This window comes from Rhyacophila brunnea, unplaced genomic scaffold (assembly GCF_057557595.1).
Source record: "Rhyacophila brunnea isolate RB1 unplaced genomic scaffold, BYU_Rbru_1.0 scaffold_24, whole genome shotgun sequence".
Classification (NCBI taxonomy): domain Eukaryota; kingdom Metazoa; phylum Arthropoda; class Insecta; order Trichoptera; family Rhyacophilidae; genus Rhyacophila; species Rhyacophila brunnea.
This window is the reverse complement of record NW_028232904.1, coordinates 25,902,113-25,974,201: the sequence shown is the minus strand read 5'-3', so window position 1 is coordinate 25,974,201 and position 72,089 is coordinate 25,902,113. Positions and strand designations below refer to the sequence as shown.

The following is a 72,089-nucleotide window of genomic DNA, read 5'->3' as shown; positions in this document are numbered from 1 at the left end:
GCAATTTGTATTCGTCTTATGATTTTTGTTGCATTTCTTTATTAGCGTTGACAATGAAGCTTATATAATTAGTAATGTGGTCGGTTTTCTCGAATGAGTCATTCGAAATGATTATAATAATATTAATTATTCAATTTAGCTCAATTTTGTCTATGGTTTTAGAGGATATCATGTATTTATAGTATTCATTATAATAAATTAGTAAACGATTATTTAATTTAATATCAAAAAATGCATACTGGTTATTTATCACGTTTTTTGTTACATTACTATTATGTTAATCTATTCTCCGGTGATATTTTTAACTAATGCATGTTTCTATTATTAATTTCAAATTCCCTTAGTAAACAGTTCATATTTGTAATAAACCGTTTCGTTTATTTACCGAATAATTCACAAGATTTTGAGAATGTAACATTACAATTATTGAACATACATAACTTGAAAACACCTCAGATATCCACTAGAAAAAAATCATATTTGAAAAAAAAATACGATGCTCGACGGGATTTTAACCCGTATAATCACTGTGCATTAACCATTTATACTATGAGCCTCCTATCTGCTAACGAAAATTTAAACTAGTACGTCATACATTAAATGCTTATCAAATTGCGGTATTATTGACTTTAGGTTTTTGTGTATTAAATTAAGGAATATTTATGATTTTCTCTAGTAGGTATAATATACCTGAGGTGTTTTCAAGCGTATCCGGAAATTTGTACGTAAACAGTTCACCGCAGGACAATTATTCGTGCGCCACAGTGCGTGAAACATGAGTTCGTGTAACATTTAATCAAATGACGAGTTCTTCGTTGAACATTTCACCCTGGAATACATTTGTACGTATGCTACAACATGTGGAGATGTCTTTACTAGGTTAGGTTAGGTTAGGTTAGGGTTAACCTAATTGGAACAGTACTATTTGCAAACTATCACCGCATTTTGTAATGCAGTTATATGGATATCCATTATCGAACACCAAACTGCCTTAAATTTTAGTATAATAAATATATATAGAATTTTCTGGGTATACGGATATAATCATTGACACTACTTTAAGCCGGCGCTCCATTGGCACGCAAGTCAGACGATTTACAGTCTTCGGACTTTTTTTTCGCGTGGAGCACCCCAGATCTGCGGACTTTTTAATCCGCAGACCAGGCTTGTTGGATTTCAAACATGTTTCATATTTTACTCTCCGAGTTGCCAGACTTCGTCCGTCGATCACTATGCAAATTCGATTCGACATTAATACGCGACCATTCGGACCGAAAAAATTCTGTAATTGTTTTAAACATTTTTATGGATTAATTTGTTATTTTACACATTAGAAAATGAGAGATTTATCAATTATTTTTTTATTTGTATTTATGATATTAATAAAAGAAAACGTAAAACTTGTGTTGTTTTCACTGCTATATTATTTTATGCAAGTCTACATATAAATAACACAAAATTACAGGATTATAAACGCAACGTTTTCCCTTTGACAGCTCGACTTTTTTATTAGTTTGTTGATCAGTAGCAGAGCATAGACAAATCGGACGATTTATTGTCCTCGGACTTTTGGCTCGCCAATGGAGCGCTGGCTTCAGATACGTACAAATGTATTCCACGGTGAAATTTTCAACGAATAACTCGTCGTTTGATAAAATGTTATACGAACTCATGTTTTACGTACTGCGGCGCACGAATAAGTGTTCCACGATGAACTGCATACGTACAACTTACATGTAACCATTTTCAAGTTATGAAAGTTCCTATTTGATTTAAAAAATAACATTGCAATTTAGAACTTAGGTACTTATAACTATTGTAATTTCCTTATTAGTTTATTTAGAGATGATAATATGTATACATTCAATTTTTTTTTATTTTGGATTTGCCATGTATTTATTAATGTAGTATAATATACATATTTTGATACATATGCAAATATAATTAAGTGATTTTTTTTAATGTGTATAATATTGTTATTGTCATGGTTATGGAATATTTTTTGTGAATAACAAAAAAAATGTTAATGTAAAACCATTGGATGCTGAGTGTAATACAGGAGGACCTCAACTTTCGCACATAATTGGTTCCTGAAAAGGTGTGCGAATGTTGAATGTTCGAAAGTAGAGGGAAGTAAAAAAAATTAAATTGTGTGTATTTTGAAATATTTATTTATCAAGTAAATATAAGATGTTTAAAATACATGTTTAAGTGTGGTTTGCGGGTGTTTCCCTTAAAAAGTTATCAAGAGTTAACTCTTTGCCACTCTTCTTTTTCTTATTTTAAATAAAATATTTTAAATGGTAAATCATTAACTTTACAATATTGCTTAACTGCTGGCACGAAATGTAAAGTGAACCAATCTTTTAATATTAACGCAGTAAACCCAGGCTTTTTTATTTGATTACTGTAAGCAATTCTTTATCCTTCCCTTTCAATGCTCTGGGATTTTCTCGTTGATAAATTAACATTGGCATCAATTTTAAATCACCAGCCAAGTTTCCACCAAGAAGCAATGTCAATCGGTTTTTAGAAGGTTTATGCCCTGGAGCAACTGATTCTTCCTTAGATAAGAATGTACGACTAGGCATTTTTTTTCCAAAATAAACCTGTGTCATCTACATTAAATATTTGGCTAGAGGAATATTCTCCATCTTCAATAATTTTGGATAATGAGGAAATAAATTCTTTTGCAGCATCTTTATCCGCATCAGCCGATTTTCCAGTGAATTTAATATAAACCAACTGTTACTTGCTTGAAAAATCGTGTTAGAATCTTCTTTTTCTAGCCTTCCAATCTTTGTACAAACTAAGAGCCTTCGCTTGAATAATTAAAATATTCAGAGGGACATCTTTTTGATGTTGGTCGTCGATCCATGATGACAAATATTTTTCCATTTCATCCATAACTATGCCGTGTCCTTTAGAAACAACCTTTAAAGAAAACTTTGAACAAAGTTGAACATATCGTAGTAGACCTGTTTGTATCATACGAACGTCCGATTGAAGCAAAAGATTCACCGCAATCAGAACGTCATGTGAAGTTTATAAGTCCTTGATTTCTTTTTGTTCGTATCAACACTGCAGTTTTTCCGTTTCTCACTCACGTTTATAAATTTTTAGGGTGAAATATTTCAAATGAAGAAAATTAGCAAAACGCACAACATGACACGCCCGCACGCGCTTCTGCGCAAGCCACCTATCCTAGCTAACTTTACTCACAAGCAAAGTGACGGGTGCGAGCAGGATTCAAGTGACGCAAGAAATGCACTTGCTTGTGAGCGAGCGAGAAGGGGATATCTTAACCCCACGGCCAGCGCGACGTTTTAAAAAAACGATTTTTTTTGAAATGTGCGAAATAGCGAATTGTGCGAAAGTCGAACGTTCGTAAGTCGAGGTCCGCCTGTATTAAAAATATTGAAAAAAAATATATACTAGCAGAGCCAACTAGCGACATCCAGCTGCCTCGCTAGACCTTGAAGGTCGCTTGTAATAATATATCAATTGTATTAGCGTTTACGTAGGTAGCAGAAATGTTTAGAGGTATGATGAGGTAGTGGTGGATAGAAGATCATTGTTGCTTGGTTGTTGAGATGAAAGTTTATTGGTTGATACAAGAATACACTGAATACAATAATAAGGATGATGACGTGAGATTATAATCGCGAGGTAATGATGTAGTGATGAGATCGATATGATTAAGAGATTAATTATTATAAGATTGCACTGAGAGATTTGATTCGAGTGGAATAACGGATGTACGAGTACTATGCCGAGTGAAGAATTCGTGACAATAGCAGCACGTCTCGTGACGGACTCGACGAGTTGAGTATTAGTTTATGGATTGTTCTTCTTATATATATTAATGAAGACGTACCTAATAAATTTTACTACATATAGATATTGTCGTAATTCTTAATCAAAACAAACACTACTGATCTAGTTATGATTGATGAAAGCTTTGTTTTCATAAAAAAACCTATATATTAAAGTATGTCACTAATTTATTGCAGAGTAGCATGATCGCTACAAATCTATTATAATAGCTTGACAGCTGTTTCAGTTTGTCAACCCATCATCATCATCATTATCACACGATAATTATTTTTTAAAACTCAAATTACGTTGTGGTTCTCCCAAATCATGACAGAAACAGATAGTGTCTCTATTGTGTTAACCTATCTTCCTACCCTCACACAACAGTAAAGCCGTGTCAACATTGGCAACAAGTTGCTGACAACCAGCAACTTGTTGCCAATGTGGACACGGCATCTACAAAAGATTAAAAATAAATAACAGAATAATGAAGCTACGTTATGCCGTGTCCACATTGGCAACAAGTTGTTGGCAACCTCATTAAATTTCACGATAATTATCATAATTTATACGACCATAAATTATTTTAATCGAAATTTAATGAGGTTGCCAGCAACTTGTTGCCAATATGGACACCGCTAAAAGATTTTTTACGTAGGTATATAAAAGAACTTTCTACGACTACATCTTCAAGCAGTGCATTTATCAGTCGTAAAGTATTTCAAGCAGGCATTGAAGTTAATAGCCCCACACAAACCAGATCCGGTCTTAATTGGGCGTATTACGGAACCCTACGTCTTGCTGTAAAGCATATTGTTTTATGACTGAGAATGTCTCAGGAGCAGTTACCCAAGACTGAAGTCGCACTGCACTCAAATGTGTTTTGACTGAATTTCATGACGATGGGGAATTCGAGAATTAATTTTAGCGAGTTAGTGGGTAGTGTAGTTTAAAAAAATCGTTCACGATGACTGCAGCAAATTGCAGTAATTGAAAATGGACTAATATGATAATTTGTGTAAAAATATCAAATGTATAATGTAGAATGTAGAATGATAAATAGATTGGTAAGCATATTTCTACTTAATGTATTTTTAATGGCCACTAAATATAATCAGTTGACAAACATATTAAAGTATGCATTAATGTTTGCCATATAATGTGCAGTACCGTGACAATGTAATGAATTATCTACCAATATGTACATACTATTTAGAATATTTTTGCATACCTTTATAAACATAGAATTTGCTCCGTTAAAAAATCTAAAAAATAATTTAAAAACCGTACGAGAATAATAACGGAAATTAAAATGTATATTTTGAGTTTTTCGAGATAATAAATGTTGCATAAAATTTTGTCTTCAAAAATTACGGAGTTTACAAAGAGTTAAATCCTCATCCGTCTACATAGCGCTTGCGGCGTCCAGTCAATGGGCAGCACCATCTAAGAGTCTGTTTTGGAAATCACGCTGCTACAAGTTTAAATATAAAAGGTGTTTATATGAAGTTTAACCCGCCGTTCCAAAACAAAGGTGGACTTTAAATAATCGCGTTGTATAGAGTCTTCACCACTGCATTGCAGTAACTACATGGCAGGGGCGATGGACCACCTCTTCCAAGGGCAGGCAAACGCATTTTTTTTTCCTAATATAATGTGGCGTATGGAGATAACCAGATTGACTCCAGACCATTGGACTTCTCAGTTTTTAATCGGACACGGTAGTTTTGCCTCCAAGGCTTCGCCTAATATAATCTCCGATTTGCTTATGTGGCGAATTGCAGAATGCCGATGACGTCCTCTGGGAGTGTCCCCATAAGTCGGTTGAAAGGAAGAGCTTCTCAATCAAACCCTCAGTTGGAGGGAAAATTTCTCAGCTTTTAAAAAGTTTGCGGCATTTTACGGCGACCGAGAAGGTTTTTCTCATCGAGAATTGACGATAATACATTATATCGAAGTAGGGATCACGCACACTCTAGTGCACGCCAACCAAGGTCTTAGGAAGTTGTCCCAGCGACACTTTCGGCACAAATTTGGAGAGCACCTAACGTTCGTTACGCCACGGTATACGCCTGCATAATGGGTGTGGAGACGTGGCGGGTGGTGGAGGGAAAAACAAGGAACAAGCAGTGACGTCCCTAGATAAAATGCCGCCCCTAGGCAGCGCCAAAATGCCGCTCCATTTTTTTTATACAGTATTTTTATCATCTTGTCCAATATCTAAGAAATGTGTTGTATGGAGATATTACTAACAAAATATCAGACTTTAATTATTCGAAAATCTGTACGTGTCGTTTCTGGTCACCAAGAACGTCGAAGGGCAACGGAAGTTAACTAGATATCGCAAACCCGACAAAACCAGTGAGCTGATTTTTTTAATGGAAAGATATTTTCGTTATTACTAAGTTTAGGTAGGTAGTTATTTCTATATATTTCAAATGATTCTCCTTGATTTGCCGCCCTTCGAGTAACTGCCGCCCCTAAGCGACGCTCAATCTGCCTACCCCCACGGGACGTCACTCGGAACGGGAGTGTTAATATAAACGGTAACCCGAGTATCATGATAAAAATAGGATATATCTAAGGTCTGAACAAAAATGAACCATAAGTGCGAGTGAGTAAGCATTCGGCACGCTTATATCTCAGCTCTATGCGTTAGAGTAAGATAGAATTTCTACGGATGAAATAAATATATTTTGAAAACGTAGCCGCTAAAAATATGGGTTTGATTGATTATATTCATTTAAAAACTGCGAGCACGTGTTGCCGAAATTTATTGTTTTTGTGTTAAATATACAGTAAATGGTAATTATTTTTAGTTGTTGCAGCCCCGTACTGAGAAGCAACACGATGGTATAACGTTTCATAGTTAAGTTGATTATAATAAAATCCAAGTTCTACTGTGTGTTATACGCAAGAAATACGGCTTCATTTCGCTGAAAAATAGGCGCTCTCTATATATCATTACTCTAAAGATATATTCAATAATGGAGTACTTTTGCGGGCCAAAAAGAGATCCTCATCAATGGCACTCAGCTCGAACAGGTGAAAAGCTACATCTATCTGGGACAACAAGGGATCTTTATTTAGCTACATATTTTTTCAGACTTTTACGCGGCGTAAATGTGAACTCTGCCATTCTTGGTGGTGTTGGCTTGTGTGTCTCTGATAATTACATTAGGATTCGAGGGCATCTGTTGTTTGTTCTCCCACGGTGCAGAACTAACCTGCCATTAGTAATGCCAATTGGGAGGGCAGTAACCATGTTTAATGAAATCGCTTCGGATATTGATATATTCCACTTACGTGAGGGTGAATTTAGGTGGAAGTTGTTTTTTAAATTCTTAAAATAGGGTCTGCTTAACTCATCCGGTGTCTTCCTTGTACCTATATACTTAATATTTTTTGTATTTACATATTGTGTTATGTACATAAAACTGTTTTAATAATATTTCTTTGTTTCTAAATGTCATGTTGTGAGCGTCTTAAACTTATAATTTGTAATGTCCACAATATGTAAAATAAATAAATTGAAAATTGAAATGTGTATTTGATTAGGCTAGAGTGCTTTTGGCCGCCTGAATAATCTCTCTGTGTCGTTCATGTTTAAGGAATTGTACTGCTTTATGTACAATGTCCTCCAAAATTGAATAATGTCTTCAAAAGTGACCTTCCACTGTGCCTAAAGCGCAAAGTGTTCAACCAGTGTGTGCTTCCTGTGATCACATATGCGTGTGAAACATGGACCCCAAGTAAAAGAGAGATCCAAAAACTTAGCAAAAGTAAGTAAGCAAAGTAAGCAAAAAAAGTAGCACAACGTGGTATGGAGAGGTGCATGCTGGACATAATGCGAAAGGAAAAAAAGAGGAATGAGTGGATAAGGAAGCAGACAAGGGTTTGCAATGTAATAGAGTTTATTAAAAGCCTTAAATGGAGATGGGCTGGACACATAGCTCGAAGCAGAGACAATCGTTGGACAAATCTAGTCATCCAGTGGTATCCAAGAAGTACAAAACGTCCGCAAGGTAGACCTAGAGGCCGCTGGATCGATGAAATAATAAAGCTCTGCGGAAGTACGTGGCAACGCAATTCACATGACCGAGAGAAGTGGATGCAGATTGAAGAGGCCTTCATCCAGCAGTGGATAGATTCAGGCTGATGATGATATCCAATAATACGATTATGAAAAAAATTGAATAAATAATATTTATGACGTCTATTGTAATGTTTAAAAAATGGTATCTTCAGAAATCCTTAATGCAAGTGTGTCCATGCATATTTCGGCCTACTTATTTCGTCTTTATGACAAATCGAATGTTCACGGTTGATTGTACATCGCTCATAAACGGACTGACACCAATAAGCCACCAACCTTGGTTACGTGAAACAATAAGATCACCTTATTAGTTGCAAAGTTTATGACATGGCATAGAGATTTTATATCACCCATCGGAACGTGAGCACGCTGCGTTCAATGCAGGCCCACACAGGAAAATGTTTTGGGGGTCCGTTTTAATAAAAATATATTCATAATATTTTTCAATGATTTTTAAAGTCGCGGGAGGGGGTTAAGACAATCTAGCAGCTGCGCATATATTCTATTATATAAGATTACTAACGGGCGCTATCGGCGGTTAGCGAGGGTAGTTTATCATAATATGTTTGTATATAAGTTTTATAATTGTTACAAAACGTTAGCCGTCTTAACATTCAAAACTGTCTATTTCGCTCTAAAATTTGTTGAAACAATTACAACAAACTTTTTTTAATTGTTACAATAAGCGCTAATACTTCGATACATAAATATGAAAAAGTACCATCGATAGCTGCCGATAGCAGTCTTTTGTATAGAATAAATCCGCTAGTGCCCCTGACTTCCACATTTATTCCGCCTACTACTTATAATGCTTCGTCTCTTCAATCTCAAAATAACGCACTTTTATTGGTACATTCTCCATACCCAGAGAGTCTAAGGATAAGCACCTGACTGGTATAACTAAGGATATTCGCCTACGAGTTGTCGCATTCACAGGTGGTTATCGAATGGACGTGGTTTAACAGTCAAAATATTTTTTATGATCGTTAGTGTCCGTTTGTATCGTCCGAGCTGTCTTGCTTTTTATAGACAGGCCGCATTGGAATATTAAAGTAACAATTGGATGCCATAGATAGTTGTATCAATGCGTGACTGCCACGAGTCTTTCAGAGTGAAATGCCCAGAAGAGTGAGGCCAACCCGTTCATTGGCTCTTCAATAGCCAAATCATCCGAGTTACAATCCTCAATCATGAAATCCTGATGAAGAAATATCTACTGTTATTAAGTAGGCTTAATCAATTTGTATTTTTTCCGTTCCCCTCCTTGTGTGCGCGACTGGTTTGTCAATGTGTTTATTAAGAAGTGTATAGGTACATATTATTCAATGATTGCATTTTTAATGACAATATTGAGACCACACACTGAAAATAAACTATCAAATGGTTAAGGCTTGTGTGATTTTTATCCAACTTTAAATATTACAACATGGGTGAGGATTAAGCTAAGAGAGGTATTTATTATTATACAAAAGGCGAAAAAATAAATTTAAAAAACATTTATGAAACAAAAAAAAAATATAAAAGCAGATAAACTAGCTGCTCCTGCGCCTGGGTTCTAAGTGTAAAGGCACTTAGAATAGCCTATGATACTATTTTCATGCGTAAAAAAGTGTAAAGATCTTTTAGTAACTTCCACGGACGCGCTTCATGTCCTGGCCATGATCCTTCCTGCATATAAAGGTACGCGGTACATCCTCGATATTCCTAAAAGGTGAGAAGGCTGTTGTTAGTGACTTTCATCTTGCACCAGCTCCAAACCTTGATGCAGAAAAAGTGTCACTGAGAAAACGGACAATATGTCAAATGCCCCTGGATACGGCGTCGAAGATCTGGCAGCGAAATTGTGATACCTTCACCAAAGTGATTCAGTAGCCCAGTGGTGATTGGAGATAACCGGTTTGACTCCAGACCAGCACTTAGTGACTGGCTACGGTGGATTCGCAACCAAGCTCTTTGAGTTTGGACTTGTCTCCCGACCAACATGTCCAAGTGGCGGAGAACTCCAGAATAGAAACCACATGTGAGAATATACTCCGAAAGGGAATAGATGTTGAAGTCGGTTCAATCAGCTATTGAGATTATCGGGCCGTCCGACCTGGTCGCTACAAAGGTCAAATTTGTTGCGTTCAAAAAGTATGCGATATAATATGTGCCTATTGTTTTAGCATTATTTTTTTATAGTATATTATATTTATTAAATTTGTTTTTTTGTTAGTTCACCGTTACGTACTCTTCTCTCCCATGGGTACTTTTTATAAGAAGGATTCTGTAAACTTAAGTCACAGCATACACGAATGCGTGGCGATGTCAATCTAGACTCTAGAGTACCAATCATAGAGGTATTAAATTAAAAGAGGGGCAAGAAATCGGCTTTCTCATACAGCTGAATGAAGCAGGCCAACAATAGCCGATAACTTACGAAAAATACCAATGCGATAAAAAAAATTTAGGGCATCACAGAGGATTTACTTTGGTCATTATAATGTATCCATATAATATAATGTTAACATTCAAATTTTGCCACAAATTGATTACCAGCCCGCCCCACCATACTTTTTTGCCATACTAGCCGGCTTCACCATACTTTCATATAACCTGCCGCCCCTAGGTACCAATGCTTCACATACAAATGTAGGGCCTCATGATTGTGGTGCTTGATTAAGACCGAGTGTGGTGCGGGGCAGTGACTATGTTTGTGTTGCTGCCACGCTAATGAATTTGCAGGGTTTAAAAATTCGACAAAAGTGGGTAGCTACTCGCCACCGGAAGACATGTCTACTATAAACAATTTTGTCTATAAACTAATTGATATTATGAACAACAATATATCGTTGTTTAACATGCAAAAGGTTATTACTAGTAATAATACGTTCAACCAATAATTGTTACACTAATTGAATTTTAGCGGCAAATTTATAATTAAGTATATTTTGTCCGATTTTATGTTGATAATTATGTGATACAATGTTTAATTTATTACTGAAACTCGTAAATGGCACTGCTGTGTAATTCATGTCAAATAAGCGTTATTCTAAGTAATATGTACATTGTACATCATCATTTTTTTTCATTTGAGTAAGTCGCAAACGAGATAATGTTTGTTTATACTCAGTAATTACATGTCATTTTGAGATTTTATTTGCGTGTCCTTGAACTGGAACGTTTATTGTTGTTATACCCAACTAACAGTGATGTATTACTAAGTTCGATATGAAGCCTTCACTGTGAAATAATATTTTGTCAGTGAATTATTGACAATCTGCTTCTAAAAGACCTACTTCGCTGTGGACCTTTTAATTAATATTTAAATAACATGCTAAGTATATCTAATGGTCACCTGATGGGCAACGCACCAGTTGGTATTTAGTGTGACTATTTTTGATACTGTTTATGTATAAATGTAATAATTGCAAGAAAAAAAGAACTTTTTATATACAACGTTTTTGAATTTTCTGTTGAATTATTATGATCAATATGCTCAAACTTGTACTTGATATGAAGTAAATAAAAAACAAACAAACAAATATAGAATATTGAAATGTCATTTTGACATTTCATTTTGATTTCCATAGTAACGCACGTATATATTAATAATTTAGTTGCTATGACCACCCCCTAAGCAACCGATAATAGTATTTTACTTTTTACAGATTTTTCTGAAATAACTTTCCATACAAAACAGAATTAACTGAAAATGAATCCAATTCTGCTTAAAGATGGCCAAAAGTATTAAAATAATGCATTGGCATTGTGTTCTGATATATTCTAAAAGTTTCAAATGTCTAGCTAGTCGGGAAGTTAGTTAAAAACCAATTGCAAGATTTGCACTGGAAAAACAGCCACCGGATAAACAAGAATACGAGCTAATAAAAAACGTTGTAAAAAAAACAAGGCTGTCGTTCTTATGTTTTTCGAAATAATGGACCTCAAACATTGCAATAGTATACTTCTTCGTTTTACGCGTGTAGCAAAGGGTCTCTGGCGGGGGTCGAAGGTTGCCAAGAGGGCAGATGCCCACTATTATAGTATATAATATCAGTGATGTCCCGTGGGGGTAGGCAGATTGAGCGTCGCTTGGGGGCGGCAGTTACCCGAAGGGCGGCAAATCGAGAAGAATCATTAGGTATACTTATATAGAAATAGATACCTAAACAGCTTAGTAATAACAGAAATATCTTTCCATTAAAAATATCTGCTCACTGGTTGGAATCAAAATGTATTAAGGGGATGCTTATACTATCAGAGGCGAAAAGAGGCACCTAACGGAAAAATACGAAGCTTGCAATTTGAGATTTTTTTTTGATAATTTACAATTTCAACTGTGGTAAATAATAAATATGTATCTGAAAATATTAAAAAGATTTTTTATTTTTTTTTAAATTTAAAGATAAACTGGCAATTGTAAAAAAATGTAATAAAATGTGAATTCGTTGCAGGGTCAAATCTTATTATTACATTATATTTTATGGCCATATTTATTATTAAAATTTAGTTTATTAAGTTTTAGATTTTTTGTCGTTTAGATTTTTGACTAATTCATCGTTTTAATATTTTTTATATATATTTAAAAAAACATCGATTTTTCTAAAAATATAAATGTGTATAACTTGAAATCCTTTTTATTTATATCAAATTTTATTTTCGGCATGGTCACAATATTGAAGCTCAAGTTGATATAAATAAAAAGGATTTCAAGTTATACACATTTATAATTTTATAAAAATCGATGTTTTTAAAAATAAATATAAAAAATATTAAAACGATGAATTAGTCAAAAATCTAAACGACAGAAAATCTAAAACTTAATAAACTAAATTTTAATGATAATTATGACTATAAAATATAATGCAATAATAAGATTTGACCCTGCAACGAATGCACACTTTATAACATTTTTTACAATCGTAAGTATATCTTTAAGTTTAAAAAAAATAAAAAATCTTTTTAATGTTTTCGGATACATATTTATTAATTAATACAGTTGAAATTGTAAATTATCAAAAAAAAAATCTCAAATTGCAAGCTTCGTATATTTCCGCTAGGTTCTCTGCTGGCATGCGTCTCCCCCTTAATTACTATAAAAAGTTTAACAGGACTGTAATTTTTTGTCGAGTTCCCGATGTTTAGTTTACTCCCACTGTCCATAGACGTCGCGTCCATGGTGATCAGCAATGACATGTGGAGATTTGCGAATTACAATTGAATTATAGGTAGGTGCATACTTACTTAATTTAAAATTTATCCAAATATTTTTGAGAGTCGCTCGCGAGTTTTGGAAGTTGTCAGGTGTATTTTTAAATGTATCTGAAACCGTGGACTCGCAATATTGTCTATTAAAGCATAGATGGCATTTAAATTAGATTTAGTATTAGGTATATATCTCTTTTCGTAATGTATCCATACAACACATTTATTAGATATTGGTGTCATAAAAGGATGATAAAAAATATGGTATAAAAAAATGGGGCGACATTTTGGCGCTGCCTAGGGGCGGCATTTTGTCTTGGGACGTCACTGTATAATATTAATATTATGTATTAGTATAATCCAAGTTAATAAAATATAAATGAGTTGCTTAGAATCATAACTCACATATTCCAAAAATCAAGTTTTGAGATAATCGCTAAAAACCAACAGAGCACTATTTTTTGTAATTAGAAGAACAGTATTGAACTCCCTAGAATATTAATGAGTGAGAGAGTCGAATAACTTTTTTTTTTTTTTTAAATATATATACCTAATACTCCTAACGTTGCAGACATACAGCATACTATGAGAAATAGAGCTCCCCGATTGGTTAGGAAGGCGTTGGTGACAAAACTCTATTCTTTGAAATATACGACATATTACACCAACAATGAACTTTGTCAACGATTTTCACATGGTTTAAATTGACTTTTAATACTCAACTATTTTTCGGTATATAGATTAATTCATTTAGAATCACTTGGCATATTTAACTAAAAAACGACAACATTGCAATATGTGAGTTATGATTCTAAGCGACTCAAATATAGTGCACATATTAGACCAGGCTACTCCACTGCGTAGCTCGTTAACTACGGACATAATTTATTTTCATTCTTTTTATGTGTTACCTATGTAACATTTAATTATTATATACACATTATCTAATATTCTTCTCATTGTAATGAATAATGATATATGATCATATCATTTGTACGTAACTAATACCTAATTAATGTAGGTAATGATAGGATTTACCATCACGAGGGAAACTACTAGGTTAATAAGTTAAAAATATGGTATGGCATATTAGTCGTTAAAATTCAAATACTTAAACTGGTTCCTCTGACCATTCTTGGCTGGGACATGTGTTCCGGATGCTGCCAGAGAGTGCGTCACTTCGTACCCTTGTGGTACAGCCCAGTGACATCCCTAGACAAAATGCCGCCACTGGGCATCGCCATAATGCCGCCCCATTTTTTTTTAACAATATTTTTTAATATCCGTGCTCGTGTCGTTTTTGGTAACCAAGGACGTCGAAGGGCAACTGAAGTAAACTAGACATCGCAAACCTGACAAAAATTAAAGTCCTGTTAAACCTTTTATGCTAATTAATACATTTTGTTTCCAACCAGTGAGCTGAATTTTTGAAAGGAAAGATATTTTCGTTATTAAGTTCTCAGTTTAGGTAGTTATTTCTATATATATCAAATGATTTTCCTCGGTTTGCCGCCCTTCAAGTAAGTGCCGCTCCCAAGCGACACTCAATCTGCCTACCCCCACGGGACGTCACTGGCACAGCCTTAAGGGTTTCGTCGATTCGTCGTTCTCTCCCTCACCCTGTAGTGATGCTACAAAAGTGATCTATGCACTGCAGGTCTGGCATGGCGAAAGCGTACCTAATTATTTCCTCTAATTACGCTTTCTGATGTACTTCAAATTCTGCCAAATGAAAGGCGTGCAGCTTTGTAATTAATTAAGGTAAATTATATGACTGACTTCATTACAATTACCATCCGGTAATAACAACATTTTATTACTGACGTCCTTGTTCTTGGAAATGAGTAAATTATACGTAAATATTCTATGTGTAATTATGTAGGTAATGTTAGTAATAATAAAAATATAACCCTCTCTCAAAATTCATCAAAAAATGTTTAAAAAATTAATTATCATAATATAAACAAATACTATGTCGAGATGTCTAATTTTATATTGGTATAGTTATTGTAAATAAAGAGTTTTTTTGGTTAATAAAAATAAGTATGTTCTAATTTCAAATAAATAATATAAAATAAGCTAATGTTACTCGTACAATTCCGTACACTTATACTTACAATGTTTGTTTGTTTGTCCCGTATGCGTTCCTATACCATTCATCGGATTGCGATGAAACTTTGGTGAGTTATTGTGCGCACACCTGTGCGCACACCCGTGAAGGTTTCTGAATTAGTACAACCATCTTCTTCTTCTTCTATTCTATCTTTTTCTATTCGTATGCGTTTCTATACCAAATTTGGAAAATCCATGCTTCTCACATGGACAGCTGTACGTGGCCTGTTCACGCGTTGGAAAACCTTCTGATTTATTCGTGTACGCACCAGATGGAAGAACAAAAAATATTGTGTATCCAAAAGCACTTCAATAAACAGAATTAAAACACAAACACTTTCTTTCTTCGAGTGGCATTGCAACGCATGCCTAAGTAAGTTTGTTGTACGTACGCTCTCTTACGTGTGATGTCTCATTGGTCACTTGGCAGGGGCGAAGGACCTCCTCATACAAGGACAGACAAAAGTAGGCTTGAAAGTGGGTCTATTGTTTGGGCACCGCATCAGTTGAAGTATGGCCTTATGGTCGAGAGAGTTCAGAAGAAATTCTTGAGACTCCTTTACTTGAGGTTGTATGGATGCTATCCGTGGCTTTATCCAACAGACTTTCTCTTAGGTATGCTTACATACTGCAGTCAACAAGTTAGAAGAGATCTTTATTTAGATACGTATTTTTTTCGACGTATACGAGGTATAAATGAGAACTCGGCCATTCTGGGTAGTGTTGACCAGTGTGTCCCTGATAACTATCTAAGAAATAGGGAGCATCAGTTGTTTATTTTCCCAAGGTGCAGAACTAACCTGCCACTGGTAATGCCAATTGGGAGGGCGATAACAATGTTCAACCAAATCACTTGGGACGTTGATATATTCCACTTGCGTGAGGTGAGTTAGGTGGACGCTATTTTATAAATTCTTATAAAAATCATTCTTCTTTATAATAATGTTTCATGTCATGTTGAGAACGTCTTACACTTTGTAAAGTCCACAATATGTAAAAAAATAAATAAATTGAAATTTGTTTTGTTTTTTTATCAGTGACGTCCCTAGACAAAAGCCGCCCCTAGGCAGTGCCAAAATGCCGCCACATTTTTTTTTATGCAGTACCTAATTTTTATCATCCTTCCGCGACTCCTATATCTAAGAAATGTGTTGTATGGATACATAACTAACAAGATATATGTACCACTAAATCTAATTTAAATGTCATATCTGCTTCAATATACAATATTGCGAGTCTACGGTTTCAGATAGGTAGGTACATATTTGGATAAATTTTAAATTAGGTATGCACGTGTCATTGCTGTTCACCAAGAACGTGACGTCCAATGACAACGAATGTAAACTAGACATCGCGAACCCGACAAAAAACTTATGTTAAAACTTTTATTGGGGGTACCTACTGTGACACCCCCGTATGGTCCCCATTTGGGGATGTCTTTGTGTATCTGGAGACGCCCGAATCGGTATCAAAGCCAACAAATAATAAAGCGCTGATTACGAAAATAAATAATAATAAAAGAGCCCAGCCGGCAATGCCGTAAATTTTGTTAACCGTTGGAGATTTGCAACGTCGCTTTCTTTTCGACGACGGTTTCGTTGGAAAAAATCACAAGATGGCGCGCAGATCGCGACAAACAGAAAAATCGCGAGCACGCCGATTCCAAAATTCCGGTGCCTTAATTATCCACCTTCATCCCAAATACAGACGATAAAAAAGAAAACAAAACACAAAGTGACAGTTGAGAAATTCTCTTACCAAAATGGAGGGAAGTGATAAGTGGCGCCCAACGTGGGGCCACGCTTCTTGATTTTGATCGTCTGGAATCAAGAAGCAGGTGAAATTTATTTCACCCGGACACACACCCTGAGATCCAAACACCGGAATAGGAAACGGCGAGGAAGAAACATCCAGAGGCTTGCCTCTGGTGGCGCTCAACAAACTATAATAAAAAAGCAGTAGAAAGAGGATGCTGCCAAAGCCAAGCCAGTGAAGAAAAGAGCAGAAACACCCGGATTGCGAAGTCATGGCTCCCGATGTACTCCCGACCAACTGCATCCGCCAGCGAACTTGGCCCACGGATGAGTGTATCGGGCAAGACCCTGGCTCCAACGAGGGAAAACGGCATCAAATGTCCTGCATCATCAGCCGCTTGAGCCCTCTTCGTCAACAGCAGCGTGTCTGTGAGCCTTGCAATCAGCCCTGGCCCAGATGCACCAGGATGAAGAGAGCTACAAAGCGGCTTTTTTCAGCTGAGCAAAGCAGCCTCCATCAGCGGATAGCAGCCAAGCAGCATCCTCAGCCATTAGCATCATAGATTAGTTAGTTTTAAGTGTTTTGTGTTTGGAAGCGATGTATTATAAGTTATTTCAGTGCTCGAAGTGGAAAATTTTACAACCCGGAGCGGTTGTATGAGGCAGAATGGCATTCCGGTCCATTTCGGGCCCTGATATATTTTTAAAATTATTTTTATAAACTTTAAAGTCATTTTAAGTATTAAATTAAGTTTTATGCATATTATATTAGTATAATATCAGTGTAGTGCGTGTAATTCGATAGCCGCGGCAGGGCAAGCGAGCAAAAAAGGGGGTCGAGTAATGCGCCGGTATGCATTTTCGTGAGGGATCGACTAATTTTCGGACGGTTGCTGTTGGGAAGGCTGGGTGCGACGTCCTCTCTCGGCATCCGCCCGTACGGTAGACATGGGGAGCCGCGAACCACTACGCCCACAAAGCGGCGTAGTGCTGCATCCGAAACTCTCTGGTTGCCGACGGTCCGAGGGTGTTGAGAGGGCTGGGCGCGACGCCCTCCTCTCTCAGCAGCTTTACGGTAGGCCTGGGAACCGCGAACCACTATGCTACAGTGCTGCATCTGAGTCTCTCCAGCCGCCGACGTACCGGGAGGGCTTCGATCCTTCAACGTCTAGAGACGCAACCACCCCTTATCAAGCCGCCGCACTGTCCAGTTACACACGCTATCGTAATCAGCCCTTAGTTGGCCCGATCCCCATTCGGGCCTTTCCGGAGAGGTGCGCTTGTGACACCCCCGTATGGTCCCCATTTGGGGATGTCTTTGTGTATCTGGAGACGCCCGAATCGGTATCAAAGCCAACAAATAATAAAGCGCTGATTACGAAAATAAATAATAATAAAAGAGCCCAGCCGGCAATGCCGTAAATTTTGTTAACCGTTGGAGATTTGCAACGTCGCTTTCTTTTCGACGATGGTTTCGTTGGAAAAAATCACAAGATGGCGCGCAGATCGCGACAAACAGAAAAATCGCGAGCACGCCGATTTCGTACGGATAAAATAAATAATTCAAATATAACCTTATAGTATAATATAAACTTAAATAAACTCGCCGTTTTCCATCACAATTCCGGTGTCTTAATTATCCACCTTCATCCCAAATACAGACGATAAAAAAGAAAACAAAACACAAAGTGACAGTTGAGAAATTCTCTTACCAAAATGGAGGGAAGTGATACTACCTAATACATACATTTTGTTTCCAACCAGTGAGCTGACTTTTTTAATGGAAAGAAATTTCCGTTATTACTAAGTTTAGGTTGCTATTTCTATATATACCTAATGATTCTCCTCGATTTGCCGCCCTTTGGGTAACTGTCGCCCGCAAGCGACGTTCAATCTACCTACCCCCACGGGACGTCACTGTTTTTCAGAAATATAATAAGCGCAAGGAGGTAGGATGGTAGGTCAACTCTAGACTATTGAGTCAGTTCTTAACCGGACATGGTCTTTTTGATATCTCCAAGATCTGTCAGCGTGGCCTAATAGCATCTTCTACATCAATGATACTCAACCTTTTTTTTCTTCGGGCCAAATACATATATTTGTAAAGTAACGCGGGCCGCATCACTACTGGTGTGACGAAAAAAATCATGAAACCTCCCCTTTTGTACAAAACATTTTGGAGATTTTAAAAATTATGCGTGTTTTTTAAATTAATCGTGTGCAATAGCAACACTCTTCTACCAGATCTGATGTGGACCATAATGACAATCCTCTTCGGGTGTCACTATCTGTGCGTCAAAGTCGAAACAAACCTCAAGATATACGAAATTCCTGATAATAAATGTGTTTCGGGCCGCACATAAAAGCTCAAAGGGCCGCATGTGACCCGCGGGCCGCAGGTTGAGTATCGCTGTTCTACATAGGTATGTGATAAATTGCTGGACGATATTTATATTTACAGAGAGTTAGTTTTTTACGAGGGAATATTTTTCAGTATTTTAGGGCGAGAAAGAAAGTGTCACGCACATTCTAGTGCGTATCAAACAAGGTTCTGCAGGATTATTCTAAGCAGTTATCACGGTAATATTTTATTGCTAAAAAATAACACGGATATCACTTGGAGCAATTCTTGTCTACAATAATTATTAACACACGGTCTTACTTGTTTCCAAATGTATTCAATTGAATCAAGTTAGACGTGTTAACTGTGCTACTCAATGACACGTCTTGACATGCGTGGTTGTGTTGGAAAATATTATGCCTGACAATTAAATTCCCAGAATAATTAACTGCCTGACAATGTCCGATCCTAGTAAGATCATATGGGCTTCCACAAAATGGAGGGTTTTGTATTAACAGATTATTGTTTTTTTTTTTACGGAAATTGGATGATAGCCACTTGCTAAGCCTATTAAGTCCATACTCTGACTCCAAACACAAATTGAAAAACAATATGTATTTTCCAGACTCAGAATTCGAACCTGGGGCCCACGTCATTATAAGCCGACGCTTTAGCCACTGAATACCTTCCTTGAATAGGACATATCATATTTGTCACATTTTTTATTGATTTTAGAGTGGTGATATATTAGAATAGCCCCACTAGGAGATGAATGAAACATGAATCATGAAACACCATTGGAACAATACAATTTTGAAAGGCACTTAACGTTTGTTACTTCCCGGTATATGCCCGCATAATGGGGTTTATAGAAGTGAAGGGCGGTGGAAAAAAAACTAAGCCCAAGTACTATTATTTTTATAATAAAATTACTTACATATTTTTGAAAAAAAAATGTAAAACATATTTATTAGAACATAACATAAATAATGCTAGGATTCAGAGGTTTTAATGGCGTCCTTGAACTTATGCTTGTCTGTATGCTCGTTGCAGAAGATTTTCAACAAATAATTTATCAAACTAGATTAGAGATTTTTTTTATTATTGTTTAATATTGTTTATTATTCGCGATTTAAGAATGTTAGATTTCTATCACGAAATTTATTACAATGTTATTTAAATATAACTGTGTTTCAAGAGTATTCGAAAGAAATAAATGAATTATGAATTAGTAATCCTTGAAGTCGTATTATTATTCTAAATTAGGAGCATTTTTTGTTTTTGAAATTTGAAAGGCATTACACCGGAAGATTGGAGGTCTAGTGGATACATCCGTTGATTTTTATTTTATTTAGCAGATTAAAACACTAATAGGCAAGTAATAACAATATAAATTATATACCATATATTATATAGATATGTCTTATTGACTCATATAATTAAAAAGAATTATTGAAACTCGTCGATTTATTAATTGTTCAATAAACACCTCAAAAAATGTAGATATAACTCATGACGTAGCTAGTTGATTTGCGTCATGGATATGGCCCCCACATCTTGAAGCTGGCCCCCATACATATCGCTAAGGTTAATGACAGCGTGATGTCCCACACTAGAGTTCCCTAAATAGTCTGTAATGGAACTCCAGGGTTTCTTTTCCTTTCTTGTCGCTTCTACGTAGGACTCCCCTACACTTTTTATAAGTACGTTCCACATACCCAGACACTCCATACTTTTGGTAAAGCGATGAAGAGCTGACCTGCAGTTGTAACTAAGGGTGCTTACTTACGAGATATCTCGACCTGTCGCAATGGTGATCGAATGCGCCTGGCCTTACGATCATATTTATTATGATTGTCAGTATCCAGATTGTTTTGTAATCTGTATAATATAATATATTATAATTTATAATTTATTTCTACATATACGACAGACGTAGTTGGTAAATTAAAATATACCTATATAATAATCAAGTGAGTATATAAATACCTGCGTCAATATGCATTTAAAAAATATTTTCTTAAGAAGGTAGGCTTTAAATAATCGCCTAGTATGGAGTCTTCGCGACTGTTAAGTATAATTTGAAGTGCCAATGCTACATTGATTTTTACGACGTTTCTATTAGCTCGTCTTCTTCTTTGTCCGGTGGTTGTTTGTCCAGTACAAATCTTGCAATCGATTTTTAACTAACTTCCCAACTAGTTAGACACTTAAAACTTTTAGAATATATCAGAACACGATGCCAATGCATTCAATATTTAATATTTTAAGCCATCTTTAAGCAGAATTGCATTCATTTTCAGTTAATTCTGTTTTGTATGGAAAGTTATTTCAGAAAAATACGTAAAAAGTAAAAGACTATTATTTATTAGGGTGGTCCTAGCAACTAAATTAATAATATATACGTGCGTTACTATGGAAATCAAAATGAAATGTCAAAATGACATTTCAGTAGTCTGTATTTGTTTGTTTGTTTGTTTTTTACTCACTTCATATGAAGTACAAGTTTGACCATATTGATCATAATAATTCAACAGAAAATTTAAAAACGTTGCGTATAAAAAGTTCTTTTTATCTTGTAATTATTCTTTGTTATTATTATTGTTCTTGATTGCATATAAATATATTAAATAAAATTAATAAAATTATGAACGACAAATTGGGTAGGTATAAAACAAAAAAAATATTATTTACTACACTGCTCACTGCAATATAACTATTTGAATCAGGTTAAATCCTTGGTATCGAATTACGAATTGATTTTATAAAAATCTATGTAAAAAGAGTGACAATAATAATTGTACATATTATGTATATTTGTCTAGTGGGGACACGAAACTGGATCATGCTCAATAGTTCAGGGTAACCGAAGATTAAATTTACCGTTTTAATTTTAACCAAAAGGTCAGCTGTTTGTAACCTTGATTAATATCAAGTTGAATATTAGTTACCCATATATTTTTTTGAAGTTATACTTCTTTTGGCGCGTTTGGAAAATCAAACCAGAGTGTATTTTTGGCGTGTGACATGTAACACATAATTTATTTTTTCACACGAAAAAAAACGCACTCGGTTGGATTCGAACCTCCGATTGTTCGATCATCAACCGAACGCACTACCTTTACGGCACAGTATGATATCGCAATTGTGACGATTATACAGTATACTGTTGTAGTTTAGAATTGTTCCGTTGCCTAGGCAGCGAATTTATTATTGTCGGCCATTTGCAATTCCTTACGTAAACAAACTATTAAACGTCATAGTGGCAGTTGTTACTTAAAAAAAAAAACGATAAATAATTACATAATTTAGTAATATAAATTAAAGTGTATAGAAATAAACCAACGGCGTTCCAATAAGCGGTCCTTTTTCTTGAGTGTGTAATTTAACAAGATAATTAAGAGCTAGTCAAAGAATCTAGTTTATCACAAGTATTTTTTTTGGTTTTGTACGGCAAATAAGTATAACTTCTAACGCGCGTACATAAGTATACACACCGATTTTAGATCGTAGACAGTAGACAATAGATCCAGCTACAATATCGTGTTTAAAAGTCAATGTAACACATAAATAAATTGGTGAAAGAGGAGGGGTTGAAAACCAAACGTAATCAATTATTATTGATGTTTTTGAATTTTGATTAACGCCAATTCCTCAGTCAATTGATAAAATGAGAAAATCTTTTCTAAAAACCACATATTGTCTATGAATTAAAATACATTTTTTTCATAACTAATGTAGTTTTAAAACAGATGTATTAAAATGAAATAAGAATAATTAATATAATAATATTGGGTTTGGGTCGAAATCCCGAAGGCCGGAATCCCGAAGGCCGGAATCCCGAAGGCCGAAATCCCGAATGCTGAAATCCCGAATGGCCGAAATCCCGAATGGCCGAAATCCCGAATGGCCGGAATCCCGAAGGCCGAAATCCCTTTTAATCCCCAATTAATAATAATATGTAGGTATGAGTATATTAGAGCCAACCTGTATCAAGTCATATTTTATTTTGTCCAAAGTGAGATTAATGCTTACAGATTTGGCAAAAGAGTACCTATGGGTCAATTCTGTAATACACAAGACGGCTATCGGTGGTAGATTATCATATTTATATATTTAGGTATTATAATTGTAACAATAAGTTAACCGTTTAAACTGTCAAAAAGTGCTATGTTTTAACAGTGTCATCAGCACACTCCATCAATCAACATATTGTAGTCTTATTTAAAATAAAACAAATACGTTTGACTGACAAAGTTTAGTGTGCACTATTTATGTCGAATCTTAACAGCCTGCCTCCACCCTTCGCCACTGATATGGCGTATTTCTGTGAACGGAGAACAAATTACTGTACCTAATAATATAATATTACCAATCCTATTTCCTTACTTAAGTTATTTATAGTGTCTGCACTATTCATATTTTGTTATTGACTTGAAAATCTGTAGTTTTCTCATTACTGTTTTTTGTCATTATCTTCAAACAAATTGTTATTTTAAGTGTGTACGCTAAGCACTTGTATAATTGCATAGTAGAGTAAATAGACGCGAAGACATACTCACGTCAACTTGAAATTTGTCCGAGACGTTTTTGTTTAATATAATTATTATTTATCGTTTGTAATTTTTCTTTTTGTTTTGGTAATGTAAATTTATATTGGTCACTCCGACCATCAAATTCAGTAGTCAGTGTTCGTTAGTCGTGGGCATAGAACGTGCGCGCGGCAAAATACAATCCGTCAATTCAAATTTAGAACTTTTCCGTTTAACGTGATTTCAAATTGCTAATCGTACGGAAAATTTGAATTTGGAACATTGTATTATAAATTATTATTGCACGTTTAAATTGCAGTTGAATTTGCAATACGTGCACATTTTCTATTAAAGTGTAATAAACCTACTTATTAAATAAAAATGAATATAATAAAATCTTTAACGTTTTTGGTGGTCACCATGGTGTATGGAGCTAGTTGTTTAAACGACATCCGTAAGTATAAAAATATTTTTCATTCCAAAAACAATATAAGTAACAATATATATATATAAAATATTCCATAAAAGTCAATAGAAAGAAATTGAGAAAATAACACAATATACGTATATTATATTATTGTCGTTGAGCTTTCAAAATCGTCGATGTGACATAGTTAAATTTTAACAGGGAAAAAAAACATGATATTATATTATTTTGTAAATGCTATTAACTTCATTTAACTCAATAACAGTTTGTGAGCTCGTCATCATCGAGAAATAATAATAGCCCTAATGTAATGAGGTTACTACAATTAATTAAAATTTGTATTAATTGTATAAATAAAACATTGAGAATTATATTATTATGTTGTAATGAACAGAAAATATAAATAAAAAAACCGACAAAATAATCACATTTGAGGTTACCATGATAATTATTTGTCTTTAAATTAAAAAAAAACAATTTTTTGCTAGTTAAATCCTTAGTTTACTTCTTAACTAGGGAATCCAATCCCGGGATCCCGAATCCCGGGATCCCGGGATCCCGAGCTATTTTCGATACCTATGAATCCCGGGATTGATAAACATAATCCCGGGATTTCGGGATTGATTTTTTTATCAATTTTTATGGAAAATATAACAGAAAAAATACTTTTAATACAAAATAGCTACATTAGAAATAAACTGAGTTTGAATGAAGTTTGATGAGTAGGTTGCCGATTTATTTTATTTTTTCACATAGGTTATTAAAAATGAGAAAGATTGGTAAAAAAAACAATGCTTCGCACTTTTAACAAAGTAATTCCACCATGATATCATACGTTTTACGGCAGTTTCATATTTGGCTGACTAATTAGATTTATGAAGCGGAAAGGCCATAAGTACGCCATGATTATTTGCTTTAATATTTTAAATCTCGCTGATCTATTCATTATGTCTTTACTATCAGAAATAGCAATTTCATATTAAATTCACATTATTATTTATATTACAATATTATTTACTCCATTAAACTTGTGTATTTCCAAGATTTAACGTATACAATATTAACAATAAATGTCTTAAATAGTATAAATTGTACTAGATTTATTTTTGACCGATTTTATCAATGTTATTTGTAAATATAAAAATTTTATATTAACAATGGAAAAAAATCCCAATCCCGGGACCAGTCCCGGGATCCCGGGATTGTCAAATTGTAATCCCGAAATCCCGGGATCAGAATTTTGGCTCGGGATTGGATTCCCTATTCTTAACCATTGAGTTAATATTTATAAAAAAAAGAACGTTTATAAAATTTTGGTTAGACAGTGTTTGTTCAATACAAATAATATTATCGTGTTTCATGTACGATAATTTGACATACATAATTTCATTGCCAACTAGTTGCATTAAAAAAAAATCAGATAACAATTTCAAAACACATAATTATTATTATGAATGTATCTTTTATATGAAAACAATCACGAATTTGGCTATCTCTACAAAAAAATAATGTTGCAAATTGTAAAGAAAAATAATATTATTATTTTTAGTTAAATATTAAAAAAATTATCCACATTTTTTTAAAGATCAGTAATCGGATACAATCGGATGAAATCTGTTTTATTAATTGATATGAATAACTTAAATTTAATTAACTATTTTTTTTATTCTACGAATAATTCAAAAGATTTAAGAATGTAACATTCTAATTATTGAGGATACATAATTTTGAAAACACTTTTGAGAAAATATATTATAACCAATTGAAAAAATCTTTTTTGGAAAAAGTAAGACACCCAGCAGGCATCGAACCTGGATTTCTCGGGTTTCGCGCCCATGTACATATACCACTATGCTACAGGCGTCATACCTAATTGCGAAAATTTTTAACTACTGGCTCTTAAAAAATAGTTGCTTAAAAATTATTAGAGAGTTCAAGTAAGTTACAACAAAAAATCTTGGAGTGATCCGTTACGTCGGTTAGTAATTAAAGTAATACCTACTTTGATTTAAAATAAAAAAGCCGATCGCCAATAGTAACTCAATTTGGAAAACGCTTGAGAGAATATTAAGAGCCATTAGTTAAAATTTGTTGCAATTAAGTATGACGCCTATAGCATAGTGGTTTATGTGCATGGGCGCGAAAGCCGAGAGATGCATGTTCAATTATTCTTACTGGGATTTTTTCTATTGGTTATTATATATTTTCTCAGAAGTGTATTCAAAATTATGTATGATCAATATATTATTTAACTGTTTGATACAAATGTTTTTAAATAGCTTATAGGATACAAAATTGTAAGTTGTCTTTATATCACAGAAAAGATTTATTTCTATATGTATATATCCCTGATTTATATTGATATACAAACCATTGAGGACCTTGCATGATAAGGGGGGTAGATCCAACTTAAAAAAATAGTAAATTAATATTATATATTATACATTTTATACTAATGCTTAAAAATATACAATTAAATGAGGTGCAATATGTTCACCCGTTATAATATAGTTTTTAAGGTAAATAAATAACGGTGGCCGCGCGGCATAAGCGTTGGACTACAAAGCCGTGGGTCCCAGGTTCGAATCCTGGGTCTGGCAAGTACAAAAATTGTTTTTCAATTTGTGTGTGTCAGGGTATGGACCTAATAGGTTGAGCAAGTGGCTGACATCCATTTCTCGTAAAAAACAAAATCTGTCAATACAAACCTCCACTCTGTGGAGGCCCATATGATCCTATCAGGATCGGACATGGTCGAAAAAAAAAAAAAAATAAGTTTTAGAATTAGAATTTGGATTTGCCTCCGTTTTGCACAAAAATGTTTAAATATTACTATAATGTTATGGATAATAAAACACAGTAATTTTTCAATAAAGTTGTATTTCATTTCAACTTTTAATCAACACTCAAATAACTAACAATGTATAATGTTCGTTGCAATAAGGGGGCAGGTCTGAATCTGCTCCCTTATTTGCATCAAACGGCAGATTTATATTTCGCAAAAACACGCTTGTCTTTCGACGGAATTGTCTCTGATAGACATCAAACGATAGCATTTTTTTGTTATATTATAGGTGAAAAAAACATTGGAACTGCCCCCCTTTTAATGCTATACTATTATTAAATTCACGCCCACGGTGGCCGCGCGGCTTAAGCGTTGGACTATAACGCCGTGGGTCCGAGGTTCGAATCCTGGGTCTGGCAAGTACACATATTGTTTTTCAATTTGTGTGAGTCAGGGTATGGACCTAATAGGTTGAGGAAATGGCTGACATCCATTCCTTGTAAAAAACAAAATCTGTTAATACAGATCTCTACTCTGTGGAGGCCCATGTGAAAAAAAAATATATTACTATTTTCCCGGTACTGCTCCGTATGGAAGCAAATGTGGTGTGGTGAAGGGCTTACCACAAAGATTGACAAAAAAATTCAAAATTATTATCGTTTGTATAACCATTATTATTTAATTTGTAATTAGGTTAAGAAACAGGCTTGTTCTATCGTTGAGTATTAAAATAAATAGAAAGTTGTATTTCAAAATTTAAAAAAATACTTTAAATAATTTTAATATAATATAATTATTGTATTCTGATTATTGCCCAATTCAAATAGATCGAATATAAATGTGTGAGCCAATATGACGTAAAATTCAATATAGGTACTACTTTACGGGAGAGCAGAATGAAATATTAGTTTTATTGGTTTTATATAAAATTATTATATTTGTCATTAATATTAATGCCTTATCACAAAATAAATAATTTTGCTACTTAATAAATCTTACTGATGAGACTTATAGTATAGGTATCAGAACCGAAGGGCGGAGGTAGGTTGTTAAAATTCGCTATAAAAGATCACATTAAACTTTGTTAGTCAAACGTATTTGTTTTTATTAAAGTAAATCAAAAAAATACAGATGGTGTTGGTTAGTTTTTCAAATTCAATTAAGTGATGTGAAAACCAAACCATAATAATATTATGTAGTACTCAAAAAATACTCGTCTATCTATACAATATCTAAAATTATGTCATTTAATCATACATAATTTCTGATATTTTATAGATAGAATATTTTAGTTTAGGCAGGGCTTAATGACTTTAAAAAATAACCAACAGTTTATTGTATATAATTCAACGATAACGTATTATGAATGAAAAAGTGTGCACAATTTTGTCGGATTACCCAAAAAAAAATATAGACAACAAAACTATTATGGTTTAGTTTAAGCAGGGTTAAATTGATTTATAAAAACTAACCAATACCATCTGTGAATTTTAGTCTTATTTCAATAAATACAAATAATGTATGACTATCAAAGATTAATGTACACTATTATATTATATCTAATTATCTACTAATATATATCTAATTTAAAGTAACTCATTTTTCTTTTTTACAAAATGGTCATTACGGTTGGCTTAAAAACAATGACATATTAAAAATGGACGACTCACTTCATACCCGGCGCGCACGAGAAATTGTGCATGAAAGTCATTCACAGATGTATAGGTAGATGTCACGTGACCATTGACGTATCCGTTTCCATTATGCGATACAAGCTTCGAAAATTTATAGTAATATAACCTTTATTGTAATGGCGTATTAGCGTCATGACTCATTGCGTTAGAAACAGATTCTCGGTTACTTACGACTTCTCGGAGATTAAACGCAAGTGAGCCCAGCGAATCACAGGCGGCTGACTGTCCAATGGTTCCTGTCATTCAATTGCATTGAATAAACATTCATCAATATCTTAAAATGGTATTTTATAAATAATAAATAATACTAACACATGCAAAGTGATATCCCATCTTTCTTGGAGTGTTTATGAGATTTTTTTACAATTTTATACTAGGCACATTGGCATTTTGTAACACAATAATAACGGTGGAGTCGAAACCTGACAGTTAGAAATTTTGTATGGGCAGACCCAGCGGTGTCGCCAGACCGCTTGCAAGCAGAATGTTCATTTGAGCGTAGGATACCGATATTAAAATATGAATTTCGCCATCCGGCAGACCCGACACAAAGTGAGTGTCATTTTATTTTCTAGATGCTTCGTCCATATTAATGTCATTGCTTAAAAACCTCCGTGATGTGCATTCAAATTGTAATTAAAACTAGTGTATTCTTGATTGTTATATATTAATTATCCCATAATATTTATATTCAATAGGTATGCAATCGGTTATTGTTAGTGTGAGTTAATTATAAATAATCTACAATCTACATGTTTTACAGGCGTCAGTTTTTATTTTTTTAATGATTGATAAACATGACAGGTTTGATATTGAAAAAAATCTTGGATAACATTCAATTACTCATAAAATAATAAATAAATTTGCAAAACATAATTATCATCCATAGCTGACATTTAAAGAAAAATATGTCTGATTAAATCTGTCTATTTAAATCAGGGGTTCACAAATTTTTTCATCAAAGAAAAAAAATTGAAATCAATAATATTTGGCGGGTGCCCTTTCTTTTGTAAATATTTTATTTAAACATAAGACAAAAAAAAAAAAAAAAAATATTTCATTGTGTAAACTTATATTTTTAACTAAACAATAATAAATTTTTTCACCATGCGTTTTATGTAATTTTGTTGTTTGTTTGCAACTAAATCCTGTAATCTAGGCTCAACATTTGTGGTGTGGATACGCAAAACAGATGCGATATGGCTGTCTGTTAATTTTGATCTAAAGTTTGATTTATTAATGCTCATTGTAGAAAATGTATTTTTACAAATAAAGAAGCGATCTGATGAGCATGTTTAACTATATTTGGATATACCTCAATAGTGAAAGTCCTTCGATAAGATGATTTTTACTTCTACGTTCTCTTGCAAATCTATTAATTCAAACTGCATATTTATGCAAACAGCTTCCGGGTTACATGAAAAGGGATCTTAAAAAATATTAAAATTTATTTGATGTTTCTTAAAATCCAAGAAGCGATTAGAAAATTCATCTAACACACATTAAATGATCCTGGAGTATTTTTGTGATCGAAAAATTAATACTGGAAGCATACACAAATATCAAAGTGTCTGACCATTTATTCTTGCCAAAGAATATTTAATTTTAATTATAATTTTTAATGTTCGATATGAAGAATAAAAAAATAATACAGATTTAACATACGTCTCGCGGGACACATCAAAAAGTCACACGGAACACACTTTGTGAACCCCTGGTTTAAATCAATTGTGCCATATTATTATACATATTCATTGGCCATTTAATTACTTTTAATTGTCAATAAGTATTATTCATGATGGAATGACATCATATTAAATAAAATAAAATAAATTTAGTTTTTTGTTAAGTACTAAGCTTTATATGATTCAGTAGCGATGGGTGGAGGTAGGCTGTTAAGATCAGCCATAAATATTGCACACTAAACTTTGTCAGTCATACGTATTTGTTTCCATTGAACTAATACAATTTGCTGATGGTATTGGTTACTTTTTAAATTTTAATTAAACCAAACCATAATAGTTTAGATAATATGCAATGGGAAATCCAACAAAGTACAACAGTGTACACTTTTTCAGTCATACTTATTTATTTTCGCTGAATTAAGAATACGTATAATTATAGATGTTTAAGGTTAGTTTTTAATATTATTGAATTCATTAAGCCTCTCTAAATGCTATCTCTAACATATATCTAACAGTATGTATAATTAAGAAAAAAAAAAACAACAAACATTATCAACACATTATAGTCTAAGTTAAATCAAAACAAATACGTTTGACTGCCATAGATTAGTGTGCACTATTTATATCGGATTTTAAAAGCCTACCTCCACCTTTCGCCACAGATAGGTAGGTAGGTATGATCTGCTAGCTTCTGTATTTTAGGGAAATTATTGAGCGCTCCGGATTATAAACTTTCCTATTTCGAGCGCTGGGTAGAACCATGTCCGGAAACTTGTACGTATGCAGTTCGCCGTATCACAATTCACTGTGAAATGTTGTGTCGGAAGTATATGGCTGTATATTAACGAATGTACAACCTCTTTGGGTCGTATAATACTAACATAAAATTCATGTCTATTTAAAACACGGTTCTTGTCGGTTTACACTTAACAGGAAGCCAGCAGCAAACAAATTTTGAAAATAGCCGATATACTGGATCATTTTTTAGGTAAGGTTAGGTTTTCATTCTTAAATTTTGCCAAAATCAGCTATGAAAATTGAATTAATGTCCATATTGAATCTACTAAAGTTAGAAACCTTATAGGATACCATCATCTCTTTCCAATCGAAAACTCACGGCAAACTGTTCTACGGTGAAATGTTTTACGAACAATTTACATGTAACCGGGTAGAACTCCATTATAATGTTTTTTTTTAAGTTTATTTTTGGTAATTATATGATAATATCTAAATTGTTTATGTGACAGCTGTTTCGGGCTATCTTCGAAACGGTTGGCCGTAGCTGGTTACGGTCGATTGTAAGTTGTAAGACAAAAAAACTTTCTTTAACATCACGATTTATTACGATAGCGAAAGTGAATAAAAAAGGGAACAGATTATAAATACCTACTATTTATTGTTAGTTTTTAGTGATTAAAACCATTTTACGTATATTTTTTTTACAAATATTTTCTCCTTTCAAATTAAGTAATCATTAATGTACTTTACTTCATTGTAAGAGATTTAGAAATATATTATTTATTTATTTATTTATTTAAGAATACAAAACATTGTGGACATAACAAATCTAAATTCAAGACGTACACAACATGAGATTTACATTATAAGTCAAACATTAGGTACCCTCACAAGAGAGAAGAGAATATAGAAAAAGAAATATATATATAATAACAATAATAATAACAATAATAATAACAAAAAAAAATATATAATCAAAACATACTTAAGTATAATTTAATACAGAAAAATATAATTTTTGAGAACGGAAAATATACAATTTTATACAGAAAAATACAGTTTCAAAAATAAAATGCAAAGTAGGTACATCATTGAAAATGTCTATGTCTTTAGGGAGCGCATTTACTAGTCTTGCACCCCTCGCTAATGGTGCCTGATAAGCTTGACGCGAGGAAACGGTTCCAATCCAGAATAAATCATGACTGCGACCACGTAGGTAATTGACAGGCGCATGGAAATTCAAATTCATTAGGACACCGGGATTGGAAACCATCCCTCGCGATAACAGGCAAAAGTGTTTCAACAGCAGAAGAGACCGACGAGATTCAAGAGAGTGAGTAATCGGGGATTGTCACATTTTACAGAAAGTGTTTATATGAGCACAGACAATTTAAAGAGCATTAGGGAACTGCAGGGACGCGTCAAGCGTGGGTGTTGAGGTGAGAAACACCCCTGCGGCAGGAATCAGAGGTCGGAGAAAGTCTGAAAAAACACGTTTTAAATAATTTTACTTATTTGCTTAAGCCGAATGTTATGATTCAATAATATAATGTAGGGTGATAATTACAATGGAATGACAAGAGATAAAGCAAAATATTTTCCATATTCTAAGTTTGATGGTTTAAAATATATGATTAATTATCTTTTTACTTATATTGAGCAGATAACAAATTATTAATTCAAGACGTTCACAATATGTACACAACAACTTACTAGAAAAAAAACAAAGCAAAAAATAATTTCATAGCAAAAGATATAATATAAATTAATTTTATAATATAAAATACATATTGAACAATTAAATAGAATTTGAAAAACAAAATACATCGCTAATGTCTACATCTCTAGGGAGTGCGTTGATAAGCCGCACAGCCCTCGTTATTGGTGCCTGGTACAATTGTATGCAGAAACACCGAAAAGCGTTCTTTCAAAGTATCAATGTTATGGGTTAGTATCGTAACATAATAAGTAATACAGTATTTCTGCAAATATACCATTTTTTCTATGACAGCGCAATTGAGTTAACTAGTAATAAAAAGGCATACCATTTAAAGACAAAAATTGTCTCATAGGCAACGTTCCCTCTAATTTTTCTACTGTGTCTGCGGATTATCAACGCATCTGAGCAGTGGCGTAACCAGGGTTGGTGTCACCCGGTGCGGTAAATTTACGCCTCCCCCTCACAAACACACACATACAATTTTTCATTGAAACTTATATTTTTAATGTATTTATTAATTTGTAAGAACTGTGATGTTTTCTCAATAAGGACTATTATGAGACTGCACTGACAATTTTTCTTGCAAGTTGAAACATGTCAAAGATGTGTAGGTGACCCGGCACGTGCCCCTATGTAGGTGGTCATTGATAAACACTAAAATACGTACCTATCTTCTTTTCGTATACTTTGGCACACGATATAACGGGACGGATATAGTGATCCCGCTCGACGTCAAATTTTACTTGCGTACTCGCGTTAGTCGCACTTGACCTTCGCCTTCCGAGAAATGAGTCGAAGAATTGTGCATGTGATGGTTTCGTGCATTCGAGCAAAACTAAAATCTGGCAAAGGAAACTTTCTTTTTCAATATTTTGGTGTAAGGACTGTGCGGGGGATGAAAACATGTGTGCGGACACATTTTGGTAAGTGTGCGCGCGCACATGCGCACACCTTAGAGGGAACGTTGCTCATAGGTAAGTTTTATGGATCTAGTTTTTATTACTTCAAATCGTTACACGTTATAATTAAAAATATTATTTAATTAATATATAAAATGTGCAAAAATTAAGTTGTAATATAAATATTTCTTTTATATTTCCTAATTTTTGGTTGACACCCGGGTGGCAGCAACTGCTGGGAACCGTCAAAATTATTACTGAATACTTTTCGTCAGCTGAATGCAGAACTGTTCTAACTCACATTTGAAATATTTTGCAGAAGAGTTTTTTATAAACAGCCTACTTCAGTTATTTATTATTTATATGGACAAGTGTATGCACCATTTTTTTCATCAATAATCCTTCTAAAATATGAAGCATCCATTTATTCATAAATATAATAAATAATTTCAGTAAGTTGTTTCAAAAAACTCTCATTCAGCTGACGCTTTGGTTAAATATGTTGTAAGAATTTAAACGTCAGTTGCACTATATTAATCAAAATAGTAATATGTACAACCTTTTTATATTGTTTTTTTTTTATAGAAATCAAGATATTATTTTACAATATATATTTATTTTTTAAAATGTTTCATAATAATTATAAACAATACATATAGATTGCATAATAGAGGTTTTTCCGACTAATAAGTCAATATTTAAAAAAAATAGGTTTTTTAATAATCAAACACAGATTACATAAGTACCTACTTTATTTATTTATTGAGTAAGTATAACTTAAAAAAACAAATAGCGTTTGAATGTCAATGTTAATATCGTTATTTGTTTATATAATATTATTGATATATCTAAATATAATATTTTCTTGAGAGATTTTATGGAAATGTGTTTATAAAACATATAATCAAGCCCTCCGCATGAGCCGATTTTAGTGAGTAATGTTTTACCAAGTGCATAGCCAACACGCCAGTGTTGCCATAATATAATTTATAAAAACATCGCTTGTAAAATTATAGCATAGGTAAAAATAGTTGATATCTGGCAACACTACGATACGCACACATTCACACATATTTTAGAATAGCCCAGGAAAGGGTCGCGGAGGAAGCGTGAAGGGGGCGAGGCAAGTGCGTGAAAAAGTTCGTCATGTTTTGAGGGACAAACACTTGCAATAGCTCTATCTATATTTTTCTATTATCTAAGCATATAATAGAGTAATAATAGATTATTACCGTTGTCATGTGAAAGTCATAATATAAGCTATATTTTTATCGGTAATACGTAGGAACGTATTAAATTTGAATTGAAAATATGTTATAATATTCAATATTTTTTTATTATTATTATGAATGAGATTGAATTACTTATAAATATCCAAAATATGTGTGCGTTCATATTCATTTAGTAAAATTTTATCTATTGAATTCGCTCATTTTTAAAAAAAAATTTAAAACCTTTAATTAATATTATATGCTATGTTAAATCATTCGAGGTATTAATGTGTAGGATTTTTGTCTCGCCGGTTTTCCCGATTTTAAAATACGTTATTTTTATACTATGACAGGAAATAAAAACGAATATTGTGTTGCGGTCGTTAGTAGGGATTGCAATACCTCATGAAAATATCAATACCGGTATTAATAACGGTATTTATTAACCATTAAAAAAACAGAAGTAGGTGCTTATCAATCACTATTAAAATCTTTTTAAAATATTATTTTATAGCCAAAACCTACATAGGTACCTACATTTATTATGTTGACATTTAATATATATATATTGTCATAATTGTAAAACTAGTGATTTTTTTACAAATAATTTGAATATATTGTTAATTTTAACTAAAGCCCTCAAAAGTTCATCAAGTGCAAGTAAGCCCGGCTGCAGGAAAAGCTTCTTAAATTCAACGCTTGTACAGTTATCAATAATTATAAAATAATTGAACATTTTTGTCACAGATGTTCTCTATTTCGAAATAATATTATGACAATTCATCGCGACAATTACTTATATACTTAAATATGTTTAATAAAATTTGTTTTATTATTTTTTCACCCCTGTTGGATTCACTCAATATATTTGCATTTTAGCAGCACATAACTTATATTTATTCATTTTCAAAAACGTAAACGAGTGTGCTTTCTTAATTCCGAAAATTCCGGTATTTTGTGTTTTTAAAACCGGTATTTCGGTATTGAAAAATACTGGAATACCGGTTTTGAAATACCGGTATTGCAATCCCTAGTCGTTAGTTCCTAATTGAAAGACGATGCTTCTGGCAAACAATGGCACACGGTATGCAAATATTGCAGAAGATACTAACACAAAGCAAGTCTTGCACCACACTACATCAGCTGCTTCCATATAGATGACATGTTGCGAGCAGGTCTAGGTGTTTTCAAAATTAATTATGTATGTTCATATATTTTATGTATGTCATACTATAGACGAAAAAAAATCAAATTTTAAATTATTCTCTTGCGATGTTGCAAAATGTCTCTTACTGACTTAGAAAGCTTGAAAAATACAAATATTCACAAAATCTATATTATTATATACGGCCAAGAAAATAAAAAAGTTAAAAGTTTGTATGCAAAGAGTTAGTCAGTTTTGTTTATTAAATCCATAGAATATGCTTCCAAATATGCAGAAGTTGAGTAACATAATTAACATAATAATATTATATAATATAAAATAGTCACCGTTCAAGCAAAACTCACCAACCCTAAAAAAGGTAGTTTTGAGTTGAGTATGTCACTCTTAGCGTAAAATTATGTTCTTTAAAATCTAAATTTATTTAGGTTACTTTTACTTTTTTATGCTAATTAATACAAAGTTTTGAAGGAGGCAAGGTGGCTAAAATGTAGTTTGGTGACTTTTGCTTGTTAATAATCTGGACCAAAGCGATTTTATTATGACAAGCTAAAGTAATTATTCCTGTTTAGTTATTTTTTCCAGTTTCAAACGAGTATTAGAAGTTTCCAAAAGACAGTAGAGGTGACCATACATAGTTCAGTAACTTTTGCTACTATATTTATAACAAAGTTATATAAATAAATATTTTTATACTGGCAATATTGTCTATATATATGTCTATATTGTTATATATAAATAAATATTTTTATATTGGCAATATTGTCTATCTGCCTATAACGACTTATGCTTGTTAAGTTTTTTTGGAAAGTCATTCAATGAAAAACAAATAATTCGGATTTAAGTAACTTTTTACTAACTACCATGGTGACTTTTACACCTTAAGACAAGAGAAAATTATGTAATGTAAATTAAACCTTAAAATCATTTAAATCTGATTTTTCTTTCATCCCATAACTTTCAAATTGCGATATCTCGAAATGATGTTTTTTTGGAGTTGGTAAATATTGTCTGAAGACGATACTTTAATGAAACAGCAAATAATTTTCAACTATAGGCGCGACGAAATTTTGAACTCGCTGGCAATCGGAGAGCGAACATCGAGGTGTAAATACGTCAATCTGTTTCATGATGGCGACGGGGGTATTAATTCTTAAATCGTGTAAAGATGACTAAAAACGTTACCCATTTACTTGAAAAAGAAAACATATCAATGAATATATTATTATTGTTACTAATAGAACAATAAACAGAACATTAAATGGACGCATGTTGGATTTATATGACAAATTATATTTCGTTCGGCATGCGTCATTTACACCCGCGGCCCTCAATCCGCGCATCGCCTAGCCGCGATCTTTTTAGACCATGCCTCAACTGAGGTATAGAAATAGTGATAGACACCGTAAATACGTCATCGTAAAAGATGAGTGAGTTTTATTTGCTTGTTTTCGACTTTGTGGTTTTAGGAATTTCTAGTTTCTATTATGAATGTATGCACTTAGTTAAGAGATGAATTGAACCTGATAGATGTGTCCCAGTCTTTACTATTTTTTGCAAAATCCTACATACGAAATACTGGCTCTGATACAAAGATTTAATGTAATAGATTTACGCTCAAGTCAACAACACTGTAAAATATGAAAAAAAAGTAGCTATTCATTATTACAGTTATTAAAAAATAATAATTATAGTTTGTAGTCATTACGATGTGCGTCATTTGCAAATTAATTTATTATCAAACCACAGTCCTTGACTGAAAAAACAAACCAATTTGAAGTCAGACTTTAAAAATAATTTTCCATTATTATATCTAGTTTTTTTTGTTTAATTTGCCAAATTGAGATCATCGATAATAATCCTTGAATAATTATGGCATTAGCAACATTATTTATAATATAAATTGTTTATTATTATATAAATGCAGGTAAATTAGATTATTTGCCTGAATATTTGAAATTAAAAAAACACAATAATTAACTGTATACTTAATGCCTTCTCAAGGTATTGCTACACTGTTCTGATGATAAAATTATATTTAAAAATAATAACAAGATAAAAAGAATTTTTTATATACAACGTTTTTAAATTTTCTGTTGAATCATATAAACTTGACTTGACTAGCTTAAACGATCAACAAAATTTGCACTAGATAGAAAAACTCAATAATGAAAAAAATGTCATTTCATATTGTTTTCCATAGTAACGCACGTATATATTATTTAATAATTTAGTCGCTAGGACCCCCTAGCAACCAATAGTGGTATCGAAATAACTTTTCATACAAAACAGAATTAACTAAAAATGAATTCAATTCTACTTAAAGATGGCTAAAAGTATTTAAAAAATGCATTGGCATCATGTTCTGATATATTCTAAAAGTTTCAAATGTCTAACTAGTCGGGAAGTTAGTTAAAAATCGATTGCAAGATTTGTACCGGACAAACAACCACCAGACAAATAAGAATACGACCTAAGAAAAACGTTGTAATTAACGTGAATTGTATTGAACATTAGAATCATGTATATATAAATATTTTTCCGACCATGTTCGATCCTAATAAGATCATATGGGCCTCCACAGAGTGGAAGTTCGTTTTAAAAGATTTTATTTTTACGAGAAATGGATGTCAGCCACTTGCTCACCATATTAGGTCCATACTCTGACTCAAATTGAAAAACAATATGTGTATTGTCAGACCTAGAATTCGAATTTGGGACCCACGCAGCCATCATGTAGTCACAGAATACATAGGCACATGTTATTTATTACAACTTCCTAAAAAATATGTTTCTTCTTGTTCTTCTTCTTTTGCCATATCCGCCCCTTAACTGGAGCATATGGACACCACGCGGCGCCTCCAAGAATCCCTGTCGCTCGCCAGTCTTCTTGCTTCGTTCCAGGTCAAACCAGCATCCCGTAGCTCCGCCATATACACTCTGTAGATTGTATTTAGCGGCCTTCCAGGACACCGGAATCCGGTCGGCTTGAAGAACAGGCAAGCCAGGTTGAAGTTCTCTTCTGGCATCCGCAGCACGTGGCCGAGCCAGGTCCAACGTCGCCTCTTCACTTTCAGCGTGATGAGAGGCTGCTTGGTGCGTTCTCTTATCTCCTCGTTGCTCCTAAAGTCATACCACCGCACACCCAGTATTCGTCGCAAACATCTGTTTTCGAAGCTCAGTATACGGTTGCTCTGAGCCTTCGTAAGGTGCCATGATTCGCTACCGTAAAGCAGCACCGTCAGAATGCAAGCGTCGAATAGGCGGCATTTGGTTTTGACCGAGTACAATCGTGAGTCCCAGACATTCCGCATCGAGTTGAATGTTGCTCCAGCCATTCCCATTCGGATAGCGAGCTCTTTCTGCAAAATGCCATCTCCCGTAATGTGTACCCCCAGGTACTTGAAGCTGTCGACGCTCTCGATGTTTTGTCCGTCGCTAATCAGAGGGAAATCTGGATCAAAACAGGTGCTATTACACAAGATATTGGTTTTCTTCGCGTTGATTTTCAAACCAACGCGAGAGGAGTTGTTATGCAACCTGTCGATTGTCTCTTGAATGCCCTCGATTGAGTTGTCGAATAGGACAACGTCATCGGCGTATTGTATACCACAATGAAACTAGAGGAATTAATAGAAAATTGATTTATTGAACAAATATTTGCCAAAATATGCATCTGAAAAGCGTTAATAGAATTATAAATATATGGTCACCTCTATACTACAACATGTTAGAAGTTATAGTTCTTTGACCTAACAAAACGAAATAAGCCATTACCTGAGTCTATTAATATTACAGTGGATTATGTTGATGAAAACGTACGCGATTCGTCTGTGTCTCATATAGCACACGATAATTTAAATTTAATTAATGTATTGGACCAAAACTCATCTTTGCCATACAGCGGTTATAATCGATTCAGAAGTGCCCATGCTGAATTAATAAAAATCTAATTTTAATATAGTTTTACAATTATTTACCAACACATTCACAAAATTTATTTATTTATTGATGTATAATTTGACTCATAAATAATACTTACATAAATATAGCCTCAAGTCTCAGTATCTTGATACACAATCTTTACAAAGAAAAATAAATATTCACTCCAATATAAATAAAGTTTTATGAATATAAATGAACAGTGTAGAATGTTAGTCTCCAGAAATTTGTTTATAAACATATATATTTATTATGACACAATATTGGTTGCTGTTTACTTGGTTGTATTGAATGATCATCATTATCAGCTAGGGTCGATCCACTGCTGGATTAAGGTCTCTCCTAGGTTCCTCCACTCTTCTCGTATCTCGTTATGGTCTAAAAAGTCCTTATCCATGCGATGATATTTTTACAGTGGGTTTATAAAGTTTTTTTGATAATTTAAATGTATCTTGGTTTAACTTATTCTCATATCATAATACATGTGATAAGGTAATAATTGCAGGCGGTTCTAAGTAGGGTTTTATTACAGGCCTCAATGCATACACACAAATAATATCAATACAGATGCGAAGCAATTTTAGAGTACAACAATGTCTCTGTAGACTGTTTTACCTATACCTGATGAGAAAAGGTAGAAACTTTTAACTCTCTGATTTGTTAGTATTTTGAAAACTTGTTTTTATTTATTAAAATTAAATTTAATATTATAATATATTGCTTTTAAAATATCATGCCATGGGATAGAATTTTTTTCCATAATCTGGATTATTTTAAGCATAACAATTTTATCATTAAAGTGTTTTTTACAATTAGACCTTGCATTTTTATTCTTTTTTGGCATTCTAAGACAATAATTGTCAGTTAATAACACGATCAAATTTTGAATAAATGTGAAACCAGTTTATGCAGAAAAAAAACATAATTTTAATAGTTTATTTTTCTATTATATGTTGAAGTGTGTAATTAGTGTTGAATCAAAATTATAAATTTTATACATAATTTAGTACAACCTTAAAAACATAAAAGTCTATTGATATATATTTAATATAAAGAATTGATCAAGTCAATTATTAATAATGCAGAGCATAAAGGCGGTTCTTGTAGTCCAATTACGCGATTTTCACAAAGCTTATGTGTTTCCGTGATTGTTTTACTTACTACACTACGGTTAATACTGTTATTATTGGGATTACATCAGAGATAAGCAAAACAATATAAATATTAACATATTTGATATCCATTTCTTAAATATACCCAAAAATGTTTAAAGTTCGTAGAATTAATAATGAAAATAAATGATTGTGTAAAGTAAATTAAACTACGCCATTGTCGAGTGAAAGAAAGAATATATACTCACCCATCCTGTCATGACTTGAGGACTGCAAGCATTCAGTTTTAATGTTAAAAAATATTCATATTAATCTTGTTCTGAAGATGGAGAACAGCAGCTGTCAACATAAATAAGTCGTAATTGTAGAATTGACAAAAAAAAAGTTTATTTTAACACCATTAAATTTTCTACTTTTTCATTTGAATCGTTTATTGGGATCTGGGCTTCGCATTATTGAGTGTATCTGAAGATGCCGAAATATAAAACTTCGTTCGAAAAATACACTTAAAATAAAAAAGTGCTAAAACCATTAAATTTTTAATTTAAACTACCTTCAGTTGATAGTATTAATTTTATACATGTAATTTTTCACCTGTAAAAGTAAATATTATTGTCATAAGACAACAGTGTCAGAAAACAGTGAGGTAAATAATAATTATTTTTTAAAGATAGAATCAGAAGAAAGTGTGTCAAATATCCGTACTACAAAACAGATAATAAATAGAATACCGATAGGCTATATTCAATACGCCACATGTTGATGCAGAGTTTTTGAATGTGTGAGTGTCCTACGAAAATAAAGCACGCATTATGTACGTGCAATAGTGTGTGTAATACACCAACATTAAATGAGCATAAATGCATAAACCGAGAGCAGTTTTCAGTATTCGACGTACAACGTATTCTTGACACGTGTGTAAGTTTAACCAGGATTCTTCCTTACTCGAGTCGGTTACCTGCTATCGCCTTAGCCGTTAGGTATTTCAGTTCCCATTATTTCTGAGTTCCCTGATCCATACTCTAATGCAGGGGCGGGCAAACTTTTTGGATGGAGGGCCAAATTCAAGAATTCAAAATGAGCGGCGGGCCGCAAGTAAAATACCATTTTTAGATATACACTATTTATTATCACGAAAAATAAACATTACAAAAAAATTAATGAGAAGAATGAAAGTGTTGTACATTTTTTCAAATTCAGGTGTTAATTTTGTGGTTGATATTTTCAAAACTGGTTGTAAATGGGCATCGGAGATATTTGATCGTAAAGAATTTTTATTGAGGTTCATGAACGAAAATGTTTGTTCACATATATAGCTTGATCCAAAAACAACGAACATTTTTCTTGCATAATCTGTAAAATTTGAATATACCTATCTTCACGACGATGCAATTCTCTTAAATCAGTGTCACACTGCAGACCAATAATCTCAAGTTGTAGCTCTGTCAGTACACTATCAATATCTATTGAAAATGGATCGCGTACTGTTGCTAAACTTGTCTCAATTTTTCGGAAGTCACCAAATCTTTGTAAAAAATCGTCATTCAGAGCTTTAATAATTTTACCATATTCTTCAAATTTATATTCTGGTATATTCAGCAACTTCAAAGTTGGAAAGTGGTCCACGTTCTCATTCGATATTTGTCGAAGGAACAACTTGAGTTTTAATTGAAATCCATTCAAACTCTTCACCATATCGTGGGCATATATTTTTTTTCCTTGCAACGCAGAGTTAAAAGTATTTAAATGTGTCACGATGTTCAACATAGAAAATAGTGGTTACATAGTGTGAGACGAGACGCAAGGAAGACATACTGAGATAATACATTAACGAAACAACAAATTCTTCAAATTTTAATCTATTGTCAATATTTTTTAAAAAATATATAAAAAAGTTATTCGTAATCAGAAGTACAATTAATGATGGCGGGCCGCAAAAAAATACCCGGCAGGCCAGATGCGGCCCGCGGGCCGCAGTTTGCCACCCCCTGCTCTAATGCATAATTTACAGGAATATTCTTTGACAATTTTAAAATTTTGTGTGTTAATAAAAATGTATAACAAGCTTTTTCGATAAAAGCATAGTAAAGATTTAAAGTGTCCTGTAAATTATTGTTCTGCATAAAATAATGTGTTAACTGTTGTAACTGTTAAATGTGTAAATTATTGGTGGAAATATATTGATTAAATAAAACACAATATATTGTGTGTACTTATATTTATAGGGATTGCAATACCAAATGAAAATACTAATACCGGTATTCCGGTATTTCCTATTGAATACCGGTATTTGTAATATATATGCAAACAATAGAAGTTTAGTGCATGTTTTATATGCATATGTTACGCCGAATGTGCGAAATTTACTATTACATGAAATAGGCAAATTTTGCCCAAACCATGAAAAATGCAAGCCCGTTGTCTTATTCATGAATTGGACAAAATATCTGCAAAGTGCGTGAATTCGGCAGCAATTTTTCTGCCTAATTCATGTATTGGGCTAATTAGATAGTAGCGATACGGTGGTGTTTTTGCATCTAAACCAAATGTGTCAAATGCTCATGCATTGATCAAAATAGATGGTCGCGCTCCGGTGGTGTTTTTGGCAACTAATCAAACTAACCAAATGTGTCAAATGTCATTGATTATATAAAAATATACCAATCTTACTACAATGACGTTCATATCCATTTACTATGCCCAAAAAAATCTAGAACTATAATATGATAACGGAAGAATTTTATTAAAAGGTAGTTTCGCGATTTGATTCGTGCTTGGGTATCAATCGTGCAATAGTCGATTGTTTGTTTGTGATAGTATGATTTGATAGTATGTTGACACTTTTTAGCCTACACCTAACCTAACCTAATAATAATAATATTATATTATGTCCAAATAAAACTAATAAAACCATCCGTATTAAATTTACTTTTTCTACTGTCATGTTGACAGTTTAAGAATTCCATACCCTGGCGAATTCACGTACTGTGCAGATAATTTACCTAATTCATGAATAAGGCAATGGGCTTGACTATTACATGAATTAGGCAAAATTTTGCCCATTTCATTTAATAGTCAATTTCGCACATTCGGCGTAACACATATAAATAAAGCTCTTTAAAATATTGATGTTTTATAGCACATGCTATTGCTAGTCTCCAAGGGCGTTGAAGGGCAGCGGAAGTAAACCAGACATCGCGTAACCTCGAAAAAATAGTCACGTTAAACCTTTTATGTTAATTAATACATTTTGTTTCCACTTTCAATACGATTTTTAAAACCGGTATTTCGGTATCGAAAAATACCGGTTTTGCAATCCCTACTTAAATAGACATATATAATATTATGTGGACAGAATGGGGCGTCGGGAATATGACCATGAATCACGAGAACAGAGGAGATAGTGATTCCAATCGTAAATTATCTACGATTCCAATATCGGCCAAAACGACCAGCGTGCGTTTCGTGTCATTCGTGCGGAAGTTCGCATTGTCATGGCGTTGGCGTGGTTGATGTAAAATTGAAATATTCCCGACTCGCTACACTTATCACGCTTTGAATTAATGATGCCAATCTTTTTTTTTACAGCCGAATACCTCCACATTTGCAAAACAAGTGAACCAGATGTGCAAAAATGTTTTTTAAATTCCGTATTGGCGCTCAAACCCTATTTAGCGAAAGGTAAGTTATTTTAAAACATATTTTTTGAAAAGTATTTACTCGCAATCAAATTAAGAAATCGTAGATTTAGAATTAAGTATGTACTAGCTATTGAGCAAGTATAATATACTATATTATTATACTTAATATTTATAAATTTTCAACTGAATTTTTAAACCAAATAAATTTCAAGCTGAATAAATATATGGACAATGAAATAATGTTAATATAGCGTATTTATTTTAAATGATTTCTTTAATATTTATTCATTTATAATTAAGTTTTTTGATAGTGTGTTATATTCAATGTTCTAAATAAGTAATTTTACTTCAAAAATAATTTTCTCAATTTAAGGGGGGACATGCTCGGCGTAGGCCAAAATGGAGCTTTTATTGCATTTTAAAACCATGATCCTGGAGATTCCTTAAACGTTGTAGATAATCTATTTATATAATTTTGAAGCCTTATTATCCTTTATATTTATTTTAAACATTTGATGACTGCATAAAGTATTTTTATTACATAAAATAGTATTGTCGCGTACTCTGAACATAAAATCACGAAAAAGGTTATACTCAAACAATACCAAAGTATGAAATTTTTATATAAAAAAAAATATTCTAATAAATTTGTTAATTTTTTAGGTGTTCCAGAGCACAAAATTCCAAGAATAGAGCCTTTGATCCTGAAAGAACTGCTTGTGTCAGAGCCTACAGGGCCAAACCAAGGAGTCAAGATATCAGCCAACAACATTAAAGTTTATGGATGTTCAGACTTTAATATCAGAAATCTTGAGTAAGTATTATTTTGTAAAACTAATAAAAGTTAAGTCAATTGGGTTTCAAACGTAAATTTTGGTATATACTGAGCGAAAATCGTATTTTAAAACAACCTTTATATTGTATTAATTGTTGTTTGATAGAATAAAACCACTGGGTCAGTCTATATTTAATTCACACGTAATTTTGTATTCTTAGAGACATAGTTATTTAAATTTAATTGTAATTCAATAAATTAATTTGATTGATGAGACAAAATGGCTACAAAATATATGGAAATGTTATTGTATACTAAAAATATCGTATACATCAAAGAACAGATAATAAATAGAATTACGATAGCCTATATTCAATGCGCTACATTTTGATGCACGGTTTTGAATGTGTGAGTGTCCTAAGAAAATGAAACACGCATTATTCACGTGCAATAGTGTGTGTAATACACCAGCATCAATGCATGCACCGAGAGCAGTTGTCAGTATTTGACGTAAGACGTATTATTCACACGTGTTTAAGTTTATTCCGAGTTCTTACGTACTAGAGATTGGTCACCTGCTACTCCTTACCCGTTAGGTATTTCAGTACCCATTATTGTTGAGTTCCCTGGTATATATATAATTATTAATGAATATTAATGAATATTGTCATAGTCGAAAAGCCGTTTACGTTGCAACAAAGAACTATTGTAGTTTTACGTTTTTATTATTATTATAAAAAGTAGTAAAGTCAGTTATCTACAAAGAGTTCACAGTTGTTTTTAATTGATTAATAAAAATATTTTAAAATTTAATTTGTTTAAAAATAAAATATATATAATAATAATAAAATACAAAAGCCGATAGCCAATAGTAGCTCAATTTGGAAAGCGCATAAGAGCCATTTTAGTTAAAATTTGTCGTAATTAATTATGATACCTTTAGCATAGTGGTCTATGTGCGTGGGCGCGAAACCCGAGAGATGCAGGTTCGATTCCTGCGGGGAGTGTAACTTTTTTCAAAAAGATTTTTTCTATTGGTTATAATACATTTTATCAGAAGTGTTTTCTAACTTCAAATTGTTTCAAATTACAAGTCGCAATCGCTTTAATTTTTCCAGCAATTTGAAAATAAATTTTATCTCAATTAATTGTGTATTATGTTTTACTATTTACAGAATTGATTTCGATAACGGTTTCGTAAATTTCGAGTTACTCCTGAAGCATCTTTACATCGAAGGTGAATACGGAATCGACGGACGGATCTTGCTACTTCCGGTGCACGGTTCCGGAAAGGTTATTGGAAACTTTAGTAAGTTACGTTTGAATTCATTTCCGTTTCCTTATAATCTATTCTAATTTTATTCTTATCAAGTTAATAGTTATATTTGGTCTGTTTCGTTTGAAAACGGTTTGAAATTAATGAATTCATAACTTCTTGTTTTATGCATGATATTAATAATACAATATAATATAAGAATTATATATTACTAATATAACATCGTAAAAAAATCTTATTAAAAAGATAATCGTGGGGGTACTGCCAAAAGTTAGTAAGTCTTGAAATCATGTTATGCAGTAATTATTGTAATTTGAAAGTTTGACATGCCTTATAAAATCAGGCAGAATGCTAATTTCTTTGTGCTTTATGTGCATGTTCTATAATATATCAGATAGCCCATAATTTATTTCTAGCATACATATTATTTATATATTGACACTTAATCCGTTAAAAAACTAAATACCTAAATTATCGACTTACTAACTTTTGGCAGTAACCCTCGATATTAATATTCGTATACGGTGTTGAAATCTGGACTGGATCCTGAGAATTCGATATGAATAGAATCGACTGGCTTAAAATGTGTCCTACAGTAAGATGCTCTACTTTCTATCGACGAAAAAGCGAAAAAAAATTAATGTTGGCATTGAAGAACGTCAATTGCCACCTGCAAAAAACGTGTTCTCCAATTCTTTGGTCAAATTGCTAGAATATGGAATGAGTTTGTTGGCAACACCTGTAATTTCCGTGATCTGAAGAGATATGCTAATAGTAAGACAAAAACTTGCGTAAACAAAAAAAATATACGAGAAAATAAAATCACAAAACAAGTCATATAACAAGTTACAGTGGTATCGAAAAAGCCTTCGATGTCTGGCTGAAACTACTCCAGATACAGCATACATCATAAAGAATTTAAATATGTGTTTCTTAATCTGAATCTCATCACATATGCAAAGTGATGACTATTTAATACCCACTTATGCATCATACATAGAAATATCTATACCAGATTTGGTTCAGAAACAAGCTATGCTTTTGTTATGGCATAAAGCAAGGAAGCTCATCCATTAGATTTGCAATTAAGAAGGAGTTTCTCATGCCCGATACTTGCCAGTCAGGGCTACCATCGTAGTGGAAAGAACTTTCTGTAATCACATATGCGTGCCTCAGTAAAAGCGAGGTCTTATTATTTGGGGTGGCATAGTAAAAATAATAACAATTTGATATGGTAAGAAAAAGTGTATGTAATTTAATAGTTTGGTTTTTACGATCAATACAAATGAGCAGAACACGTAGTTTGAAGAAGGAATAATCACTGGATAAATATAATCATCCAGTGGTACCTTAAAGGTAGAAAACGTACGAAAGGTATATCTAGAGATCGCTGGATCTATATTTTTTGAATCTAACTAAGGGTTCAGACACACGATATTTGAAATCAAGTAAATGTTTAATTACATTGGCAGACGTGCAGACCCAACCCGATTCAACAACCGTCGTGGCCAACGTTTCAACACTATTTGCAATTACACGCAACGATTCAATCGCGTTGGTCCTTGCTTTTGATTGATTTAAAATAAACATAGTGTTGCTATTATTAAAAATATAGGTTGACCGAAAACTACATATATCTTAGATTGGTGGCTACACTGAACGTATTCTCGCGCAATTTTACGCCAAAAAAACTGAGTTGTCAAGCCTAGCGAGCATTTATTGAAATTTTCGCGGCCGTTTGACATTTATAGAAAGTTTTGTATACTTATTGTTAATTTACATCATGAATAACTGGGCGAGCTTGAATCTCCAAGCCAATCGTATAAGACTACTTGTAGCGAGTATGGCTATATTTCAACTGGCGTGTATTAATTCGACGAGGACTGTGTCCTTAGCGCTAGTCCATACATTTTTTTGAGATTTTGCCATCTTGTAGTTGTTGAAATCGAGCAGTAGGATGAACGACTGTTTGCGTGGCTCGCGAGCGGGCGCGTATTCGGATATTTTTGTACGCTTTCGGCAATCTTCGCTCGCTAATGAATGGATCGCACGACGGAATAATAGAAAATTTTCCACTTTTGTCCCGATCGCTCACGATCCTTGAAAACCATAGAGAATAGAATTTGACCGTCGTGGCTGACGATCGGGCTAGACACAATCTGCTAATGTAATTTGAACTTTATGCTTCAAATACACTCTATGACGATTGGTCATATATATGTCGAAAAACCCGTTTCTTATGTTGGCGTCCTGTGTCATAGGGTGTCACAGAGTGTAAATACGATGTCATAGCTGTCATACAATATGTGTGTATAAATGTTGGAATGGCATAGATTTAATCATAGACACTAAAACGCTCTTAGCATATATGTGCCCGATCGTCATATAGTCTATTTGAACCTTTAGACTTGCATTGAGGTACACAAACTGCAGTGCTGTGTATCTGCGCCCTAACTATTCTGAGACCGGTCTAATTTCGAGTCACTTAATAATATTAATACCCCAATGACATTGTATATTTTTTAACTTTAAAATTATCTCATGTATAAGTACAAAGAAAAAAAAAATAGGCCAAAGTTAAACTGACAGGTCAAAGTTACCTCAATTGACAGTGTTTTTTTTAATTAATAGAAATCTGACAGTTTTCTGTTATGCTTCAATTATTGCTAGTAAAACATTCTTAACCTTCATATTATAATCAACCATGAACTGTTAATAGTTCCTATTTTGGCAAGTAGCTGGTAAGCTTAGCGAAGCAAAAACAGCACCTGAGAACAATGAGACATCAACCTTTTCAATAATTGAAAAGGTCAATGGTCGGTTTAGTTAAAATATTTTTTCATAATATTAAAGATACGGTATATTGATAAAAAAATCTCTTGTTGTTTTGAATGGGTAAAAACCTTTAAGTTAAATTATCTTGCAGAGTTATTCTACTAAATATTTTGTGGAATTAAAACCCGTCTTATGTGTTTATTTTCCCCACGAGAATATAATGTTATAGTTTAAATAAGAATTCGGTGTGTGTTCAAAATCACATAAAATTTTTTCAACATTAAAATGCTCAAACCTTCACAGACGCAGACGAAGAACATTATTTCCACAGAACAGATTAATAAATATAATAACAATTGGTTATAACCCAATACACTACACTTTGACACAGGGTTTTGAATGTGTGAGTGTCGCACGAAAAAGAAACACATTATTGACGTGCAATAGTGTGTGTTGTAATTTCAAATATACCCATATTGCATGAGCGTCAGTGCATAAAACGAGAGCAGTTGTCAGAACGAAATACAAGCGTATTATTAACACATGTTTAAGTTTATTCCATATTCATCCACACTCCAGATCGGTCATCTGTTTCTCCACACCAGTTAGGTATTTTAGTTTCCATTATTTCTGAGTTCCCTGATTTCCAATTTCAATTTCAATTTAGAAGTATTATATAGAGGAAAAACAGAAAAAAGATTTTTAATTCCTCCTTTTAATAGTGCAATAGATAGTCACAGAACAGATAACAAATAGATTTCCCATAGTCAATATTCAATACATTACATTTTTATGCAGGATTTTGAATGTGTGAGTGTCCTAAGAAAAAGAAACACGTATTATGCACTTGCAATAGTGCATGTAATACACCAATATTAAATGAGCGTCAATGTATAAACCGAAAGCAGTTGTCAGTATTCGACGTATGACATATTCTTGACACGTGTTTAATTTTATACCGGATTATTCCTTACTCGAGTCGGTTACTTGCTACTCCTTACCCGTTAGGTATTTCAGTTCCCATTATTTCTGAGTTTCCTGGATAGAGTATTTCCTATGACAAGTTAACTCCCAAAGATTACGTGACATAATTTTAACAGTGCATAAAAACCGCGTGACTTAATAGTGTCAGCGCATACGGCGCTGTGACATAGGTACCAATGCACCATATGTACCAATTTACGTACTTAACCTAAGGACTGACCAAATGATAAAAGCTACGATATATAAAAAAAGATTCATATATTATAATTAAAATATAATACGTCATGATGTTAGGATGTATTCAACTATGGTTAATTATGTTGTTTTTTCATTGCAGCCAATTGCGTTGGTATCTGTAAGTTGAAGAATGAGATAGTCAAGAGGGATGATGGCGAGGAATATATCAACATGAAGAATATGAACATCAGAATCAAAGTCGGAAACGGAAACATTCACCTTTACAACCTCTTCGGTGGAGATGGCGTTCTTGGTAAATACAAAATGCAATATTTAATTAACATCTTAAACGTAATGCACACATGAAGTTCGATCATAAAAATTTCAAAAATATAACGTAGTAAAATACTATGCCGGTTCGCACATACATACTCATCTCGACTGCAATATGTCGAATTCGTCGATGTGATTTTGTTGGCATTCAAAAAACATATTATGTTATGTAAAAAGGAACGTGTTTTAATAAACTTACGTAAACGATTATAACTGATGAAACTTGCACAAACTTACAGACTAAATTATTAGTAGGTATCAACAAAGTATTAGATTCTCGATAGATGAAACAATTTTTTTTAAATAGCTAAAAAAAACTGATAGTACGAATCAGTCTATTTAATAATTTTGTGTATCAGTCTAATTACAACGTTTTTATTAGCTCGTATTCTTGTTTGTCCAGTAAAAATCTTGCAATCGATTTTTAACTAACTTCCCGACTAGCTAGACATTTGAAACTTTTATAATATATCAGAACTCGATGCCGATACATTCTTTTAATACTTTTAGCCATCTTTAAGTAAAATTGAATTCATTTTCAGTTAATTCTGTTTGTATGAAAAGTTATTTCGGAAGATATCCGTAATCCAATCCACTATTATTGGTTGCTAAGGGGGTGGTCCTAGCAACTAAATTATTAATATATATGTGCGTTACTATGGAAATCAAAATGAAATGTCAAAATGACATTTTAGTATTCTATATTTGAATGTTTTTTATATACTTCATATCAAGTACAAGTTTGAGCATATTGAGTATAATAATTGAACAGAAAATTTAAAAACGTTGTATACAAAAAGTTCTTTTTATCTTGTAATTATTCTCTCTGTATTTATATTTGAAAATAGTATTTTTAAATTTATCGACACTTTTACGACGTATTTATGATTGTATTTCTGATTTACTTACCGACCTATTTTCTTCTGTCTTTCCCTTTAATTCATCTGGTTTTTATTACGTATTTTTTAAATGTTTTATTTAGACATAAATACTATAGGGTACTTAATCAATATTGTAAAATTTTCCGGACACAAATAATAGAGCTTTGAATTAAAAGTGTGTTTTAAGGTTTTTCAAAAACATTGAATCAAACGTGGTGCATACCTCTCTCGGGGTAATAGACAATTTTTATTCCAACAGATTTTTAGTCAAATCATGATTATTAAAATATGTCTAGAAAGTCTTTCTTCTTCTTATTGTGCCATCCCCTAGTGGAGGTCGGCCACCATCAAGGTAATCTTATCTTTGTCGTCTGCTACCCGAAACAGTTCAGTGGAGCTGCACTCGTACCAATCACGGAGATTCTTAAGCCACGAAATGCGGCGCCGTCCTCTGCTACGCTTCCCATTGATCTTTCCTTGAATGACAAGTTGGGTAATGCTGTATTTTTGTCCTCTCATAATGTGGCCGAGGTACTGTAGTTTCCTGGTTTCGATACTACGTAGAACTTCTTAGTCCTTCCCCATTCGATTGAGAACTTTAACATTTGTCACCCGGTCAGTCCAAGGAATTTTGAGGATGCGCCTATACAGCCACATCTCGAAAGCTTCAAGTCTCCGTGACATCTCTTGGTTTAGCGTCCATACTAAGAATTGAGAGAGCATTAGAGAGAAAGTCTTTAAGTACGGAATTTTTTACATAACCTCATAATTAAGTGCAAATACTGAAATATTTGTGATGAAGAAATAATGCAAATTTTTAAAACACGGGATTGAAAGTTTTGTTCCTGCAGGATGGGCCTTAACTTGCGCCCGAACAAATTACATTTTGGCGCCCCATTTCCCCATCTTAAGAGATACTAGGTTTCCACCCCGCTATCCCGGATTGCAATCTCTAATCACTATTTAATAAAGTAAGCCTAGGAATTAATTGTACACAGTCCAGTGGATAGGGGTGGAGGTAGGCTGTTAAGATTCGACATAAACAGTGCACACTAAACCGTTTAAAAAAAAAGATTTTTTTTCGGTTAGGTACATGTTCAAACACGCGCGTTAACATGATCTTACTCCCTACTTCAATTTTAGTTTGTCAATTTATGGCTAGGGCCGTATGTTGTAGCTTAACCACTGGCGGATGACAAAAGAAATGGCGTATTTCAAAAAAACACTACCTTATTCTTAGGTCAATAATTATTATAAAGCAATCATTATTCGTAGGATGTTTATCACACTTGAATGGTCAAAAACATAGCTTATAATGAGTATATTTAGAATTATCTTCAAATGTGTTAATCTTGCCGATTTTTTTGAATAATAAAATGCCTAATTCTTGTCAAATTTGGGATCACAGAGATTATCAATATAATTTTTTATCGTGAATATTTTACAAAAATTATCTCGTCATAAATTATACTAATGGTTTTATAAATGCGTTTTAAAATTAATTAATGTAAAAAATCTTAACACCACTGCACATATATGTACCGAAATATGCAGTCATCAAATGTTTAAAATAAATATAAAGGAGATATAAATAGATTATCTACAACGTTTAAGGTATGTCCAGGATCATGCTTTGAAAATAGAACAAAAGCTCCATTTTGACCTACGCTGAGCATGTCCCCCTTTAATTCAACGAAAAACAAATATGACTGAAAAAGTGTGTACCTACTATTTATTCTTGTTAGATCACCAATAGCATACCCATACTATTATGGTTTATTTTAGGCAGGGTTTAATTGAATTTAAAAAACTAACCAGCACCATCTGCAAATTGTATTCTTAGTTCAATGAAAATAAATAAGTATAACTGATAAAATTTAGTGTGCACTATTTATGTCGTCTTAACAGACTACCTCCACACTTCGCCACTGGTACATACTCAATATTTCGCTTTAATTGTGTATGCAATTAAGTTTCACATTTGTTATTAAAATGCAACAGCAGTAAATTAATAAAAATAACACTTTTTATATTATTATATCATGTCTGTGATATTATAAACAATATAAATGATTTATTAAATAATATAAATTATACATAGGTAGCTATTATAAACTGCTTTGATTTGGTCTGACGTCAATCTAATTAAATATTTATATACATGAAAAAAAAAACCTAATATTGAAGAGATATGATCAAATTATTCAGTAAATAAGTATATGTTATACCTGTCAAAATAATGAATTATTAGGTAGGTAGTTATTGTACCTAATAATTACTTTTTGGAATTTCATAATAGTTATTTTCTCAGTACCAAGAAAACCTGTTTTCATACGCAAGATAGCGATGAAACGAATAAAACAATGTGTCTTTTTAAACACTGAAAAAAACCTTCGTTCAGAAAAAACATAACTAGCACGGAATAAAAACAGGTATGAAAACAATAAAGATTTGAACAAAAAATTGTTCAAAATTTTGAAACTGTCTACCTACGAATTGAAGGTTAAATTATTCATGAACAACGTTTGAGTTTTTTATACGTTCAAACAATAGACAATGTCATGGTCAAAGATTTCTATTTACAGATTTAAAACTTTAGAATGGGTTGATCGAATGTGTTTTTTTTTCTCGAGGCTTTGACTGCTACTTGCTGTCATATCGCCTCTCCACCTGGAAGAGGATCGGAAGATCAGACCCTCTCTCCAATTCTGTTAAAGAACTTTACGTTCTATCAAGCTCTTACGTTCTATCCAAAGCCATAGCACCTTTCAATTCATCGAAATTCTCAAAGATATCAACAATTTGCAGCTTTACTCTGTGTCGTTCATGTTTAAAGAATTGTACTGCTTTATGTACAATGTCCTCCAAAACTGAATATTGTCTTCAAAAGTGACCTTCCACTGTGCCTAAAGCGCAAAGTGTTCAACCAGTGTGTGCTTCCCGTGATCACATATGTGTGTGAAACATGGACCCTAAGTAAAAGAGAGATCCAGAAACTTAGAGTAGCACAACGTGGTATAGAGAGGCGCATGCTGGGCATAACGCGAATGAGAAAAAAGGAATGAGTGGATAAGGAAGCAGACAAGGGTTTGCGATGTAATAGAGTTTATTAAAAGCATTAAATGGAAATGGGATGGACACAGAGCTCGAAGAAGAGACAATTGTTGGTCAAATCTAGTCATCCAGTGGTATCCAAGAAGTACAAAACGTCCGTAAGGTAGACCTAGAGGCCGCTGGATCGATGAAATGATAAAGTTCTGCGGAAGTAAGTTGCAACGCAATGCACAGGACTTAAAGAAGTGGAAGCAGCTTGAAGAGGCCTTCATCCAGCAGTGGATAGATTCAGGCTGATGGTGATGATGATGTACAATGTCCTCCAAAACACTACATTCATCGCAGAGCTGCGAATCGCTTCTTCCTATGAGGACATCAAATCTTTTACCCAATGTGTGTCCTGTTATTAGCCTCAGTATCAGCTTAAGCTCATTTTTCTTCTAAGGAGACTTCACAAACCAGGATACCGCAGGTAGGGAAGGTAGAATTGACTTACTCCATTTCACCTTTTCTAGGAATGCCCTGTGGTAAAAATCTATCATCATGCTTTGGCACATTTTATTTATGGTCTCATTCTAGTCCAGGCATTCTGGTTCCTTTGCCAGATCATCCGCCTTTTCATTTCCCTCAATACCCATGTGCGATGGGATCCATTGAAGGCATAGGTCTCCCAACATTGACATCTATCTGGTCAAGGATGTGGTATGTTATGTTTTTACAGTTATGTAATAGCTACGGCAAGGTGTTGTAAAGCGCTTTTGGGATCGAAATGTTATACTAATTTACCTTTTGGCACCCATGGTGAGTAGTTGTATAGTGCTGACTTCGAAAGCCGGAAGTTTGAATATGAGAAACGATTATCCAGATTGCAATTGTTACAAATTGGTCAATGTGTCATACTTTTTTTTATCAATAATCCGATGAAAGAATACAAACTGCTACAGGTATACGATATAGGCTGTTGTATTATGCCCCATGGTGGGGTAGTTGGTCTTTGTACATATTATTATCTCTTTCAGAATCAAGGACTCACAATTCCCTATAAATATCTGCAAATCTCTTTTTCGCTATTACAGAATTACGTTTTATTTATTGTATCTTTTGCGTTAACATATTTCTGTGAAACGGAGATAAATATTATCTTAAATCACTACATTTTAGGACAACTATAAAAGATTGACTTTTGGACAAGTTTTATGGAACTTATATGTTTCAATCCAAAGTTTGCTAATTCAGCGGCACGTTTTACCCGTCCTAAAAGAAGGCTTTAAATATTCTCCTGGTATGGAGTCTTCGCCAATCCAAGAATATATTATGTAGATCGTTTCCTTAGGCATAAAGTCCACCAAAAAAGCGTTCGGTGCGCTCACTACTGAGTAGGCCCCCTATCATCCGCGCATTACCCTTCACCTATGTAATAAGGGGCTCAAGGAGCACAAAATAAATATTATTATCAGCGTCTCTCATAACAAAGCAATAAAAATATTATTAAATTTCTCGGGGCTTGTAATTAATATCGGACACGCAATAACTAAACAAAGAGTTAACTGTTCTTAAATAATGGATTCTCGCCCGTCTTATCAACGACGCTTCGAGGAGCGTGATTTTGCTTGCCGTGTTCAATGAATGGACTAGGTTTTATTTTAGTTAATTCGTATCGCTGAGAAGCCAAAAAACGATGACTCATGGGGCAGGCGGGCACAATGCGTCGTCAAATCCAGTGTGCGCTGGTGTATTTGATTACGTCGTATTTTCGATGATTTACGCGCCACTTGTGAAATTTTGCGCGAGAGCCCCACTTGCTGCGTTAAGTGGGTTTTACGCAGATCGCTTATTGATATATTTGATATTATTATTATGCGCATGTGCATACATGTGTACAAGTACTACAATATGTATTTTTATCAGTAGGTAGGTAACAAATTGATCTTGATTTATCAATCAAAATTTTGTGAAACTTAGTAGCAATGGATTATTTAAATTATCATTTGTTGTCAGTGACTTTTTGTTTAATTCCGCAATCAATGAAGCATACATTTGATGCCGGGGCCGTTTCTTTATATCGGTCACATCCTTGACTTTAAAAAAAAATCATTAGTATTTTCTTATACACGTTTTATATAAACGCTATTCTAAAAACAGAATTACTAGCTTATATACCCGAAATTATAATCCAATGGGCAAAACACCGGTTTCTGATATAAATTCGTAATTTTCTCGAGCCTGGGTGTTTCCGTGATTGTTTCACTGCTACTACTACAATACTAGTATACTTGCATGTTTATTAACACTTGATAAGAAAACAAAGATAGAATCAAAGCTGCGGGCCTATAATAACATTTAGACTGCAATGATTCTCAAACTTTTTCACATCACAGCCCCCCAAAATCTGAAAAATCATCATTAGGAGGGACGTTATTGCATGTCTTTACAGAACAAATCAATTCGTATTCAATGTTAGAAATAGTAATTTACAGGGAATCTCCCAAAGTCTCCATTGAAAAGCATGACCTGTTCTTATTATTACAACGTTTTGATTAAGTCGTATTCTTGTTTGTCCGGTGGTTGTATGTCCAGTACAAATTTTGCAATCAATTTTTAACTAACTTCCCAATTAGCTAGACAATTGAAACTTTTAGAATATATCAGAACACGATGCCAATGCATTTTTAAAATACTTTTAGCCATTTTTAAGCAGAATTGAATTATTTTTCAGTTAATTCTGTTTTGTATGGAAAGTTATTTCAGAAAAATCCGTAAAAAGTAAAAGACTATTATTGGTTGCTAAGGAGGTGGTCCTAGCAACTAAATTATTAATATATACGTGCGTTACTATGGAAATCAAAATGAAAAGTCAAAATGACATTTCAGTATTCTATATTTGTTTGTTTTTTATGTACTTCATATCAAATACAAGTTTGAGCATATTGAGCATAATAATTCAACAGAAAATTTAAAAACGTTGTACATAAATAGTTCTTATTATCTTGTAATTCTTTTTTGTATTAGGCATGAGTTTTGATCACTTGTTTTGTGCATGCTTTAGGTTGAATGCGTGTTACACACGGCGCCAACTGTCTATAGTTGTACGTGAAACAGTTTTCTTTTTGATCAAACTATTGGTATATATTATTATGGGTGCAACACACACATTTAAAAACGACACGTAATTTTTTGCCAGATTCAGGATTCGAAACTGAGACCCACGACACGAAGTCTGGCGCGTAGCTGCGCAGTCACTATGAGCGTTTATTAGCCAAAGGTCACACACCATATAAATGTGGTAACTGTCAGTTAAATTACGAAGTATTAAAAGACTGACTTGAATATCAAAGTATATATTATTATCAAAAGTTAATTAAAATTCTTTGAAGATACTATTACCTGGTACGGTATATGCCAATGAACGTCCAAGTACGTTTAGGATTATTGTGAGGTTATATTTTTTAAGAACTGTTTGTGTACACGGCTTAATTGTTTTTATCAGGAAAGCAATGACTTGTTTCTTATTAGAAAAATGTTTTGCGGTTCCGTTTAACTGAAGGTTAGATTGAATTGAATATCTCTTCCTATTTACCAAAAATATGGATATACTTATAAGTAATATAAATCAGTAGAAAAGATACTCTAGCAGTCTAGCAACACAAAAAACACCCCCAAGCCAACGCACCATACTTGATCTTGATCGAGCGTATCACAAAGCCCTACGTTTCGACCGTGTCTAGGAAACAGGGCGTAACCCACATAGAACAAATTTTACAGGAGAGGCAAAAAACGTTTTTTGAATGATTTTGGTTCAATATTAATAAAAAAAATAGGCACATACATTTGGTGCATGATGATTTGGTGTAATACCTTTTCGATCTACTGATAACTAAACAAGTTATTACAGAAAAATCATTAAAATTGAGGGTAAATGCTTTTTTCCTTAAATTAAAACTTAATTAAAGTCCAATTAAAACCTGATTTTAGATAATAAATTGGCATTTACGGCTTACTTCCTTTTTACAGAATGTGTACATTGTTAATATCTAATAAAAGCACTTTTCGAAAAATCGAGGGTTACACCCTTTTTCCTAAACACAGTCGGTTCGATGTGAAGCATCAGCCGTTTCTTACGCCTGCTAATGTCTCAGAAGCAGATACTCAAGGCCGAAATCGCTACGCACTTAAGTGTGATTTGAGTGAGTTACAGAGGTTGTTTTATTATTTAAAACTGCCCATGAGAGAAAGGAACACGGTGAATTAAGAATAATAAATGATCTAATTCTTTTTGGTCGTACCCTCATGGCTGAGGATTGTGATCACTTTTGAATTTTGCCATCCATCCTTCTTGAGCTTCCGATCCTCTCAGGGCAGAATGAATGGTGCCTCCCCCCAGTGAGCTCTTCCACTTGGTTGCTCCAACGCGCTGATGCTATTCCTCTGCCTTCCCTGGAGATCACCCAAAACCACCAGTCTCTCCAGGTTGTCGGGTCCGCGCTGGACAATATGTCAAATAAATTCTAGAGTACATCTCAGACATATTGTCGAGAGCCGTTTCTTTATCTAATTTACAATACAGATATACCTACAAGTATATGTAAGGAGATCGCAATTTTTTTAAACGAAACAAAATTTGTCTTTGTGGCGATCAGGTCATAGTGACAGATAAGCCCAACAGCTAGTTGAAGCGACTTGAGTACTTCTTCCCTTTTAAATCACATTCTCGGACATTCTAGAGTATGTGGTTTGAATCCTGCAATTCTCCGCCATCTGGATATATTGGTCGTTTCGGGATTATTCTGGCAAATAAATTCTATTACAGATTATAAAAATACACGTCTCAGACTTCTGACATGAACAGACATCATAAGTTTAGTATGGCAAATGGTTTAAAACCATATGCGGTTTCAGTCTATGGATGGCTTCTATACTTTAGTTAGAGCAGACTAAAGTTCTGTAGTTATTTAATTGTTCACAGACCAGACATGGTTAACTAAAGTAATATTTAAAATGGTGTAAAAGAAATCTGCTTTATTTAAAGATAATAATTATTAGATTTATCTATTGGCCGAAATACTGTAGACTATTTAGAAAAAAAAAAACTCTTGATTGTCGACTAAAACGTGGTTGAATGGACATTGTTTGGCGATGTTTCATTGTAATGAAAAATATTTTTTACGTCGATTCGTGACGGTTGGCTAAATTTGTCACATTCGTCTGTTTACTACCTACAAAACAATATTTTATTATTTATAGAATGACTCTGGCATACTAATATAATATACGTAGTCATATTTTTCACACACGTTATTTATTTATTATATTAGGTATAATATTATATTATATATTTACCACTAGGTATTTCCTTATTTTTGTTTTAAATACATTTGCTCTTTTACATAGAAATATCATTTTAATCTAAATAATAAAAAACATAGATATTCAGAGGGTTGGAGCGGACACTTTTTTAAGTTGCTTCGCTCCAGCTCCGCTCCGGGACTTAATACTTGTGTGCTCTGCTCCAGGAAAAAATTAATAGGTATTATAAATAGAATATTAAAAATTAAAAAAATAATTAGTTTTGAAATAAGGTCCTTTTCATTAATTATTCTATTACATAAAATACCGGCAGCAAATCGTCTTTCCATTATCTGCCTCTTCTGTTAAAAAAGTGAGGTTATTTATCACTTGAAAGTGTCAAATATAATATTATCAACGGATTTTAAGGCGAAAATTTATTAATAATAAAAAAACACCTGGAGCAGTGGAGCACTACAAATTCGATGATCTGGATAAAACCCCATTGCTCCACTGCTCCGTGCTCTTACTTCGGCTCCGCTCCAACGGTCTGATTATATTGACGAATACCAGTAGCGAAGGGTGGAGGTAGGCTGTTAAGATCCGCCATAAATAGTGAACATTAAACTTTGTTAGTCATACATACGTATTTGTTTTTATTGAACTAAGACTGCAATTTACAGATGATGTTGGTTAGTTTTTAAAAATTAATTAGACATTGCCTAAATAAAACCATAATAGTTTTGGTATAATTTGGGCGATACGACAAAATTGTGCACACTTTTTATTCATACTCTTATTTGTTTTCATTGGATTAAGAATACATACCTATTACAATAATATATTGTTAGTTATTTTTTTTAAATTCATTAAGACGGTACTTCAGTGAAATGGCAAATAATTTTCAACTATAGGTGCGACGAAATTTTAGACTCTCTGGCAATCGGAGAGCGAACGTCGAGCTGTGAACACGTCATTTTGTTTCGTGATGGCGACGGGGGTATTAATTCTTATATCGTGTTAAGATGACTAGAATACGTTACTGATTTACTTGAAAAAGAAAACATGTCAATGAATATATTACTATTGTTACTAATAGAACAATACACAGAACGTTAAATAGACGCATGTTGGATTTATATGACAAATTATATTTCGTTCAGCACGCGTCATTTGCACAATCCGCGCATCGCCTAGCCACGATCTTTTTAGACCATGCCTCAACTGAGGCATAGCCTTAATCTCTGCCTAAAGCAAACTATAATAGATACAAACTATTATTGTATCTATAAAATATCCAAAGTTATGTATGATTAATTAATTGCATAATTTTAGGTATTTTATAGATAGACGAGAATTTTCTGATTATTATCTATTATGGCTTGGTTTTCGCAGGGTTTAATTGAATTTTAAAAACTAACCAACACCATCTGTAAATTGTAGTGTTATTTCAATGAAAACAAATACCTACGTATGACTGACAAAGTTTTTTTTTCGACCATGTCCGATCCTAATATGATCATATGGGCCTCCACAGAGTAGAGATTTGTATTAACGATTTTGTTTTTTACGATAAATGGATGTCAGCCACTTACTCAACCTATTAGGTCCATAGCCTGACTCACACACAAATTGAAAAACAATATGTGTACTTGCCAGACCCAGGATTCGAACCTGAGACCCACGGCGTGATAGTCCAACGCTTAAGCCGCGCGGCCACCGTGTGTGTCGACCTAGTTAAGTATGCATTATTTATGGCGGATCTTAGCAGCCTACCTCGACCCTTCGACACTGACGAATACAGTCCATTTTGTCGAGAAATGGAAAGAAACGCTTTAGGCATGTATATTCTTTCACGTTTATTATGTCAATACTAAACTGATACAAATCAAAATGATATAATTTATATTATCAGGCTAAAATTACGTAACATTTTGCATAATCCGAGCTGTCAGCTGTTTTTGAGAATTCGGTTGTTCACACTGGCCGTACGTCATCACCGATTCGTCCAAAACTCGTCCAAGGTCTGTTGACCAAGTTTACCAAGATGGCCAATGGAAGGTCTTCGTTTTCGTCAGTCTTACATAATGGCACCTGTATGAAACATGTTTTGAAAGAGTTTAATAATCCATTCTCACGTGAGTGGCAGCGAATACATATTAATTAATTAAGTTTTACCCTGACAATCAGCTGATATTATCATAATATTAATACTATCAACAGAAGGTACTTGATGGAATTTGAATTTAAATTCTAACGGATTTAATCACATTTATTATTAAAAGAATTATGGGTTTCATGGTGTGGTGGACACTCCTTTGTTTGAGGTTGTAAGGATACGGATACGGAATATGGATTTGAGGTTGTACTACCCGTGACTGTATCCAACTGACTTTCTCTTAGGTATGCTTACATACTGCAGTCTGCAATTTAGAAGAGATATTTATTTAGCTACGTATTTTTTTTCGAGGTATAAATTTATTGAGAACTCTACCATTCTGGGCAGTGTTGATCTGTGTGTCTCTGATAACTGTCTTAGAAATAGAAATACTCAGGTGTTTATTCTCCCAACGTGCAAAACCAACCTGCTACTGGTAATGCCAATTGGGATGGCGATAACTATGTTCAACCAAATTACTTCAGGTGTTGATATATTCTACTTGCGTGAGGGTGAGTTTAGGTAGACGCTATTTTATGAATTCTTAAAACAGGGTCTCCTTAGCAAACTCGGTGTACTCTTTTGAAATTATTTAAATGTATAATAATGTTTTATGGCATGTTGTAAACGTCTTAAAATTATGATTGGTAATGTCCACAATATGTTAAAATAAATAAATGGAATGAAATTGAATTGAATTGAAAAAATGAATGAAGAGGTCGAGATTTAGGTGTTGCTCCGATGGATGGAGGAGCGAGTTTTATTTGCAGTCTAAATAGTCGGTACAAGAGTGTGATACAGTAGTTATGTTACAATACTTATGATACTGTTCCAAGGTCCGAATCTCAGAAAGAATGAGATGTTGTGCGGAGCGATACAGAGAATGAGATACTAACAGAGCGCGAACTTATATTCGAGTGACCTGTCCAATGAATTATGATCCGCTATTTATTGACGTACTGACAATCAATATAATATCTTGAAAATAATACTTAGGAAATAATTATTATAATTGAATCAGCTTACTATATGGAGTGTTTGCGTCATCAGATATAGCTATATATGTGGACAAATGGATATCGCGGACATTATCATTGTAGTCAGCTATTTACTGAGTTTTCCATAATTGGACACTACGGGAAATGGATATTTAAAATTACCGATCAATATAATGACACGGATTGGGTTGTTTATCCCCATAGAATTAACATACTTTCAATTATTATTAGTGTTTATAATATTTAGTAATTTAATAGATAATTAATCCTCTTTTTGATAATAATTATTATGGAATTTTTTAACTTGTGAATTATGAGACAAGTCGCAATATCCAGTGGTTATCTGATACGCGGCGAGTCTAAAATTAAATTCAATCAGTGGGTTGAGCTTTCTGCTGATTTTTTTTTTACTAATTATTCGTTAACTGACTCGCACATCTAAAAACGACATTGTCTGCGGCACAAATATAAATCAAACCTTCTAGGAACGTCGCACAGATGTTTCATATTGAGCCTCGCGCATAACTTCTCGAAACGTCAAAATATACTCTGACTAGTGACCGGTGAGCTTGACCTTTGTATAGACATGACCGAATCATAGCCTGTGTCTGCGCAACTCGCAATATGCAGGCGAAAAATTAAAACAACTAAAATGTCGAATTCCACCAATGTGCGTAGCGCCATTTGGTAACGTGTGTTTTGTGAATAACGATGACGTGATATCGACATATTCGACGTGTTGCAAACGAGACGAGTTTAGATGTGCGAGACGGCTTACAATCAAGTGAAAATACATTAAATATGAATAATATCTCGTAGTATTGAAGTTACAGTATGTAACGGATAGTATCCATATAATCTCAAGTAAAGGAGTCTCAAAAATTTATTTTGAACTCGCTCCACCATAATGTCGTATTTCAACTGATGCGAGGCCCAAACAATCGATCCACTCTCAATCCAGCTTCTAACTAAGAAAGCACCATCACTGTGTAATAACGTTATCATTAAAACTAATATACAACTAATAAGATAATTTTCTTAGTATTCTTAATATTGAAAACATTTTATGATTATTTTTAAGTGCCAAGAGTATTGAACGCATTTTAGTTTATCATTAAAATTAGTCATCACGTCGAACCAATAAATTTTATTTTCATAAACATTGTGATTCGCGCAGCATTTTTGAATAAATAATTTATTATTTTTTTGCATTGATAAATAATTATCTCATTGGTAATTTCGTAAGTAGCAATGATAAAAATAATAATACAGAACATAGTTATAATTTTCTATTATAAAAAAAAACCAGTCACTGCCCGTGACCGCGTTATATATATAATTTATAATATATTATTGTTATGCAATCGAGAGATTAAATTATTTTTCAAAACATCAAATTGAATTAGTTTTTTATTGTTGGTGGGCAAACCGTATTAAAGTTTGTGTTGTTAGATATAATAATAATTTTAAAACGTTATAAAAAATATTTTAATATATTCATCGTCATCAGGCGAGTCCTGGTTTTACCCAACAACCCCAGTCCATATGAGCCTTCGCTGCCGTATAGCAATCGATATTGTTATAAGGCTTTGCTAAAATATTAGTCTCAGCATGGCTCCCGCAAGGGGGGGGGGGGGGGTGACAGGGATATGGCCTGAGGGCCCGGGCTTAGGAGGGGCCCGTCGTGATGGGTCGACCAGATAAGTGAGATAAACGCACATATTTTTTTTTCTAATAGTAAAAAATTGCCAGCGGCGCTATTTTACTTCGAAGATATTAACATTTAAAAAAATGCAGTTATGCGATATATTTTTGTATTATTGTGTGTCAATACTCGACAACTCCATAATTCAAGATGTTTTCAAAAATACAAAAATCGCTAAATAGTTTTATCTCGAACACCATTTGGAAAATGCTTGTAAAGTGTCATATTGCCTTTAACCTTAGCGATAGGTAGAGGGGCCTGCCAAACACTCTAGCTTGGGGGCCCATTTCAGGATGTGGGGGCCGTGAGTGTCAGCATTTGTACAAAAACCCCATATAGTTCACCGGACCAAGTATACGTCGGAGAGTTTTGTTTTCGAATGTTTAGACCAGGGGTTCACAAACTTTTTCGTCAAAGGGACAATTTTGAAATGAAAAATATTTGGCGAGCCACCCTTTCTTTTGTAAATATTTTCTGTTTTTAAAAAACATTAGGAAAACAAATAAAAAAAATATTTCATTGGGTAAATTTATATTTTTCACTTCGGCTTCGCACTCATTGATTTGGGGTTATGTTTTTTAACAGAACCTGTAAAATTTGACAGCTAACAACACAACAACTATGGCATCGACGCGTCCGAAACTGTGCCTGCGCCGAACGCACTTATCACATCCGCATTTACAAATATCAAAGTGTCTGACCATTCATTCTTGTCAGAGAATATTTAATTTTAAATGTAATTTTTATGAAGAATAAAAATTAATACAGATTTAACATAAATCTCGCGGGATACATCAAAAAGTCACGCGAGATATTATTGGCCCACAGGACACACTTTGTGAACCCCTGATTTAGACTATTTATTACATAATATAGAAATAGCGTGACCAAGAGAATTCACGGCTTTGCACTTAATAATTAATTAAAAAACTATTTCTTCTATTCGACGAATAATTCACAAGATTTGTGAATGTAACATTATTTTATTGAAGATAGATAATTTGAATATAGTTCATGCTTAGTTCACAACTCGTGGTGCAGTGGGTAAGGCGCTGGCCTTCCGCCCGAGAGTTCTGGGTTCGATCTCGGTGAGGTCACAATATTTATGTGTTTTTCTCAAAGCCTGGATGTTTGTGATTGTCCAAAATTACTAACAACCACCTTGTATGAAAATGCAAGGACATGGTTATTAATAATTCTAAAAAATAAATAAATAATATAACTATTAGAAAAATCTTTGCAAAAAGATAATACACAAAGGCCGACTGCTAAAAAATAATTAATGAAATTTAGAAAGCGCTTCCGATAGTATTGTAAATACTTATGTTGTAGTTAATACTAAATAGAATTCCGATAGGCAATATTCAATACACAAAATTTTGATGCAGGGTTTTGAATGTGTGAGTGTCTTACGAAAATGAAACACGCATTACGCACATGCAATAGTGTGTGTTATACACCAATATTAAATGAGCGTCAATCGATAAACCGAGAGCAGTTGTCAGTATTCGACGTATGACATATTCTTGACACGTGTTTAATTTTATCCCGGATTCTTCCTTACTCTAGATCGGTTACCTGCTACTCCTTACCCGTTAGGTATTTCAGTTCCCATTATTTCTGAGTTACCTGATTTCGTCGCACTAAGATTGGACTCACGTAGCTTAGTTGGTAGAGCACATGGGCGCGAATTCTAGGAGTGAGCGCTCGTATTTAGCTGGGCGTCGTATTTTTTTCTAGTAGTTCCTAGACCCTGACTATAACCATATTAATTTAACTAACATTTTTTTTTATTTATTACAGGAGACGTAATCAACAATGTGATCAATCAGAACTTCGACACCTTCAGCAGAGAACTCTTCCCAGCACTTGAACGAGAACTGTCCAGACAATTCTTAACACTAACAAATAATATAGTGTCTCAATACACTTATGCACAGCTTCTTCCTAAGTCATAAACCATAATAAATTATTAATTATTATAATTTACTACCAGTTATAGCTGTTAAACCATAGATACTTGAAAGATTTGAAACTAAAGTGGTAAAAATTAGCTTTATTACTAAACTGTATCCAGTGTCGTATTAAAAAAAATATGAGACTTTATAAAATGCATTCCTTACTTATATAATAATATATTATTATAATATTATATATATATATATACCATACCTATAATTATTTTTAGCACTGCAACGGGGCATGAGACCGAATGGCAGTAGTGTAGTGAAATATTTTATTTAGTAAAAATCGGTGTGTGTACTTATATACGCGCGTTGGAAGTAATACTTCTTTGGCGTAACAAAACAAAAACAAAACTTGTGTTAACCTAGATTCTTTGACTAGCTTATAATTATATTGTTAAATTACATACTCAACAAAAAAGGCCGCTTATTGGAGCGCCGTTGGTTTATTTGTAAAGATAAAGTGACAACTGTCACTCTGACTGACACTTAATCACACTGGCGTTTGATCGTTTGTTTACGTAAGGAATTACAAATGGCCGACAATAATAAATTCGTTGCCTAGGCAACGGAACAATTCTACTATCAAACTTGCGTTTGTATACAACTGGCTGAGTATTCGCAGCTAACTTCATACTGTCGCGCACTTCTGTAACGGTGTGCGCGCGCAGCTCTCAATTTAACTCTCTACCAAATGCCTCAAAAGAAGTATAACTTTAAAAAAAATTAAGAGATTCAATAAAATAAGTATTTTTAGCGCTACAACGGGACGTGAGGCTGAATGGTAGAAGTGTTGTCGTGAAATAGTAGTACATTTACTAATAGAAGAGAAACAATCACAAATACCTAGGGTTTGAGAAAATCGCATAAATATATTGTGACCTCACCGAGTCGAACTCGGGGCCCCGGATGAATGGTCAGCGCTTTACGCACTGGGATTCGAGAGCCGCATATGCAGTGGGCATTATTAAATTGGCATACATAAACAATTACTTAACCCACAGTTACGATGATCTTGATTCTAAACCTAGTCGCACATTGAAAATCGTCACGATTGGGATATAGTCATATATCAAAATTGGGCGCAATCTTACTTTCGTTTCAAACTTTCTTCCGTGCGCATAATTATGCAAATAGGAATTAATGAAAAACCAGCTCCTGCATATTGTGCTGAAGCGTAATTTTTGTATTATGTCTGAGCCAATTAATGTCGAGTGAAATTTTTGCTCGTTACAACGGCTACTTTTTTCAAACTAAAATGTCGCGTTCATTGCACATTAAATTTAATATGTGTTTTCGGAATACCAATAAAATTACGTCGACATATTCGACGTATTGTAGTTGAGGCGAATTTAGATGTGCGACCCGACTTATACTTAAGTTCTTATATCAATTATTACAACTCTGCTACTTGATTAGTTTTATCTATAAAAAACTACATTGTGATATTCGTGTTTTATACATTTTATTGGATATCCCTATGTACGGGTTCGCAGAAAATGAGTTAACTTCAGATTCTGTACCAACGTAAATTATCATACCTTTCTGAATAAATTCACCGTTTGAGTATACCCATTCACTGCGTCCAACGCAGCTGGTGCGTTGCCCATCAGGTGGCCATTAGATATAATTAGCATGTTATTTAAATGTGGTAATAAAATATTAATGAAAAGGTCCGCAGCGAATGGGTTTTAATAACATAATTATGACAGATGAAAAATCTTAAATTGCGTTTTCAATAACTTAATAACTCTCAGGTACAGATTAAAATATTTAGTCAATTTTTATAGAAATAGTGGTGTGCCCAATATGTGATAACTATCCATAGAAAAATGATACAAAATTAATTATTTATACTGATTAATGTATGACTAATATTGTTGAAATTATAATATATAAAAAAAATATTTATTTGTTGACTTTGTAACTTAATTATAAAGTATGTGGCGGTTACCAACCCCAGGCACAATCGCCTCATTTACGGTCAGTAAATACTGCAGGTGTGACTTACTTCGTTGAGGATCGACAACCTCTGACCTGATTAGCATAACGCCGCAAAGTTGCAACAATGTGATGTCAGCATATTGCACAATGGTGACTTACATCAATATTGGCTTGCTTAATTTATCAAATTTATTTAAATATCGAGTCATAGTTGATGAGATATCAGTATTAAGACCAATACCAGTAATAGTAGTACCCTCTGTCATCGTGCCTCGGAATGCGACGTTCTCACCAAGCAGTATACTCTATCATAACTTTCCAGACTAAGTAAATCTCTCTACGTAGTACTCACCTCCACCGAGCCTCGGAACACTAACACTTCTTCTGCGTTATTTATTATTGTAGCAACTGTATACCATTTATGCAGCAATACATTTTCGCTCCTCCATTCATTCGTGCAACCTACACCGTCTTTCTCCTCCAACATTACCACTGCTAAAAGTAGCCAACCCACAAAATTTAAGAATGATCATAACATCTATTTTATCAGACGAGATCAATATTCATTGTTCATAAAATGTCAATTATTGTCTCTATGTTTTGTTTTATTTTAATTAATATAATCTTTCGACTAAGAATTATTGATAGTTTTACCACTTTAGTTTTGAGTCTTTCATAGATTAGTTGATTGATTTGGAAACAATAATGATGGTCTACTAGGAAAACACCAGTTCAATCAATAAATTTATTATTACCTACTATTAATTAGTTTTATATAGAAATATGATAAAAAAACTGATATTGATGGTAGATTTTGTCTACTAAAGCGAGGGAAAATTCGTTGGAAAATAAAGATCTACACATTTTATATGAATCAATAAATTGGTGTTTTAATTTTATACCCTTATTAATTGTTGTTTAATTAAATGGGAGCAGTCTCAGGAAATAAAAAATAGAATTGAGATCGCAAGGAGCGCCTTTCTCCAAAATGAGACGCCTCCTTAGCAATCAAGATCTTAATCTAGGTCTGAGACTGGGTATGGTACCTACGTTGTTATGTTCTCTCAATTCTTTTCTATGGTATGGAAGTATAGACGCTAAACAAAGAGATGTCACAGAGACTTGAAGCTTTCGAGATGTGGCTGTATAGACGCATCCTCAAAATTCCTTGGACTGACCGGGTGACAAATGTTGAAGTTCTCAATCGAATAGGGAAGGACCGAGAACTTCTACGTAGTATCAAAACCAGGAAACTACAGTAACTCGGCCACATTATTAGAGGACACAAATACAGCATTCCCCAACTTGTCATTCAAGGAAAGATCAATGGAAAGCGTAGCAGAAGATGGCGCCGCATTTCGTGGCTTAAGAAACTTCGTGATTGGTACGCGTGCATCTCCACTGAACTGTTCCGGGTAGCAGACGACAAAGATAAGATCGCCTTGATGGTGGCTGACCTACGCTAGGGGATGGCACAATAAGAAGAAGATTTGTTGTTTAATAAATGTATTATATAAAAAATAACCAAATGCCGTCGTGCTACCTGTGCTCATGTATGACTGTGAGAGTACGTGGCATCTTATTAAGCTTCAAAGATGTCGACTTTTGAGCTTTGAGAATCGATGTCTCTGCCAAATCTTAGGGGGTAGAGTGTACGTTTTATAACTTTGCACTTTTTACTACACTGATACTCCTCTTTGCCTGATTACCTCGCATAAAATTAGATTAAACGATATATAATTTGAATTATTATAATATGAAGTATTAAATAAATAAATAAATAGATAATTTATCAAAAAAACACATTTTACACATTTGAATATGAAATCGTACATTATGTCACTGTTCTGTTTTGTCATATTCTGTTTTGTCCGGTTACCATTTAATATAGACTATTCCGCTTAGTTAAGTGACCGGTTAATTGGGGCACCCGCTTATTTGGGACACATCTAAAGGAACGGAAATCATACAATAACAGTAATTTACATCGTTTAATTAGGACAATAGTCCACTTAATAAGGACAGTATATTTAAGATCATAATATACATTATTATTATTTTATATATAAGCGTCGGTATGTTGCAGCACTGGTAGTTAGATATATATGAGTCTATCATTACAGCATGGCCCCCACAAGGGGGGAGCTGACAGGGCTGCAGCCCGGGGGCCCTGGTTTAAGGGGGGCCCGGCCTGGCAAATTGACCAGCCAAGTGAGATAAACACACATCACAAAATTGCACTAATAGTAAAAAAAATTCGCCTGCGGCGCTATTTCGTTTAAAGCAAAATTAAAGCATATGGTTGTCCGATGCAATTTTTGATTACTGTTTGTCAATATTCGATAACTCCATAATTCAAGTGGGTGTATAAATAAGTGGGGGAAAATCGCTAAAAATACCTTAATTTTTACCTCGAACACTATTTGGAATACACAACTGTAGATAGTCACACTGCCTTTATCTTTAGCGATAGGTAGGGGAGGGGGCGCCAAAGGTTCTAGCCTGGAGGCCCGCTTCAGGATGTGGGGTCATGCACTACAGTATTGTAATTTATAGAAGTGAAAACTTACTTCATAATGCTACCTGAAAGCAACAGTGGAATAAGTAAAACATACCTACTTGTTTAGATTAATTGTAATAATTGTTGAATAACAATAATTGATCTTAAATATTTGTTTCATACAAATTTAATAGTAAACTATTGCAATTTTAGTTTTTTTCTGCGATTTATAATAAATGATAATTGTAGGATTTTTTTTTGTGTAACACTCTTAACCAGTGGCGAAAACTCCATACCTACTGGGCGATTATTTAAAGCCAACCTTCTTCAGAAAAATATTTTTGAATTGCATATTGAAATATTTATAAAATCACTTGTTTATTTTATACTCTATAAAAATAATTTTATTTGTCAACGAAAGATTGGAA

General features: G+C 33.5%; 1 protein-coding gene across 1 annotated transcript; it reads left to right on the top strand.

Moving 5' to 3' along the window:
* The first annotated feature begins 23,986 nt into the window (after positions 1–23,986).
* Positions 23,987–67,364, top strand: LOC147069234 (protein takeout-like). Its single transcript, XM_085951174.1, has 6 exons — positions 23,987–24,292; positions 44,802–44,894; positions 45,518–45,668; positions 46,805–46,938; positions 51,002–51,154; positions 67,057–67,364. The coding sequence occupies exons 1-6, from the start codon at positions 24,220–24,222 to the stop codon at positions 67,209–67,211; spliced, it is 759 nt and encodes a 252-aa protein (XP_085807300.1). The 5' UTR covers positions 23,987–24,219; the 3' UTR covers positions 67,212–67,364.
* Positions 67,365–72,089: the final 4,725 nt, after the last annotated feature.

Excerpts from the sequence above, each read along its gene's own strand:
- LOC147069234 (XM_085951174.1), top strand. The coding sequence starts at position 24,220 with ATGAATATAATAAAATCTTTAACGTTTTTGGTGGTCACCATGGTGTAT. Across the intron at positions 24,293-44,801 it reads TAGTTGTTTAAACGACATCC|CCGAATACCTCCACATTTGC; the intron begins GTAAGTATAAAA and ends TTTTTTTTACAG. Across the intron at positions 44,895-45,517 it reads CAAACCCTATTTAGCGAAAG|GTGTTCCAGAGCACAAAATT; the intron begins GTAAGTTATTTT and ends TTAATTTTTTAG.